Source organism: Miscanthus floridulus, chromosome 13 (assembly GCF_019320115.1).
Source record: "Miscanthus floridulus cultivar M001 chromosome 13, ASM1932011v1, whole genome shotgun sequence".
Taxonomy (NCBI): domain Eukaryota; kingdom Viridiplantae; phylum Streptophyta; class Magnoliopsida; order Poales; family Poaceae; genus Miscanthus; species Miscanthus floridulus.
The window spans coordinates 16,055,483-16,127,571 of NC_089592.1; the positions used below are offsets into that span (position 1 = coordinate 16,055,483).

The window sequence follows — 72,089 nt, forward strand, 5'->3', positions numbered from 1 at the left end:
TGCAGCGGCCTCATCCTTTGTTGGTGTGCTAGGCCTAATAGATTATGTCGCTATGTTGTATGCAATCCGACGATCGACAAATGGCATGTACTGTCACGTAGCATCCATTTTGTTGGTCAGGCTCACTTAGGTTTTGAACCAACGTCCTCGCACTTTCATGTGATTGAATTTGTTGAGATAGAGGGTGCGTGCGTAGGTGTGGAGATCTACTCATCTAAAACTACAATATGGACCTTTAAGGAATCTGAATGGGGTGAGGGTAGTATTGTTCTACGTTCAAAATCAAGAAGTGTTTTTCTTAATGGTTTTATGCACATGGTTGAGTACTCTGTGATAGTTGTTGTGGATATGGAGGGAAAGACATGGAGGATAATTTGTAAACCTGGTGGTGCTAAAATATCCATCCATCAAGCTCAGGGTCACCTGTGTGTGTGCTGTGCTGATTTTCGCAATAGGTCTTGGCTTTTAGTGTGGATACTTGAAGACTATAGTACTAATAATTAGAATTTAAAGCATGTTGTGGACACGGAGGAATTGTTTGGACGCATGAATATTAAAGTTGGTTCTGAGTTTTGTGATGAGGAGTACAGAGTGATTACAGTTCACCCAGAATGGAATTTCATTTTCCTTGTTGGGAAGGATAGAACATGGATTGCATATGACATGGATCGCAGAAAGGTTCATGTCATTCATGCCCATGTCATCCGCTTTTGTAGATCAAGAGGGCGTTTTCATATGAACAAGCCTTACTATCTTTCTTATGTTCCCTTGTTCATGGAGTCATTAGCAGAGCGGTAAAGGTGCATTTCCTATATTTCGTCGTCACAACAATCTTTGTTCTGGTAGGCAGTTGTTTTCATTCTATGTACGTATAGGCCAATTTTGGCTTGTTAATTAAAGGAATGGTATTCAATATTATTAATTCTGCTACTTTATTCAGGTTGTGGATCAAAGATGAATAAGAGGGGTTCCATGGTGCATTGGCTACCAATCCGAAGGATGCACTAATTATATTCATTTTGCCTTACAAGCAGGAGTGCCACATATAAGGAGCACAACTATGTTGTTTTGTTATGTAAGTCTGTATAGATCAGTACCTTTAGTATGCTCTATATACCGCTTGTGTTAGGACATCAATTGAGAAAGATGTTATGGTAGCGTCTATTGTTATTGTAAAAAGTACTCTTGTTTGTGAACATGATTTATGGATGTAATAATTATATATATATGCTTTGTGTTCATTAAGCTATTAAGGGCCTAGCTGAATTAGTAACTATTGTGAAACGGGATGAAATTCTGTCACCGTCGCTATAGGTATGATGCGGCAGGGATCAAAAGTATATCACCGCCGAATCTTCTAGTAACCCAACACCGACTAAATGATCATCAAAGGCAGATAGTGGTGTAAGGCGACAGTGACCATGACCTTTGTACTGGTGGATCATATGCTGAAGTGACAGTGGTGTTAACCTCTACATAGGCGTCTCGGCCATTGAACTGACAGTGAACCCGCATCGCTGATAGTTGAGTCGACATACAAGGTGACGATGCTAGTGACCACTACACAGGAGGTTGATGTGCCCACACGATGGTTTTGATAGCCTCGACATAGTCGGATCATTTGCCAATGCGGCGATGTTAGTGTACATCCATAGCCGGGTCGTGCTCCAATGCGACTGAAGTAAGGACCTAATCATGGACGGATCATAAGCCAATCGGCAGTGTTAGTGTACACCACAGTCGGTCCCATATGGCGACGATGAAGACTATGACCATCACTGTTGACATCTCACTGCCGAGGCCAAAATTGAACTGCGGTGTGGGTTATGACGCGGCTACGAAAGGTGCGAGTATAATAGTGAACTACTAAGTACATGGTACTAGGTGTGTGTAACATGTGTGTAACATAGCCTTATTGTGCTGTCAGTATGCACTGATGAACACTCTGTCATAGCTCATGGATGCTCTGTTAGTTTTGGGACTTAAACATCTTCGGTGTTTAGTCCTCATCGGATGGTCCATGATAGTCAACGGACACTCCGGTAAGAATTAGGGGCTCTCGGGTTATTTAGAGACCAAGCTCTATAATTTGGACACTTCGGTAGTGAGCGCGGACACTCCGCCAAATTATATTATGTGAGACACAAAGGATAAGCTTATGTTCATGAACATAATGAGATGGTGCACAAAACATGTCTCACAAACATCATATGCTCAAAGCAAGCGAACAAAGCAAGTTTTATGACTTTAAGAGACCTAGAGAATAAGTTGTCTATTTATTACACTAAAAATGCATTATTCTACATCAAAATTAAGATATATTTTTTGGTGTCAAGATCATGTCTAGATGATAGAGAATATCCTAAAGAACACAACAAAACTTATTTCATAATTTTTGAAGTTCAAATGCATCTTCTATGACCTTTACAAGTTGGGGCTATGCTGCTGTGGTACAGCGGACGGTCCACGAGCGGCGGACAGTCCGTCAATTGCGACGGACTCTCCGCTAGATTGGTTGAGTGTGCTACGGTTTCGACGGACACTCTACCGCGAGTGACGGACACTCCAGTATGAACTGGTCACTCTCAGGTTGCTGGGTTACTGCCCTCTATAATTCATCGGATACTTCACGGGATACCGCGGACACTCCGTCAGTGCACAGGTTGGCCAAGATTATCCCAAGTCTGTGAGATGTCTTGATGGATGATCCGATGGTGATGTCGGACGATCCGCCAAAACTAGCAGTGCTCGGTTTTGGGTTGGCCTAGGCACAAGTCAGATCCTAATTTGGATTAAAACATGCACACTTGGATGGTCAGAAATGACTGCCTATACAGTAACGGTTTTTGGGTCGTTACAAATCTCCCCCCTTAGAGAAATCTCATCCTCGAGATTTAAAAGAGGCCGAGGTGAGGGAAGACATCAAGGTAATTTAGAGTAGGACACATCGGTCAAGAATTCTAAGGTTAGACAAGGTGACTTTGAGAGTGAAAGTGCATCTAGCCCTTTAGTGGGTTTTGGATGATTGAATGACAACGTGATTAAAGGACTAACCCATTTGCTAAGTGTGAACAGGTAATAGGTTATCTCACAGGCACTTAATCAAAGCCAAAATGATGTGTTGTTGTATAAACAATCTAGTTCAAGCACAAGACAACAATGCAAATGGAATTCATGTGAAGGCTTATTTCTTGTGGGATTTCCATGTACTATGTGAAAGCAAGCTCATGATTATTAGTTAATGAGACATAAGGGATTGCATATGGAATGGTCTCATATTTGAAGCTTGCTAAATTAAAATGAAAAAGACAACAATACATATGAATGGATGATTCAACACAAGATGTGACTTGATGGCTTGAGATGGTGAAGATAGCAAGGAAAGGCTTCGAGGTACTAAGCAAGGGTGAAGGGCAAGCGACGGCTTGGCGGCCGAAGAACCTAGCTAGGGTGAAGAAGAAAGTACTTGCATTTAGTTGAGGTACTAATCAAGCTAAGATGGTCATATTGATGTGAAGGATCAAATCTATAATGAAGTATTTGATGGAAGTGACTTGATACATTTGGGATTATTCAAACTTGATGAATGGAATCAAGTCACATGCTCAAGATGGCTATGCTCAAGTGAAAAGATCAACATCAACATGTTAGCACCCTTACTTGATGAAGATTGGAAGGGACGGCATCAATTCAAAAAGAACAACTCAAGTGGTACAAATTCATATTTCCGTTTATCTTGAGTTTAATAGGTATGCCGTACTATTAAGAGGGATGCATCATGTTGATAGATAATGTTTCATAAGTGCTCAAGCCAACCCATGTGAGTTTTGAGTATTTGAGCGACAAAAGAGCTAACTGATTTGTTGCTGGTCTGGCAATACCGGACGTGTCCGGTATTTGTCTAGCAGCTGTAAAATTATTGTTCTCGGGTTGGTTAGTCGGGAGTTCCGACGTAGGTCGGGAGTTCCGACGGTCGGGAGTCCTGGCATGGGTCGGGAGTTCCGACGTGTCGCACTTCTACTGACTTGGAGGGTTCACTGTCCTGGTCATACTGGACATGTCCAGTATTCATACCGGACGTGTCCGGTATGGATGACCAGAAGCCAACGGCTAGTTTTCAAAAGCCGTGAGGGTCGGGAGTTCCGACATATGTCGGGAGTTCCGACACCTCACTAACTTTAACTCAGTTACATGTTTTTCAAAATTACTGAGGGTCGGGGGTTCTGACTTGAGTCAGGAGTTCCGACGGTCGGAAGTCCCGGCGTTCTTCGGGAGTTCCGACGCCTCACAACTTCACTGTAACTTAGTTACCGTTGGCGCAGTGTGAGTCATACCGGACGTGTCCGGTATGCATACCGGACGTGTCCGGTATTGCAACGGCTATAAAACGGCTAGTTTTTCAAGGGGGCTATAAATACCCCCAAGCCTCCACCTTTGGAGGCTGCTGATTCTGCTGAGATAGACACACGTTTTTTACCCTTGCCAACTCTCCTAAACCCTCTCTTAGTGAGTGTGTGATCCAAATTGCAAAATCAATTTGTGGGTTAAGAGAGAATTTGAAAAAGAGAGCAAGCCACCTCTTGAGCACTTGTGCATATTGTCAATCTCGTGATTCGCATTTGTTACTCTTGGACTCTTCGGTCCTAGACGGCTAGGCGTCGCCGGAGAGCAACCGAGAGATTGTGGTTGCTTCGGAAAGTTTGTAACGGTCGATTCCGCCGCCTCGGAATCAAATTAGTGGAAGGAGGAAAAGGAGTTGGAAAAGACTCCGGCTAGAGTGACCTTCGTGGTACCCTCTAGGGCTCACCTTCGCTGGGTCGCCCGCAGCCCCCTCAACGGAGAGTAGGACTCGAACGAGTCCGAACTTCGGTAAAACAAATATCGTGTCTAAATTCGCATTTCATTTGATATTTGTGTTGCTCTAGCTATTCTGCAGGTTCTCTGTGTATTTTGTCATCTCCATTAGGTGCCTGCAGTTTGGTTTGAAGATAGAAATCGAAAGGAGCAAGTTCGGGGCCGATCTGCAGAAATCGTGTATACCGGACATGTCCGGTATTCATACCGGACACGTCCGGTATTTCCTGCCTGCACTGAAAATATTTATTCTATGTTCTAACTTGGTGTTGCAGGGTTGTAGCTTCTAGATATATTCTTTATACCTTGTTTACTTTGTGGCTAACTTGTGAGGGGTGGTAGTACTCTTAATTTGGAGTTTCCATTTTGGAAACTCCCCTTTCTAATTGTTTCCGCTTTTAAAGGTGTTAATTTTCAGAAACGCCTATTCACCCCCCTCTAGGCGGCATCCTAGGTCCTTTCAATTGGTATCGGAGCAAGGTTCTCACCTAAAGCTTCACCGCCGTGAGAAAAGGATGTCGACGCCTATCGAATTGGAGCCGGTGCTTCTCCAAAATGATGGTTCAAACTTTCTACCTTGGTCAATTAATGTACTCAATGCTTTTAGAGATATTAGTCCTCTTGTTGAGCATATTGTGGATGCAAGCATACCTCTTCCTATAGTTGATTGGAGCAACTACAAAAATTTGTCAAAAGAGGAAGAGATATGCGTGCAACTCAATGCTCAAGCTATTAATGTCATTTTGAGTAAATTAAGTGTAGAGGTTCAAGATGAGGCAATCTTCAATGGACAACCACCTCCGGAGAGTGCTCATCTCATTTGGATTAGACTTTTTGATTTGTATGGAAAATCCAAATGTGATGATGCACTTGAGATCGAGTCAATGGAAAGTATGTCCATTGTGTCATCATACAGCGAAGAAGCCTCACAAGACCTCAAGAGCGCCGAGTCGGAGCAAGAAGTGCAAACAGCGCATAACGTGCTGTCTGCCTACCTACCGGACGTGTCCGGTATGGCTGAGGCAGCAGACCAGCAAGCAGCTGTTTGCAGCGATGCTCAAGCCCGATGGCGACCAAGTGATGAGTCAACCTCAGTATCTCATGATACTCATCACTTGTGTCTCATGGCCAAGAAAAGCAAGAAGAAGAATAACAAGAAAGATCAAGAAAAGGAGAAAGCACAAGTAGATGATTAAGATAAGAGTGATGTTGAAGTTGAAGACAACTACAACCTTGATCATCTCAACCATAAAGACAAGTTCATCATCATGAAGATAGTTGAAAAGAATGATGAGCTTGAAGAAGAGATTGAGAAGCAAGAGCAATCGCTTCAAAATCAAGAAAAGTTTCTCATCTCCAAATTGCAAGAGCTAAAGGCAATAAATGAGAGGTATGAAAAATTGTCAATTAAGCATGCTTTAGTTACTAACTCCTCTTCTAGTGTTTCACAACTAGAGAAGGAAAACTTTGAGCTCAAGGCAAGGCTAGATGAACTATCAAGCAAGTATAATGAGCTACAAGCAAATTATGTTCATCTAAAGTGCTCTCATGAGGAAGTAGTAGAATCAAGCATCATGCTTGAGGTGGCTCATGAGGTTGTGATTACATCGGTAAAATTCTCTCAACCTCTCATACATCCGCTCACTAGTACACCATCTCTATTAAATATTTCTTGTACTAATGAATGTGCTACTCAAGCAAGCCAATCTTCGATTGAGCTAAATCTTATAGAAAACATAGAGCTCAAAGAAGAAGTGCAAAGATTAAAGAAAGATGTGATTCGGTTGAAGGGTAAGGAGAAAGCACAACCTTCTCAAGATAACCGTGATAACATGGTGAAGAAGCTTGAGAAGGGTTCAAACCTTGCTTCCTCCAAAGCCCAACAAAAGAATCACATCTCAAGCAAGGCCAACACAACCAAGAGCAAGAAACATGGAAAAAGGATGTGCTATGGTTGTGGATTGTATGGACATGAGTGGGCTAAGTGTCCACACAAGAGTTGGGCCGACAAGGTTGAAGCCGCCAATCAAAAGGCTTCTACCAAGGAGGCCAAGCAAATGAAGAGTCATGGACAAAGTGCTTGTCTCATGAGCAAGAAAGTGGGGCATCCTACCAAGAAATGCTCAATGTACAAAGAAGCAAGAAAGAAAGCCCAAGTTGCAACTAGAAGATGCTATGGGTGCAATGAGATGGGCCACAAGGTTGATGGATGTCCATACAAGCAAAACAAGCATAGAGCAAACAAAGGTCGCATATGCTATGCTTGTGGAAGAAAGGGGCATCTAAGCTATGATTGCCCAAATGGTAACATCCCTAAGCCGAACACATTTGTTTATGATAATATGCTTAGGAAGACCACAAATGGAGTTAGCACTAGTAAGGTGATGTGTTCACCACAAACCAATGCTAAAGCCATTTGGGTGCCTAAGCACTTATTGACTAACTCAAAAGGACCCAACAAGAGTTGGGTACCAAAGTGTGCTTAGGTTAATGATGTAGGTACTTGGTGATGAGATGAAATCTTCGGGGTGGTTGAGCAAGCAATTTGATAATATTCACTCAATCTATCAACCAATTCTTATCATAATCCCTTATATGGTTGACCCGAAGATAATTCAATGAACATCTCATATATTTCATCCTCACCATTGGTAACAAGTACCTAAACCTTTTAGGATAGTCACTTTGATCGTTTCGTGTTCTATAGTTCACAAATAGGTACTTTTGTGAAATAATGGAAGTGGCTAATTAATTTCACTTGAGATTTATCATGTTTGCCATATGATGCTTTTGATCGCTCTCTAGTAGAGTAATTTATTTGTTGAGATGCTAGTATACAATAAATAATAAAGCTGAACAAAGAATCACAAGCAGCGAATTAATTGTGTCTGTCCTGCACTTACCGGACGTGTCCGGTATGCCTACCAGACATGTCCGGTATTACATGAACCAGAACACTAATTGGATTCCAACTGATTTTTTGATTCATATATGTTCATATATCACTAATTCACAAAGAAGCTTGTGATTTATTAAATCTAAGTGGATTGTGAGCATCTCCCGAACTTAATTTTAAATATGGCAAATTTTATTGAGTTTATGGTCAAAATAGAAAATTGACTCCCAAATTCTTAAAAGAATAAAAGTGCTTGTTGAAAGTCATTCAAAATACTTGAAGCACTTATTTAGGGGGAGTTAAATTTCTATTTTGCACCATTGTGGACTAACAAATTTATCTAGCACTCTTTGTAGTCCTTCGGATGAAAAATTGAATTTATATCAAGCATGATTACTTGGCAATCAAGGTCAACATAAAGATTGTCATGCCATGTATCTTCTTAGTGGTATTCTTGTGGGCTCAAGGCAAAGGTATGTTTTTACATACATGTATTGTAAGTGCATCTAAGGCCCTTTACATGTTAGAATGTGCATTTGTGTGACATAGGAGAGATGTTTTTCAAAACCCATAACTAGCATGTGTAGGTGGTGTGAATTTGAAAAACTATTTGAATCTTGGTCTTTGCGACCTAGCCCTGTCATGTGGTGATTATGGCTCTCCTTGATTGTTTGATCGGCTAATCACACATGACATGGTTTTTCTTAAGTCCACAATCTACTTTGTCTCACTTTATCTCTCTCAAGCAAGCAAATTATTGATTATGCCATATTTTTGGAAAAGAGAAAATAAATTGATGGCATTCGATAAGAAAAGTGATAGTACTCGGTTTGGATCAAGATCATACACCTTTTTGGACTGAGCAACAACAGAGAAAGGGATTGGAAGAGACAAAACACATTTTGGAATAATTTGGGCCAGCCCGTGAATACCGGACGTGTCCGGTATGATACCGGACGTGTCCGGTATGAGCGGGTCTATAAAAACAGAGCGTACCCCTTCGGCCCAAACAGACTTGCCTCCTCCAAACCTACCAGCCGACGCCCTTCTTCCCACCTAGGGCGACCAAGGGTTTCACCAAGGAAAAGAGAGAGAGGGAGATTGCATTGGAGAAGGCTTGGATCAAGGATTGAAGGCCCGTGGATTTGGATTTCACATCGCTCTCTCTTCTCTCCTCTCAAGGTACCCTAATCACGGACCTCGTCCGATCTACATGGTCAATGCATGATTTTAAAATTCCTTCGGTGATTATGCTGCATTGGTGATGGAGAAGCAATGCCCAAAGTTTGGTATTAATCCGTGTTGGTTTGAATCAAGGAACCCTGGTTAGGGTTGCTGGTCGCCCATACCGGACGTGTCCGGTATGCTACCGGACGTGTCCGGTATGACCTAGCAGAGCAGGCTCTCTGCTTCCTTTGATTCAATGCTATCCTAGAATTGTTTATTAGGCACAGTTTCTTCTGTATCTATGTTTTGCAAACCTTGTGACAATGGTGTGTCGAGGTGATTGTAAAACCTTGGATAAAAGAATCTATGTCTAATTACAATTCGAGAATAAGCTATGGGCATGTATCTAAAATTCTTTGGAAATCTTTGGATACAGGACAGCTGCCATGAGTGGACGACAGGAGCCGAGGTCCAAGCACAGGCATGATCCAGCACTTGAGAAGTACAAGAAGGCGAGACAGGATATGCATCCTGGATTTCAGCCGACCAGCAGGAGGTCCACCAGGGCTGCCTCTAGTGCAGCAGCTCAGTATGCAGAGGGGTCCGGGAGCTCTTCTTCTGACACAGACTCTGATGAGTTCAGAGTGGAGTCTAGAGATGAAAGAAAGAGGAAGAGCACTGACAGAGGATCAGATGGTGACAGCTCAGATGAGGAGCAGGAGATTGAGGAGGAGGAGTCAGTTCCTCCAGTTCAGCACCAGCCTGGTCAGGGGATGCATTATGGTCTTCTTGAGACACGTCTGCCCAATGTGCCCTCCTATGTTCCCAGAGTTGACTACAGGGGAAAGGGTATGACCAGGAAGGCTAGAGATGAGCGAAGGGTTGATCCGAGGAGCTTACCTAAGGTTCAGTACGATCACCGCTTCCAGACAGCCTTTCACTTGGACTTCTATTCCAGTGTGATTCTTACCAGGAACCCAGTAATTGCCAGGTCTCAGTGGATTGACTGGACAATATATTAGAGAGTTGCAGAAGGCCTCAGTTGATCATGCTATTGCCATCTGCCAGAGCACAGGAGTTTATGAGATCATGGAGTTCCAGCATGACTGGAACACAGAGGTAGTAGCTCAGTTCTATGCTACTCTGTTCGTTGAGGAGGATGAGAGGCGGATGCACTGGATGCTTGAGGGCCAGTGGTACAGTGTTGACTATGATGTATTTGCCGCCCAGCTTGGCTTCTCTGAGGATGATCTCCAGAGGGACAGGATCCACACCGAGCAGGTGTTACCCCCTGAGCAGCTCGCATATATGTATCCTCCTAGTGGTGAGAGAGGAGCTGTGGGGAAGGTTCTAGGTCTTCACCCTACCTACAGGTACCTAGACAGGATGTTCAGGAAGACTATTGACTGCAAGGGTGGAGACAAGGGCACCATTGCTGATTACTCCAGGAACCTACTCCACAGGATGGCACCTGATGCTCGGCCCTTCAGCGTGTTTGATTTTATTTGGTCCGAGATCAGGAGTGTTGGAGAGAGGCCCCTCAAGGGCTGTGGTTTTGCTCCTTATATCATGCATATGATTGAGCAGGTGACAGGGCACACATTCGAGTATGATAAGATTCACAAGGCCCTGAAGATTATTGCAGATCTGCCTGAGATAGGGTTACCTCTAGCAGGACCTAGGAGGAGCAGCCAGCAGCACCAGAGGCAGATGCACCTGGGAGTGGTGCACCAGCAGGAGCTTCACCTTCACCACGTGCTCCTTCACATTCTACTTCACGCCGTGGCAGTCCTCCTTCGCCTATCCGCAGGCTTTTCAGCTCCATATTTGGGATGTGCCGTGACATCCAGACTAGGCAGCAGAAGGAGAGGGAGGCTAGGAGGAAGGACACTCGGACTTTGAAGCAAATTGCTTCTAATCTTGAGCTTGATCCTCCTAGGTCTCCTCTATCAGATGAGGCAGCTAGTGAGCCTGAGACTGAGGAGCAAGCAGCAGGCTAGATATGATAGAGAGTATGTTGAGTTCATACAGCGACAGCAGCAGGCAGCAGGCACCTGAGCACCCTGACACTCTACCACTTCAGGCTCGTGTGCCTACTCACTCTCAGCCATGTCCCAGCACTGCAGACGACTATGCTACAGATTGGTGGAGTGACCTGACAGGTGGTGGCGGCTACTACAGGCTCTGGTGGCTATGACCCATCTGGTGCCGGTGGTTCTCGTCCAGGCTGGTGTTACCCGCTCATGATGACGAAGATGCTAGGGAGAGATGATGATGATGATGAGTGATGCTCAGAGATTAGTGACAGCTTGTAGCCCCTTTGTCCTTAGTATGTCATTGTTGGACCTTTGTGGTGATAGATGACAAAGGGGGAGAGAGACTGATTAAAGCTTCAGGATAGTTTCATTTGCTTATCTTTGTACCTGAAGATATGTACTGCAGGCTGTAGTTTGTTTTTGAGCTTCATTGATGTATCTTGGATTTGAGATAGATTGTATCATGTGAGAGATGAGACTTACTTATGCTTTATCTATGTATCTCTAGAGACATGATCTTTATCTATATATCAGTGGTTTCTGGACTTGAGAAAATTTGTAATGAGTGCTATGTGTGAATTACATGTGTCATATTTATTTTCATAAGGACTATGCATGCTAGAATGAAAATATTTGATGTGATGCCTTTATATTTATTCTTGTATGATATATCTTGTCATATGCATCACAGGTTTCTCTTTGTCACACACACATGCACCCCACGGATACAATGATTTAGGGGGAGTCTCCTATTTGTTTTAGTATGTGCAATTGACATTTGAGGTCATTTTGTGGATTCTAATCATAAGCACATATTAAGGGGGAGCCTCTCATAAATCATTGAACCCAAAAGTTTAAATGTTTATATCATTTTGTAAGCTTTAATCAAGTTGTCATCAATCACCAAAAAGGGGGAGATTGAAAGTGCATCTAGCCCTTTAGTGGGTTTTGGATGATTGAATGACAACGTGATTAAAGGACTAACCCGTTTGCTAAGTGTGAACAGGTAATAGGTTATCTCACAGGCACTTAATGAAAGCCAAAATGATGTGTTGTTGTATAAACAATCTAGTTCAAGCACAAGACAACAATGCAAATGGAATTCATGTGAAGGCTTATTTCTTGTGGGATTTCCATGTACTATGTGAAAGCAAGCTCATGATTATTAGTTAATGAGACATAAGGGATTGCATATGGAATGGTCTCATATTTGAAGCTTGCTAAATTAAAATGAAAAAGATAACAATACATATGAATGGATGATTCAACACAAGATGTGACTTGATGGCTTGAGATGGTGAAGATAGCAAGGAAAGGCTTCGAGGTACTAAGCAAGGGTGAAGGGCAAGCGACGGCTTGGCGGCCGAAGAACCTAGCTAGGGTGAAGAAGAAAGTACTTGCATTTAGTTGAGGTACTAATCAAGCTAAGATGGTCATATTGATGTGAAGGATCAAATCTATAATGAAGTATTTGATGGAAGTGACTTGATACATTTGGGATTATTCAAACTTGATGAATGGAATCAAGTCACATGCTCAAGATGGCTATGCTCAAGTGAAAAGATCAACATCAACATGTTAGCACCCTTACTTGATGAAGATTGGAAGGGACGGCATCAATTCAAAAAGAACAACTCAAGTGGTACAAATTCATATTTCCGTTTATCTTGAGTTTAATAGGTATGCCGTACTATTAAGAGGGATGCATCATGTTGATAGATAATGTTTCATAAGTGCTCAAGCCAACCCATGTGAGTTTTGAGTATTTGAGCGACAAAAGAGCTAACTGATTTGTTGCTGGTCTAGCAATACCGGACGTGTCCGGTATTTGTCCAGCAGCTGTAAAATTATTGTTCTCGGGTTGGTTAGTCGGGAGTCCTAGCATGGGTCGGGAGTTCCGACGTGTCGCACTTCTACTGACTTGGAGGGTTCACTGTCCTGGTCATACCGGACATGTCCGGTATTCATATCGGACGTGTCCGGTATGGATGACCAGAAGCCAACGGCTAGTTTTCAAAAGCCGTGAGGGTCGGGAGTTCCGACATATGTCGGGAGTTCCGACACCTCACTAACTTTAACTCAGTTACATGTTTTTCAAAATTACTGAGGGTCGGGGGTTCCGACTTGAGTCAGGAGTTCCGACGGTCGGAAGTCCCGGCGTTCTTCGGGAGTTCCGACGCCTCACAACTTCACTGTAACTTAGTTACCGTTGGCGCAGTGTGAGTCATACTGGACGTGTCCGGTATGCATACCGGACGTGTCCGGTATTGCAACGGCTATAAAACGGCTAGTTTTTCAAGGGGGCTATAAATACCCCCAAGCCTCCACCTTTGGAGGCTGCTGATTCTGCTGAGATAGACACACGTTTTTGAGCCTTGCCAACTCTCCTAAACCCTCTCTTAGTGAGTGTGTGATCCAAATTGCAAAATCAATTTGTGGGTTAAGAGAGAATTTGAAAAAGAGAGCAAGCCACCACTTGAGCACTTGTGCATATTGTCAATCTCGTGATTCGCATTTGTTACTCTTGGACTCTTCGGTCCTAGACGGCTAGGCGTCGCCGGAGAGCAACCGAGAGATTGTGGTTGCTTCGGAAAGTTTGTAACGGTCGATTCCGCCGCCTCGGAATCAAATTAGTGGAAGGAGGAAAAGGAGTTGGAAAAGACTCCGGCTAGAGTGACCTTCGTGGTACCCTCTAGGGCTGACCTTCGCTGGGTCGCCCGCAGCCCCCTCAACGGAGAGTAGGACTCGAACGAGTCCGAACTTCGGTAAAACAAATATCGTGTCTAATTCGCATTTCATTTGATATTTGTGTTGCTCTAGCTATTCTGCAGGTTCTCTGTGTATTTTGTCATCTCCATTAGGTGCCTGCAGTTTGGTTTGAAGATAGAAATCGAAAGGAGCAAGTTCGGGGCCGATCTGCAGAAATCGTGTATACCGGACATGTCCGGTATTCATACCGGACACGTCCGGTATTTCCTGCCTGCACTGAAAATATTTATTCTATGTTCTAACTTGGTGTTGCAGGGTTGTAGCTTCTAGATATATTCTTTATACCTTGTTTACTTTGTGGCTAACTTGTGAGGGGTGGTAGTACTCTTAATTTGGAGTTTCCATTTTGGAAACTCCCCTTTCTAATTGTTTCCGCTTTTAAAGGTGTTAATTTTCAGAAACGCCTATTCACCCCCCTCTAGGCGGCATCCTAGGTCCTTTCAATTGGTATCAGGAGCAAGGTTCTCACCTAAAGCTTCACCGCCGTGAGAAAAGGATGTCGACGCCTATCGAATTGGAGCCGGTGCTTCTCCAAAATGATGGTTCAAACTTTCTACCTTGGTCAATTAATGTACTCAATGCTTTTAGAGATATTAGTCCTCTTGTTGAGCATATTGTGGATGCAAGCATACCTCTTCCTATAGTTGATTGGAGCAACTACAAAAATTTGTCAAAAGAGGAAGAGATATGCGTGCAACTCAATGCTCAAGCTATTAATGTCATTTTGAGTAAATTAAGTGTAGAGGTTCAAGATGAGGCAATCTTCAATGGACAACCACCTCCGGAGAGTGCTCATCTCATTTGGATTAGACTTTTTGATTTGTATGGAAAATCCAAATGTGATGATGCACTTGAGATCGAGTCAATGGAAAGTATGTCCATTGTGTCATCATACAGCGAAGAAGCCTCACAAGACCTCAAGAGCGCCGAGTCGGAGCAAGAAGTGCAAACAGCGCATAACGTGCTGTCTGCCTACCTACCGGACGTGTCCGGTATGGCTGAGGCAGCAGACCAGCAAGCAGCTGTTTGCAGCGATGCTCAAGCCCGATGGCGACCAAGTGATGAGTCAACCTCAGTATCTCATGATACTCATCACTTGTGTCTCATGGCCAAGAAAAGCAAGAAGAAGAATAACAAGAAAGATCAAGAAAAGGAGAAAGCACAAGTAGATGATCAAGATAAGAGTGATGTTGAAGTTGAAGACAACTACAACCTTGATCATCTCAACCATAAAGACAAGTTCATCATCATGAAGATAGTTGAAAAGAATGATGAGCTTGAAGAAGAGATTGAGAAGCAAGAGCAATCGCTTCAAAATCAAGAAAAGTTTCTCATCTCCAAATTGCAAGAGCTAAAGGCAATAAATGAGAGGTATGAAAAATTGTCAATTGAGCATGCTTTAGTTACTAACTCCTCTTCTAGTGTTTCACAACTAGAGAAGGAAAACTTTGAGCTCAAGGCAAGGCTAGATGAACTATCAAGCAAGTATAATGAGCTACAAGCAAATTATGTTCATCTAAAGTGCTCTCATGAGGAAGTAGTAGAATCAAGCATCATGCTTGAGGTGGCTCATGAGGTTGTGATTACATCGGATAAAATTCTCTCAACCTCTCATACATCCGCTCACTAGTACACCATCTCAATTAAATATTTCTTGTACTAATGAATGTGCTACTCAAGCAAGCCAATCTTCGATTGAGCTAAATCTTATAGAAAACATAGAGCTCAAAGAAGAAGTGCAAAGATTAAAGAAAGATGTGATTCGGTTGAAGGGTAAGGAGAAAGCACAACCTTCTCAAGATAACCGTGATAACATGGTGAAGAAGCTTGAGAAGGGTTCAAACCTTGCTTCCTCCAAAGCCCAACAAAAGAATCACATCTCAAGCAAGGCCAACACAACCAAGAGCAAGAAACATGGAAAAAGGATGTGTTATGGTTGTGGATTGTATGGACATGAGTGGGCTAAGTGTCCACACAAGAGTTGGGCCGACAAGGTTGAAGCCGCCAATCAAAAGGCTTCTACCAAGGAGGCCAAGCAAATGAAGAGTCATGGACAAAGTGCTTGTCTCATGAGCAAGAAAGTGGGGCATCCTACCAAGAAATGCTCAATGTACAAAGAAGCAAGAAAGAAAGCCCAAGTTGCAACTAGAAGATGCTATGGGTGCAATGAGATGGGCCACAAGGTTGATGGATGTCCATACAAGCAAAACAAGCATAGAGCAAACAAAGGTCCGCATATGCTATGCTTGTAGAAGAAAGGGGCATCTAAGCTATGAATGCCCAAATGGTAACATCCCTAAGCCGAACACATTTGTTTATGATAATATGCTTAGGAAGACCACAAATGGAGTTAGCACTAGTAAGGTGATGTGTTCACCACAAACTAATGCTAAAGCCATTTGGGTGCCTAAGCACTTATTGACTAACTCAAAAGGACCCAACAAGAGTTGGGTACCAAAGTGTGCTTAGGTTAATGATGTAGGTACTTGGTGATGAGATGAAATCTTCGGGGTGGTTGAGCAAGCAATTTGATAATATTCACTCAATCTATCAACCAATTCTTATCATAATCCCTTATATGGTTGACCCGAAGATAATTCAATGAACATCTCATATATTTCATCCTCACCATTGGTAACAAGTACCTAAACCTTTTAGGATAGTCACTTTGATCGTTTCGTGTTCTATAGTTCACAAATAGGTACATTTGTGAAATAATGGAAGTGGCTAATTAATTTCACTTGAGATTTATCATGTTTGCCATATGATGCTTTTGATCGCTCTCTAGTAGAGTAATTTATTTGTTGAGATGCTAGTATACAATAAATAATAAAGCTGAACAAAGAATCACAAGCAGCGAATTAATTGTGTCTGTCTTGCACTTACCGGACGTGTCCGGTATGCCTACCAGACATGTCCGGTATTACATGAACCAGAACACTAATTGGATTCCAACTAATTTTTTGATTCATATATGTTCATATATCACTAATTCACAAAGAAGCTTGTGATTTATTAAATCTAAGTGGATTGTGAGCATCTCCTGAACTTAATTTTAAATATGGCAATTTTTATTGAGTTTATGGTCAAAATAGAAAATTGACTCCCAAATTCTTAAAAGAATAAAAGTGCTTGTTGAAAGTCATTCAAAATACTTGAAGCACTTATTTAGGGGGAGTTAAATTTCTATTTTGCACCATTGTGGACTAAAAAATTTATCTAGCACTCTTTGTAGTCCTTCGGATGAAAAATTGAATTTATATCAAGCATGATTACTTGGCAATCAAGGTCAACATAAAGATTGTCATGCCATGTATCTTCTTAGTGGTATTCTTGTGGGCTCAAGGCAAAGGTATGTTTTTACATACATGTATTGTAAGTGCATCTAAGGCCCTTTACATGTTAGAATGTGCATTTGTGTGACATAGGAGAGATGTTTTTCAAAACCCATAACTAGCATGTGTAGGTGGTGTGAATTTGAAAAACTATTTGAATCTTGGTCTTTGCGACCTAGCCCTGTCATGTGGTGATTATGGCTCTCCTTGATTGTTTGATCGGCTAATCACACATGACATGGTTTTTCTTAAGTCCACAATCTACTTTGTCTCACTTTATCTCTCTCAAGCAAGCAAATTATTGATTATGCCATATTTTGGAAAAGAGAAAATAAATTGATGGCATTCGATAAGAAAAGTGATAGTACTCGGTTTGGATCAAGATCATACACCTTTTTGGACTGAGCAACAACAGAGAAAGGGATTGGAAGAGACAAAACACATTTTGGAATAATTTGGGCCAGCCCGTGAATACCGGACGTGTCCGGTATGATACCGGACGTGTCCGGTATGAGCGGGTCTATAAAAACAGAGCGTACCCCTTCGGCCCAAACAGACTTGCCTCCTCCAAACCTACCAGCCGACGCCCTTCTTCCCACCTAGGGCGACCAAGGGTTTCACCAAGGAAAAGAGAGAGAGGGAGATTGCATTGGAGAAGGCTTGGATCAAGGATTGAAGGCCCGTGGATTTGGATTTCACATCGCTCTCTCTTCTCTCCTCTCAAGGTACCCTAATCATGGACCTCGTCCGATCTACATGGTCAATGCATGATTTTAAAATTCCTTCGGTGATTATGCTGCATTGGTGATGGAGAAGCAATGCCCAAAGTTTGGTATTAATCCGTGTTGGTTTGAATCAAGGAACCCTGGTTAGGGTTGCTGGTCGCCCATACCGGACGTGTCCGGTATGCTACCGGACGTGTCCAGTATGACCCAGCAGAGCAGGCTCTCTGCTTCCTTTGATTCAATGCTATCCTAGAATTGTTTAGTTAGGCACAGTTTCTTCTGTATCTATGTTTTGCAAACCTTGTGACAATGGTGTGTCGAGGTGATTGTAAAACCTTGGATAAAAGAATCTATGTCTAATTACAATTCGAGAATAAGCTATGGGCATGTATCTAAAATTCTTTGGAAATCTTTGGATACAGGACAGCTGCCATGAGTGGACGACAGGAGCCGAGGTCCAAGCACAGGCATGATCCAGCACTTGAGAAGTACAAGAAGGCGAGACAGGATATGCATCCTGGATTTCAGCCGACCAGCAGGAGGTCCACCAGGGCTGCCTCTAGTGCAGCAGCTCAGTATGCAGAGGGGTCCGGGAGCTCTTCTTCTGACACAGACACTGATGAGTTCAGAGTGGAGTCTAGAGATGAAAGAAAGAGGAAGAGCACTGACAGAGGATCAGATGGTGACAGCTCAGATGAGGAGCAGGAGATTGAGGAGGAGGAGTCAGTTCCTCCAGTTCAGCACCAGTCCTAGTCAGGGGATGCATTATGGTCTTCTTGAGACACGTCTGCCCAATGTGCCCTCCTATGTTCCCAGAGTTGACTACAGGGGAAAGGGTATGACCAGGAAGGCTAGAGATGAGCGAAGGGTTGATCCGAGGAGCTTACCTAAGGTTCAGTACGATCACCGCTTCTAGACAGCCTTTCACTTGGACTTCTATTCCAGTGTGATTCTTACCAGGAACCCAGTAATTGCCAGGTCTCAGTGGATTGACTGACAATATATTAGAGAGTTGCAGAAGGCCTCAGTTGATCATGCTATTGCCATCTGCCAGAGCACAGGAGTTTATGAGATCATGGAGTTCCAGCATGACTGGAACACAGAGGTAGTAGCTCAGTTCTATGCTACTCTGTTCGTTGAGGAGGATGAGAGGCGGATGCACTGGATGCTTGAGGGCCAGTGGTACAGTGTTGACTATGATGTATTTGCCGCCCAGCTTGGCTTCTCTGAGGATGATCTCCAGAGGGACAGGATCCACACCGAGCAGGTGTTACCCCCTGAGCAGCTCGCATATATGTATCCTCCTAGTGGTGAGAGAGGAGCTGTGGGGAAGGTTCTAGGTCTTCACCCTACCTACAGGTACCTAGACAGGATGTTCAGGAAGACTATTGACTACAAGGGTGGAGACAAGGGCACCATTGCTGATTACTCCAGGAACCTACTCCACAGGATGGCACCTGATGCTCGGCCCTTCAGCGTGTTTGATTTTATTTGGTCCGAGATCAGGAGTGTTGGAGAGAGGCCCCTCAAGGGCTGTGGTTTTGCTCCTTATATCATGCATATGATTGAGCAGGTGACAGGGCACACATTCGAGTATGATAAGATTCACAAGGCCTTGAAGATTATTGCAGATCTGCCTGAGATAGGGTTACCTCTAGCAGGACTAGGAGGAGCAGCCAGCAGCACCAAAGGCAGATGCACCTGGGAGTGGTGCACCAGCAGGAGCTTCACCTTCACCAGCGTGCTCCTTCACATTCTACTTCACGCCGTGGCAGTCCTCCTTCGCCTATCCGCAGGCTTTTCAGCTCCATATTTGGGATGTGCCGTGACATCCAGACTAGGCAGTAGAAGGAGAGGGAGGCTAGGAGGAAGGACACTCGGACTTTGAAGCAAATTGCTTCTAATCTTGAGCTTGATCCTCCTAGGTCTCCTCTATCAGATGAGGTAGCTAGTGAGCCTGAGACTGAGGAGCAAGCAGCAGGCTAGATATGATAGAGAGTATGTTGAGTTCATACAGCGACAGCAGCAGGCAGCAGGCACCTGAGCACCCTGACACTCTACCACTTCAGGCTCATGTGCCTACTCACTCTCAGCCACGTCCCAGCACTGCCGACGACTATGCTACAGATTGGTGGAGTGACTTGACAGGTGGTGGCGGCTACTACGGCTCTGGTGGCTATGACCCATCTGGTGCCGGTGGTTCTCGTCCGGCTGGTGTTACCCGCTCTGATGACGAAGATGTAGGGAGAGATGATGATGATGATGAGTGATGCCAGAGATTAGTGACAGCTTGTAGCCCCTTTGTCCTTAGTATGTCATTGTTGGACCTTTGTGGTGATAGATGACAAAGGGGGAGAGAGACTGATTAAAGCTTCAGGATAGTTTCATTTGCTTATCTTTGTACCTGAAGATATGTACTGCAGGCTGTATTTTGTTTTTGAGCTTCATTGATGTATCTTGGATTTGAGATAGATTGTATCATGTGAGAGATGAGACTTACTTATGCTTTATCTATGTATCTGTTGAGACATGATCTTTATCTATATATCAGTGGTTTCTGGACTTGAGAAAATTTGTAATGAGTGCTATGTGTGAATTACATGTGTCATATTTATTTTCATAAGGACTATGCATGCTAGAATGAAAATATTTGATGTGATGCCTTTATATTTATTCTTGTATGATATATCTTGTCATATGCATCACAGTTTCTCTTTGTCACACACACATGCACCCCACGGATACAATGATTTAGGGGGAGTCTCCTATTTGTTTTAGTATGTGCAATTGACATTTGAGGTCATTTTGTGGATTCTAATCATAAGCACATATTAAGGGGGAGCCTCTCATAAATCATTGAACCCAAAAGTTTAAATGTTTATATCATTTTGTAAGCTTTAATCAAGTTGTCATCAATCACCAAAAAGGGGGAGATTGAAAGTGCATCTAGCCCTTTAGTGGGTTTTGGATGATTGAATGACAACGTGATTAAAGGACTAACCCGTTTGCTAAGTGTGAACAGGTAATAGGTTATCTCACAGGCACTTAATCAAAGCCAAAATGATGTGTTGTTGTATAAACAATCTAGTTCAAGCACAAGACAACAATGCAAATGGAATTCATGTGAAGGCTTATTTCTTGTGGGATTTCCATGTACTATGTGAAAGCAAGCTCATGATTATTAGTTAATGAGACATAAGGGATTGCATATGGAATGGTCTCATATTTGAAGCTTGCTAAATTAAAATGAAAAAGACAACAATACATATGAATGGATGATTCAACACAAGATGTGACTTGATGGCTTGAGATGGTGAAGATAGCAAGGAAAGGCTTCGAGGTACTAAGCAAGGGTGAAGGGCAAGCGACGGCTTGGCGGCCGAAGAACCTAGCTAGGGTGAAGAAGAAAGTACTTGCATTTAGTTGAGGTACTAATCAAGCTAAGATGGTCATATTGATGTGAAGGATCAAATCTATAATGAAGTATTTGATGGAAGTGACTTGATACATTTGGGATTATTCAAACTTGATGAATGGAATCAAGTCACATGCTCAAGATGGCTATGCTCAAGTGAAAAGATCAACATCAACATGTTAGCACCCTTACTTGATGAAGATTGGAAGGGACGGCATCAATTCAAAAAGAACAACTCAAGTGGTACAAATTCATATTTCCGTTTATCTTGAGTTTAATAGGTATGCCGTACTATTAAGAGGGATGCATCATGTTGATAGATAATGTTTTCATAAGTGCTCAAGCCACCCATGTGAGTTTTGAGTATTTGAGCGACAAAAGATGCTAACTAATTTCTTGCTGGTCTGGTAATACCGACGTGTCCGGTATTCATACCGGACGTGTCCGGTATTTGTCCAGCAGCTGGTAAAACTGTTGTTCTCGGGTTGGTTCGTCGGGAGTTTCCGACGAGGTCAGGAGTTCCGACGGTCGGGAGTCCCGGCATGGGTCGGGAGTTCTCGACGTCTCGCACTTCAACTAACTTGGAGGGCTTCACTGTGCTGGTCATACCGGACGTGTCGATATTCATACGGACGTGTCCGGTATGGATGACCAGAGGCCAACGGCTAGTTTTCAAAAGTCGTGAGGGTCGGGAGTTCCGTACATGCGTCGGGAGTTCCGACACTCTCACTAACCTTAACTTAGTTACATGTTTTTCAAATATGCTGAGGGTCGGGAGTTTCGACGTGAGTCGTGAGTTCCGACGGTCGGGAGTCCCTGGCATTCATCGGGAGTTCCGAACCTCACAACTTCACTGTAACTTAGTTACCGTTGGCGCAGTGTGAGTCATACCGGACGTGTCCGGTATTGCAACGGCTATAAAACGGCTAGTTTTTCAAGGGGGCTATAAATACCCCCAAGCCTCCACCTTTGGAGGCTGCTGATTCTGCTGAGATAGACACACGTTTTTGAGCCTTGCCAACTCTCCTAAACCCTCTCTTAGTGAGTGTGTGATCCAAATTGCAAAATCAATTTGTGGGTTAAGAGAGAATTTGAAAAAGAGAGCAAGCCACCTCTTGAGCACTTGTGCATATTGTCAATCTCGTGATTCGCATTTGTTACTCTTGGACTCTTCGGTCCTAGACGGCTAGGCGTCGCCAGAGAGCAACCGAGAGATTGTGGTTGCTTCGGAAAGTTTGTAACGGTCGATTCCGCCTGCCTCGGAATCAAATTAGTGGAAGGAGGAAAAGGAGTTGGAAAAGACTCCGGCTAGAGTGACCTTCGTGGTACCCTCTAGGGCTGACCTTCGCTGGGTCGCCCGCAGCCCCCTCAACGGAGAGTAGGACTCGAACGAGTCCGAACTTTGGTAAAACAAATATCGTGTCTAAATTCGCATTTCATTTGATATTTGTGTTGCTCTAGCTATTCTGCAGGTTCTCTGTGTATTTTGTCATCTCCATTAGGTGCCTGCAGTTTGGTTTGAAGATAGAAATCGAAAGGAGCAAGTTCGGGGCCGATCTGCAGAAATCGTGTATACCGGACACGTCCGGTATTTCCTGCCTGCACTGAAAATATTTATTCTGTGTTCTAACTTGGTGTTGCAGGGTTGTAGCTTCTAGATATATTCTTTATACCTTATTTACTTTGTGGCTAACTTGTGAGGGGTGGTAGTACTCTTAATTTGGAGTTTCCATTTTGGAAACTCCCCTTTCTAATTGTTTCCGCTTTTAAAGGTGTTAATTTTCATAAACGCCTATTCACCCCCCTCTAGGCGGCATCCTAGGTCCTTTCAGAGAGTAGAGTTTAGTTGGACAAGGGTGTCTCTCAAAGGAGAGTGCATTAAGCACGGATTGGTATGGGAATTGACAAGCAAATTCGTATCATCCATGAAAGAAGGATAGCATGGACCTTAGACATCAATGAAGGATTTGTCGGAGTCACTTATCGCAGCAAGGAGAGTATTTGGGAGGGGCATCACTTTCAATAAGAATGTCCATTGATGAGATGTTACAATGGTAGTGACAATTTCTTTGATACTTGGGGGCATCCATAAGCTACTCATGTGGTTACAATCCACATGGAGCCTCAGTTCCCTTGCATCCTCAAAGGAGAGATGTTCGTACCATTGCAAGGCACACTATTTATAAAACATCTTATTGAAAAGAGCAATGCAACAAGTCTTAAAAAAGAATGCAAGGATGTAACCAAGACATACAATGATGTATGTTGGTCATCAAGGAAATTTGGAATAGCTATGCAAGTTAGGACAGCTCACTAGCGTTGGGTCCATGATGGATCATGACAACATATTCCTCGATGCATGTGCGCACCTAGTAGCACCACACATGGCTGCAGCACACACCACAGGGGACTCTTGGTTCCGTCACGACCCAGGTTAGCGATCATAATACCGTAATAGAGCACACCAACAAAAGTAATCCCAACTAGCATCAGATGAAAGGATGTATCAAACTATTATGGACACGGTGGAATGTCATTTGACCCTAGCTATATTTAGGGCCATTTTGGAATGCGAGATTTTTGTTGAAAAATGAAAACTATTTTCTATTAAATTCCTATGATAATTTACTACCCATAGTTGAAGAATACAAATGCCACGACAGTATAAAAGTGTAATAAACCACCTAAAGATTTGTTAATTAATTTCATATTAATTTGATACACGTGTGATCAGAAAAACACAAATAACACGTCATCCTAAAGCGCAAAGTATTGAAACTTACATGATGGCGTGCACTATACCGTACACAAAACACGACAATCTTCTTATAAAAGTTAAACCATGATGAATTGACGACACATCCCACAAACGGACCAAAAAAAAATGGCCACACATAGGCCTGGTTCGCTGGTCTGAAACTTGGCTGAAACTGACTGAAAATATTATTCCGACTGAATTGTTGTGAGAGAAAAACAATGTTCCAGCTGAAAAAAAAGCCGAACAAACCGAATATGGGATAAGCCGAATAGAGCCATACTCTCCTCGTTCCCCACAAGTAAACCAAAGCCTAAAAAAGCCCTAAAAGCCAAACAAACCCCCCAAAAAAAAAGTAAGTGCAAGAAGCCAAAATCACACGAATCCCATCCAAATCTACTACATCTACATCCCCTGATTTAAATGCTGCCAAAAATCTAATCGCATTCACACACTCCATTAAACTAAAAGCTCAGCACAAACCAAATCACCACGACACCAACCCACCTCGCCGTGGGCCCCGGCCGTCAGCCTCCAGCCGCATGCGTCTGCCTCGCACTCCCGCGGCCCCTATAGACAGAGCAGCCGCTCGCTCTACAGAGGGGGGCAACGCGAGCAGAGGAGGAGAGAGATGGGGGAGGAGAGGAAGGGAGGGGGAGGAGGGGAGGACGGCGCGGCGGCGGCGGCGGCGCGCGCGGCGGAGCAGGCGCGGGATCTGCAGGACGCGGCGGCGGCGCTGCTGACGCGGACGCGGGCGGAGGAGGCGCTGCGCCGCCTCGCCGCCGCGCTCCAGGGGGAGCTCCGGCGGCTGCACGAGGCCGCCGCGGCGCACGCCGACAGCGACAAGGTGCGCTCCTCCCGACGCACTCCCGCTCTCTGTGTGTCTGTGCGCGCGCGCGTGCCTCCCGAACCCCCTGTGTGTTTGTGAGTGCGCGCCCGGCGGCGGATGCGTGTCGGTGCGCGGAGACGCTTGAGGAGATCGCTCACCGCGCGGGTCCCCGGCTGCGCCTAGGGTTCCGCGCGCTACTGGCTTGGCTCTGCATGCTGCGTCGCTGGGCGGTGGGTGGCTCCGGGATCGCCGGGGAGATCTGCTTCTGTGGAACTGCGATTCGGCCTGCTGTAAAAAAGTGCTAGCTTTGGTAGCGTCAATGCGCTGTGTAGTTTGGGTGTCTGAGGGGGAACTCTTGGTGTTCCTTGAGTTCCTGAATCGCTGCGCCATTTTCCGTGATTGATCCTCACAATGTGCGTGATTGCTCGTGTTGATGTGGGTGTGGTTTTGGCCAGGTTGAGGAGGACTTGGATCGAGCAACGTGCCTCATTGCTGATGGCGATGTTGCGGCGCTGCTCCCGAGCAAGATGCAAGGTTATTTGAGTTGTTTTAAGCTTCGTTCATCTTGTTCTTGGGTTTTGTCATCTTTCTTTTTCCGAGAGTGAAGCCTGTGTTTTATTTGTAATAATGTCCTGTACTTCTGTTGGGTTTGCAGGCGCTTTTCTGAAGATGTTCTTGGGACCAGTAAATCTGCGGGCAACAAGGAAGGAGGTGCAGCTCAAGGTGAAGGAGGAGTACAATAGCTACAGGGTATGTGTCAAACTGTACTACTATTCATGGTATTCTTGGTGTCAAGTTGTGTTTTCCAAATGAGGAGTTTGGGTGAATCATATAATCGCGCTGGAGGCACTAGTTGATTTAGAGTTTTGAAATTTGGCTTGTTCTTTGATCCAAGTATCTTGGGAACAATGTTATTTTAAGTTCGCTCAAAGCTTCCACTAAGTGAAAACTTGCACTGTCACAATGTGTAATTTATCTTTAGCACAAAAGGTTGTTAGACTTCAGGTTACAGGTCTGTGCTGCTCAACCGATCAAATGTTTATAATAATTCTGTTTGTATCTAATGCTATTCAGTGAACATAGTGGTCTAACTTGTGGGAGTTTTTATCCACATATAAAATTTTTAAGTAAATAAATTTAAATTAATGTAACTCTGATTTTCCTCTGAAACTATAACCTTGTAGGTTCGAGTTATGTAAGTTTACAGAAATAGCTAACACAACATCCCTCTTGATTCCCTCACTTTTTCCTACTGAAATATAGTACAACCCTCCCCCCTCCCCCCTCCCCCCCCCCCCCCCCCCACACACACCCCAGCCCCCACCCCCTCTATAGTAGCCCATCAACATTAATTGGATCGTTCTATGTTATGTTTGATCATCGTTAAGTATACAAACAAGAAACTAGATGCATCCTTTCTCTCTGCTTTTGCAAAAGGAATCTTAGTTTAGCTATCAATGTTAGATCCTTGAATAATAGATCCAGACTAGCTAGAAAGTTTATTTTGTTTATAATCCACCTTTTCCCCCTGTTTCCAGGACAGAACTGCCTTGCTGTTTCTTGGTTTTCCAGTGATTCTGTTGTTTCTTCGACAATGGTTATGGAATGGATGCTTTCCAGCATTGCCAGTTCAGCTATACCAGGTACACTCTAATGCTTGCTTGTGTCAATGCAGTAATAGTTGAATTAATCCTATGTTTCATGCCACGCCAAATGACACTGATATCTCAATTTGCCTTGTACAGGCTTGGTTGTTATTCCTGTATACTAGTTTAGCTTTGCGTGAGAACATACTGCGAGTTAATGGAAGTGATATTCGTCCTTGGTAAGGATCACTGATGCTCTGGCATATAATCATATCTGCAGAAACTAAGAGTGTTGTGGCCTGTAAAAGCTTTTTTAAACTAACGCATGTGGGATAACTTCTGTTTTCCAAGACCTATTTATCCACTATTCCATTTGCCTTCTTTTTTTCCGGTTCCATATTGTGACTGTCTCTTCTTGTTGTTTTCTCCCTTAAGGTGGATACTTCATCACTACTGTGCCATGCTGATGTCTCTTATAAGTCTCACATGGGAGATAAAGGGGCAACCTAATTGTGCACGCAAGCAGGTATGCATTTTAGATCTTTCCATTATGCAATGTATACAAATGCCTGTGCTTAACCTGTTTCTTCTTTTGACAGAGAGGCGTTGAACTTTTTCTGTGCTGGGCCATAATGCAAGGATTTGTTATGATGTTGCAGAATAGATATCAGCGTCAAAGATTATATACTAGGATTGCTTTGGGGAAGGTAATATTCTGACAAAATGGAGGATCTCAGTATCTCACCCTTGTCTTGAGAGAATTTACTTCATTCCATCACAAATATAAAATCATCTAGGTTTGTCCGGACTCAAATTTTGTTTAGCTTTGATCATCACTATCTTAAATTTTTATATAGATTTAAAACACAAGGTTCAAAATTTATGAAAGTATTTCTTATATCGAGTCTAACAATGTCAATCTTGCTTTACCAATCTTTATATAATTTAGATGTTGATGGTCAAAGTTGAAGAAGTTTGACTTAGGAGTTAGGACAAACCTAAATGGACTTATACTTGTGATCGGAGGAAGCACACAATTGGCATGGCCTACCCATCTTTCTATACATTGCAGGGCATTTAGTCGTGCAGTTACTTCAGTAAAAGTAATATTTTGTAACTGGAATTTTGCTTTGCCATCAGGCTAAAAGAATGGATGTTGTTTGGGGAGAGACTGCTGGCGTTGAAGGTCAATTGTTGCTGTTGTGCCCTCTCCTTTTTCTCTTGCAGGTATTCTTTCTTCTGATAGCTGCATGCTGCCGAACATGACAACCTGCAGTTACTGCATAACCTCATCTAGGGTTATACATTGCAAACTTAGTTTTCCTATTCAATGTCATGAAGTTATCTTTGCATATTCTTTAATAAATAAACGATGCTTTTGTGAGAATTTCTTGATGATAGTGCCAAGTCTTCTATATCGAATATCATTACTATTGATTGGTTCATGATTGCATCATGCAACATGATGTTACAATCTTCTCATAAACATATGCCCCCTGGAGGAAATATCTGATTGTTCTTTTTCCTTTTTGTTTAGGGATTTGAGGGTTATGTCGGGTTTTTACTTCTTCGCACAGCTCATACTGGCGTCGTCCCTGAGTGGCAGGTCAGAGACTTTAGCTGTTAATGAACTAGGATCCCATTGTATTTTTAGTTGTTAATGCAACCAGGATTCTGTAGTATTTTATCCGTGTTATAAGCTTTGTGTTGTGTCACAGGTTGTGGTCTGCGGGATCCTGCTGATTGCAATGGCAATTGGTAACTTTGCAAACACAGTAGACACCTTGATGGCTAAGTCCCGGTTCAAAGCGAAGATGAAGAAATCAAAGGGCAAACGGGATCTCGATACATGCCCCTCACCAACAGGTTCATCGCCGGCAGATTCAACAACCAAAGCATGAAAAGTTCAGGAGGAAAAGTTGCTTATCCTATGAACATTGCCCGTGTTTAACCAGGGTTCATACCATTGTAAAGCATTAGTGTTTTTTTGGCCATCAGCTCCTAATCCTGGGCGTCTCTGTCAAAGCTCATACTCATGTAGGCAACTAGGTTGCTGATGGTCCTAGGCTGAAGGTGAGCGAGAATAAACTTCTGGTGTTTGTTTATACTTCTATCCTGAACATGGAGTGGGTTAGATGAACTTAGGACTGTAAGGCTTAGTAAAATTTTCCCAGTATAGTTGTGAGACAGACATTTGTCACAATGAAACATGTGAATTGTATACAAGTTGTGGCATTATATTGCTTATTCTCCACTTGTATGTTGGTGCGCGCTTCCATTGCACTCTTGACAGTTGTGTGAAAAAACTCCACGCGTTTGTGGTCTATCAGAACAAGAAGTACATGATGAAATGTAGAGTGCATGAACAGCCCTGACGCCTTCAGTTTCCCATGAGTGGCATCAGTTATGCCAGTGCTATTGCTTAGGCCCTCTTTGGCGCAGCTCCCGGGGGCTCCGGCTCCTCGTCTCGTGGTACTGTAGCTGCAATGTAGCAGGAACCGTTTCGGAAACCAACCGAGGCCAAAAATGAACTGGGGAGAGCTGGAGCCGGTGAAGCCACGATTTGGAGCTCCTCCGGCTCCGTGCTACAGTACCCCCCCTCCCGGAGCCGGAGCCGGTGAAGCCCTGCCAAAGAGGGCCTTAATCTCCCCTGAATGCACCCATACACTAGCTATTATAGCTAGCGAAACATGTACTACGCATGAATACTGGAAGCAAGTAATCAAGTAACACTCCATGTAGATTGTCAAACCAAGCCATCAATATATAATTTGCTGGCAGCATTAGCATGCTGCTGCATGGATCACAGACAAGCATACTTTGTGTCCAATACATTCAATGAAACTGAAAAGCAACACTTGAACACCATGGGGTCGGGTTCTGTGGAGGCATCAAACCCAGCCTCTTATTTCAATTTTCAAGCTCACACGCACACAGATAACCAGGCAAACCAAACCAAAGCAAAATGATACATCAATCAGTTAGTCTCTCAAGACTCAATAGAGACATGTACACACAAATTCACACCTCCTGTAGTATCAAGCACACACATCAACACCGATGTAACAAACTTCGTTGATGCAAGTAGGCAGGTAGCATCAGAAACCAAGTTATTTATTCATTCTTGAGAAAACACACCGAAGACTTGCCAAGCAACACAAACCAACATGGTTGACCACAGCAGCAGCAGCAGCAGCAGCAGTACTGCTATATATGAAGAAGCACCCAATGACAGAAGAAAGCACTGTCTGTCATCATCCCTGTCGATCCAACACCAGATTAATCTACAGAGAGTGATCCAACATCAGTACGCGGAACAAGAAATGAAATTAACTTGAAATAAATTACTACAAATAATTAAGGGGAGGAAGATGCTTGATCATGCGTGGACGTACCAGGAGAAGAAGGAAGCTAGCAGCAAGTAGGTGATCACGTCGGCTAGCTCAGCGGAGAACCGTGCTCCTCAGGTGACGCCTCTTGTAGTACTTGGAATGGCTCGGCTGGAAGAGGGAGGGGTGGTGGCCAGACTCCATCCCATCCCACTCCAGCTTATCCCACCAATCCTTCTCGCAGTCCACGGCCACAGGGCGGCCATCTTCACGGCGGCGACTGTCAGTGGCCGGGAGACGCCTCAGGCCCCAGCAGCCTCTGATATAGATGGTCTCGAGCTTGGGAGCAAACATCTTTGCCTCACAGATCTGTTGCAAACTGATGAGATCATACAGGTATAGGCTCTTGAGGTTTGGGAATCCCAGCATGCCTTTTTCATGTCTGGCCGCTATTTCCTCTAGGAACTCTTGCTCCACGAGGAAGACCTGCTTGAGATCACCGCAGCAGTGTATGTGGAGAGTCTCCAGCACCTTGGATAAGGTATTGTTCGAAGCCATCGGGAGGACATATCTGAGCCTCGGGCAGAAGTGCAGATGAATAGCCCGCAGTTGTGTAAACGATAATTCATATGGATCCACCAACCTTGGATTTCTTGGTCTGCTCCAAATAGAACGGGCCATCAAGAGATTAGCCGACCAAAAGATTTCCATATGAGAGAAACATCTCCAATAATAGTTAGTCGCGAAGACAACGTCCAACTTGGGGCATCTCTCCACGCAGCACCACTTGAGCCCATTCATTATATATGCCCCAAAAGTGTGTTCAGGGGCAACACTGGTGATGGAAGAACTGTCGTGCACGTGCAAGGACTGGACTCTATTCATCACACTACTTATTGCATCCCTTGCCCGCGTGCTGGACTTGTCGGTGACGTCACTAATTCCCTCGCCAATGTCCATGTGCAAGTCTAGTGGCAGAGATTAAGAACAGCTACCTATGCACGTTACCCCAAAACTTGTGCTCCCAAGTCCCAAATCAACTTCTGAAGCTATGCAATTGCAAAACAAAAAAAGAAAAGAAAGAAGCACTGTACCAGCTAGACCAGGTATGAAGCAGCTAACAAACTTGCATTTGCCTGAATGCGCCCATACACTAGCTATTATAGCTAGCGAAACATGTAGTATGCATGAATACTGGAAACAAATAATCAGTTAACACTCCATGTAGATCAAACCAAGCCATTTAATAATTTGCTGGCAGCATTAGCATGCTGCTGCATGGATCACAGACAAGCATACACTACTGGAAACAGAGACTTTGCCGAGTGTAAATTTCTTTGCCGAGTGTCAAAAATCGGACACTCGGCAAAGATCTTCTTTGCCGAGTGCTGCACTCGGCAAAGAATTGCACTCGGCAAAGAAATCTTTGCCGAGTGCCGGGCACTCGGCAAAGGACTTCTTTGCCGAGTGCCAGACTCTCGGCAAAATCTCTACACTCGGCATAGGCTGCCCATGAAACGGCGCCCTGCCACGGCCTTCTTTGCCGAGCGCCTGCGGTTAGGCACTCGGCAAAGATTTGTTTTTTTTGTTTTTAAATTCTTTGCCGAGTGCCTCAGATCTGGCACTCGGCAAAGATTTTTTTTTAAATTCTTTGCCGAGCGTCTCAGATCTGGCGCTCGGCAAAGAAATTTTTTTTATTTTTAAAATACTTTGCCGAGTGCTCTCTGGACGACACTCGGCAAAGATTTAATTTTTTTTTTATTATTTCTTTGCCGAGTGCTCCTGTGTATGCACTCGGCAAAGAGGAAATTTTAAAAAAAAATTAAAACATTCTTTGCCGAGTGCCTGATGGCTGGCACTCGGCAAAGACAACCTTTGCCGAGTGCCATGCCCCGGCACTCGGCAAAGTTTTTTTGTTTTTTTTGTTTTTGGCCTCCAATTTTTTTGTGCAGCCTTTTTAAAGCACCAGGAACTCCTAGTTACAATTTGGGGATTTTTTTGTGGCTTTTTGTTATATTTAGTTACTTTATTTCGTTTACTTGAATTTTTCCGGAAATTAGAAATTTGAACTGCACGTGGTATGAATAATGGAGTTTAATGATTCGAAAATTGATAGTCATGTTAGTGAGTGTTATGAGAGGCCGTATCCAGGAACGGACCCGAAATTTCGGACATCTCGTTCACGAAACATGTCCGCGAAATTGCGTGTGAAGTGTTTATAAATTCTATAAAAAGCAAACGAAGTCCTAAAATCATGAAACGTGTTGAGATGTCGTGATATCACATGTGGAGGCTATGATAAAAATTTCAGAAGATTTCGTGCACGTTGTCACGTACGATGCTTACAAACCAGGACATCTCCCTGCGCCCGCGCCGTCCGCAGCCCTGCGCCCCGCGCGCCGCCCGGCCGCCGCGCCGCCCGCGCCGCGCCGCCCGCGCGTCCCGCCCGGCCGCCGCGCCGACCGCGCGCCTGCGCCCGGCCCGCTCGCCTGCCCGCGCGCCGCGTTCCCCCGCGCGCTCTCCCTACGCGCCGCACGGCCCTTGTCCCCTGCGGACGCCCTTCCCCCGGCTAGCGCCGCCCGCGGCTTCGCGCCCTTCGCTCCCCGCGCATGCCCCCCTCCGGCCCTTCCCCCAGCCGCCGCCCCCCCGCTCGCCCCGCCCCCCCGCTTGCCCCCGGCCCCCCCTTCCCCCGGCCTCCTCCGCCCGACCCCCGGCCGCCCTCGCGCCCCGGCCGCGCCTTTTTTCCGGCCTTGCCCTGCCCCCGGCGCGCCCGTGGACCACCCCCCACTCATCCGTGCTCGACCCCGTCCCCGACTCCGCCGATCCCGACACAGCCCGCCCCTACCCCGTCGCCCGTCAAGTATGCCTTCTCACTTATTATTGTTGAGGTAGTGGTAGTTGTAGTATTATTAGTTGTACTAGTGGTAGTATTAGTACAACTAGTGGTAGTATTAGTAGTAGAATTAGTGGTAGTAGTAGTAGTAGAAGTAGTGGTAGTAGTAGTAGTACAACTAATGATATTAGTTGTAGCAATAGTGGTAGTAGTAGAAGAACCAATGGTAGTAGTAGTAGCAATAGTGAAAGTAGTAGTACAAGTAGTGGTACTACTTGGATATATTCTTCTGCATGGATGGATATCCAAACTACATGGCTTCTGTTGAGCCATATGTGCTTGTCGGCCATCGTGCCGTTGTTTTTTGCAGGTTTTGGAAACCTCACCGTGCAGGGGAGGTTCTGCCGAATTTTTTGTAAATAACAGTATTTTGTTCCATTTTTGTAGAGAAGAGCCCGTCAGAGTTGAGTCGGAGTTCTCGCCACCATGTCGGTCTGCCTGCACCGCATCGTCTCGCCACTACACCGACCCGCCACGGCCCCGCTAGCCTGACTCCGTCGCCACCCTAGGTATAACCCCTCTTTTCATATCATTGTCGTAGATCGCGTAACCCAGTTAGGCGTCTCCCGTTCGAAAGAGATACGGTTGGAGGTATGCAGATCTTTGCATATCTATGACCGTATCTATTTCGGATTGTCCACGCTTTTTGGACAACCCGCGGATGCGTAGATGGGTTAGTTTCCATGTTCTGCTCTAGTCCGAGACAGAGTTTCGGCATCACCTCCCTGTTGTTCTCCGGATACACACTCTTCTTTGGCAGGACGTGTATCTGGAGAACAGCGGGGAGGTGCTGCCGAAATTCTGTCTCGGATAGGAGTAGATCATGGAAACTAACCTCATCTACACATCTGCGGGTGGGATTAGGACCTATCCTCACCTATTATACAGTAGGAACACCATGTACATGCAATTAATGGTTACATTACTCGCCGATACATATGTTAGAGGATGGATGACCGTCAGTGGATGTACACGGGCTGGAGAAGTCAGAGTGATTACACCACGGAATGGATGAACAAGACCGATGCTTTCTTGAACAGTGCATTTGGCAACGCTGCTAAAGGACATTGCCTAGTTTTGTGTCCCTGCAGCAAATGTGGAAACAGGAGAAGGGTAAACGGTACAATCCTGACAAGATGGTACATCCATCCGATGGTGAAGCTTGGATCCGCTTTAATGACAAACATCGTGACAAAGCAGATGAGGCTCGTAATGTACGTGTCGCGTTGGCAACAGATGGGTTCAATCCTTATGGAATGATGGCTGCCCCATACACATGTTGGCCCGTCTTTGTTATCCCCCTTAATCTCCCCCCCCCGGTGTCTCCTTTCAACGACATAACGTATTCTTGTCGTTGATAATTCCTGGACACCTAGGGAGTAATATGGGTGTGTTCATGGAGCCCGTATTTGATGAATTGGTCCATGCTTGGGACGAAGGGGTATGGACATACGATCGAGCTACAAAGACAACCTTCAAAATGCACGTTTGGTACCACTACTCCCTGCATGACTTCCTGGCGTATGGGATATTCTGCGCCTGGTGTGTTCACGGGAAGTTCCCATGCCCAATATGCAAGGAAGGTGTGAGGTTTATTTGGTTGCAGAAGGGTGGCAAGTATTCGTCGTTTGATAGACATCATCAATTCCTACCTCTTGACCATCCATTCAGACAAGATATCAAGAACTTTACAAAAGGCGTCAAAGTGACAAACCCTGCACCGCGGATGATGAATGGTGCCGAGGTTCATGCTCAGATAGGTGCTCTCGTGCCCAATGAAGAAGGTGGTTTTGTGGGATATGGTGAGCAGCATATGTGGACTCATATCTCGGGCATGACGAGGCTCCCCTATTTCGATGACCTTCTTCTACCACATAACATTGATGTAATGCACACTGAAAAGAATGTCGCCGAGGCACTTTGGGCAACACTCATGGACACTGAAAAGTCTAAGGACAACCCAAAGGCTAGAGTAGACCTGGCAACGTTGTGCGATAGACCAAATCAAGAGATGCAACCTCCTAGTCGTGGCAAGACCTGGAGAAGGCCTAAGGCTGATTTCGTCTTGAAAAAGGACCAAAGGAGGGAAGTACTTGAATGGATCAAGAAGCTAATGTTCCCTGATGGGTATGCAGCGAATCTAAAGAGGGGAGTTAACTTAGGCACTCTGCGAGTCAACGGGATGAAGAGTCATGACTACCACATATGGATTGAGCGGCTTCTTCCGGCGATGGTTCGAGGCTATGTCCCGGAGCATGTCTGGCAAGTGCTGGCAGAGTTGAGCTACTTATTCCGCCAGCTTTGTGCCAAGGAGCTCTCTCGGACCGTCATTGATGACTTGGAAAAAGCGGCACCCGTGTTGCTCTATAAGTTAGAGAAGATCTTTCCACCCGCCTGCTTCTTGTCGATGCAGCATTTGATTGTGCACCTCCCGTATGAGGCACGGATGGGGGGGCCCGTGCAGAACCGTTGGTGCTATCCAATCGAGAGATGTCTGAAGACTCTTCGCAAAAAATGTAGAAATAAAGCCAGAATTGAGGCTTCCATTGCAGAGGCATACATTCTAGAGGAGGTGTCGAACTTCATAGAGAAATACTACACTGAGAAACTTCCTAACGTTCATAATCCACCCCCTCGTTACAATGCTGGCGAAAATGAATCGAACCTCAGCCTTTTCCAAGGGCAACTTGGAAGCGCAAGTGCATCGACCATTAAGCAATTGAAAAATGAAGAGTGGCGCAGTATCATGCTATATGTGTTGACCAACCTTGTCGAGGTGCAACCGTTCATTCGGTAAGTTCTAAACGAACTTGTTTCATTTCGCCGTATGTCCTTGTTTCGTCGTCCAACCCCCTTGTTTCTCGTTGGTACAGGGAATTTCTTCGTCAATCCTGGCATGGATCAAGGCAACCTACACCGCAAGAAAATGATACCCTTCTTTCACGGGGTGCGGGACTAGGGAGCCCCGATTTCATTTGTTGGTTCAAACAGAAAGCCCAAACTGATGCGCCTATAAGTGATGAGTTAAGACAGGTTGCAAATGGCTGTGCCGTTAGGGTCAAGTCATTTACCGGTTATGACGTGAATGGATATCGTTTTCACACAACAAGCTACGAGCAGAGTCGGCCCAATCGACAAACCACAAACAACGGAGTTGTTACGCCCGGCACTGATGGACTCGACTATTATGGAAGAATTGAAGAAATCTACGAACTATCATTTTATGGTTCCAAACCTCTTACTCCTGTCATATTCAAATGCCACTGGTTTCATCCTGGTGTAACGAGACGGACCCCTAAGCTTGGGCTAGTCGAGATTCGACAGGATTCCGTCTATCCAGGAAAAGATGTCTACATTGTGGCTCAACAGGCCGTCCAGGTTTATTATACGTCATACGTGTGCAAAGACGCCGAGCATCTTAAGGGTTGGTCTATTGTGCACAATGTATCGCCACACGGTAAACTACCTGTCCCAAACGATGAAGATTATAACTTCAACCCAAACACATATGATGGAGAGTTCTATCAAGAAGAGGGGCTACAAGGGAGGTTTGACATAGACTTAACCGAAGAGATAGGAATGGAAGTAGATAATGAAAGGGATGATGACGAGGACGCTGGAGACGAGGTGTGAAATCTGAAGGACATACAAATGCTTGAGCGATTACATTTTGACAATGACAATGAAGACAACATTCCTCCTTCGGATAGTGTTGATGAGTTGGACAATGTTGATAGTGATGACGAGACCTATGCTCCAGCTAATTTCAATCATGAAGATTATTTCTAATACATGTAATACTATGTTTTTTGTAATTATGTTTTGTTCATTTTTGCATATATTTCTAATACATGTAATACTATATTTTTTGTAATTATGTTTTGTTTATTTTTGCACCTATTTCTAATTACGTCTTGTTTTTCTTTTTTATTGCAGGTGATTGAACAAAGATGGCGGGCGACCGTCATAGGTCTGTGAACTCGATTTACCAAAGACAAAGCCGGTCGCAGGAGGGGGCGGAGGGGGCGGCAGAGGGATCGAACAGGAGGAGGAGGACCGCTAGCCGCAGGAGGAGGCCGTCTCCTCCCACGCCACGTGAGGAGGACCGCCAGCCGCAGGAGGAGGTGGCGCCCGTGGACGAGTCAGACGAGGAGTTGGTTCGGCAGACGGAGGAGGAGGAGGAGGAGGAGGAGGAGGAGGGGGGGGGGGGAGGCGGCAGGCACGGGTTCCGCTTCCTCCAACTCCTCTTCGAGTGTCTACTTGCGAGGTCCCGCGAGCCTCCCACAGGTTCCGCTTCGTCACCAATGCCCACTGATTCGCCCCGAAGGACAAAAGTAAGTAACTGTATATGTTATCAGCACTACTTCATATGATATGATGAAAAAAACTAATAATATTTCTTAATTACTTGTGCAGGAACTGGGTGGTTGTGTCGGGTGGTAGCGCACGGCTAGTCAACGGCATCCTGGGTCTTCTGTGTAGGCAGCACTTCCCCGGCATTGTCACGTACGCATCGAAGATGGAGCCGGCCTACTCGTTTGACCACTACGTCATCGCCTCCAATGCGGAGTACCCCAACAAGGCGGCGCGGGTGAAGGCAGAGTTTTGGGTAAGTCTCCCTTGCACAACATTGCTCAATACGTCGCATTCATTAGACTTTTCTTGAAATAATGAATCGATACATCGCTTTTGTATGCAGACTTATTACAGATGCGAGGAGGGATTTGAGGCCAGGGCAGAGCAGGCGACTACCAAAGCCTGTAAAAAACTCGTCACCGACATGCATCACAAGGCGCGCATCCAGGCCATCGTAACCTACTACGGGTCGAAGCTTGGAGAGAGGAAAACCAAGAAAGACGCAAGAGAGATGCAGCTGACCCGGGAGCAGTACCTTGAGGTAAATGAAGAACATCAACATTGATTCGATTTGAGATTAAGTTGGTTTAATTTGATCTTCTTATATGTCCAATACTTGATGACGTGTAGGTGATTCCCTGGTGGTGCCAAGCGTATCCCGAGTGCTGGGCGATGATGGTGGACAGGTGGTTCACGGAGGAGTACCTCAAGATGCACAGGGATGCCCGGGACCGTCGTTTACTGATGCAAGGTCCAGCACACCATCAAGGCAGCCGCAACCTCGCCGGATACAAACAAGCATGGGTACGCGAATTGATTTATCTATTGTCACGCTCAGTTCTGTCTGATTTCTAATCATCGTGCTGTCTTTCTCGCAGTCGGCGTCACATAGTGGCCAGGCTTGCTCGGACTTCCAGGCATGGTGTATGGCCCACAAGGGTAAGGCGATGTCTGATGTCTCCTTCAACCTGGAGGACCCGCCCGAGGCATACACGAACCCGAGCGTCCACTCCCGCATCAGTGAGTACACTGAGGTGGCGAGGTCGCTCCATGGGGCAGACCACGATCCGAGCACCCAGGACTTCGATGGAGAGGCCGTCATGAGGGCGGGGCAAGGCAAGAAGCATGGACGGTTCTGGCTTGGCGACGGCGTCATTGACACGGCCTCTACTCCCTCTCTCCCAGATCCGAGCACGGAGCACGAGCGAGAGCCCGGCCATTCGCACACGGCCGACCGCTGCACAGCACCGGGTCGACGCACTCGAGGTTATTCCTGTTTTACTCGTCATACATTGATCTTTACACACCTTAATTAGCTTTGCATTACTGAAACATTGGAGTGAAATATTGCAGGCCCGACTGGAACAAGAAATGAAGGAACGTTAGGAGCTAGGGGCCCAGTTGGAGGCCGAGCGGGCCGAGCGGCAGGCCCAGGCGCAGAGGCTGATGGACATTATGGATTTCCTACAAGGGCTTGGGCAACGTATGGGCTTGTCTCTGCCACCTGGGCTGTTGGTTCCACCTCCGCCTCCGTGTCCTGCAGCTGCAGCTACTCCTGTGAGTATCAAAGTTTTTTACTTTCACTTGTGCTTTGCTTGTATGGCCTCTATCGTCCTAGATTAGCTATCAAAATAATTTTGTCTCACATGCAATCTTTTCTCCTTTGTGCAGTCTCCATCTGACGGTGGTTCGAATAATCCACCTCATGCACCTACGAATGATGCACCTGGGCCTTCACCACAGTCGCAGTGGCCGAGATGAGTGCATGTTGTATTTTTTACATTTGTTGTTCACTTGGTGATGGACTTGTGATGCACTTGTGGACTTTGATGGACTTGTAAACTTATTTGGATGGACTTGAGCACTTATTATTACATATTGTGATGGATGTGTTATGGGCGGATGGATGTGTGGATGGATGAGATATATATGTGATGGATGAGATATATATGCGATGGATGAGATATATATGTGATGGATGAGATATATATGTGATGGATGAGATATATATGTGATATATGTTTGTATGAATGTATTTGTCATGATGGATCGCAAAAAAAAAAATTTTGCCGTTTTGGGTCACTTTGCCGAGTGTTGCACTCGGCAAAGGACCCCTTTGCCGAGCGCAATGGTCACAACACTCGGCAAAGCTGGCAAAATGGGCGACCAGAAAACATATTTTCCAGCTTTGCCGAGTGCTGTGACTATAACACTCGGCAAAGAAATTTAAAAAAAAAAATTTAAACTTTGCCGAGTGACTGCTGTGTTGGCACTCGGCAAAGAGTTTAAAAAAAAAATTCTTTGCCGAGTGCCTGGAGTGGTGGCACTCGGCAAAGAAAATTTCCAAAAAAAATAAAAGCTCTTTGCCGAGTGCCTTCCGGGTTGACGCTCGGCAAATAATTTTTTTTAAAAAAATAAAAAATCTTTGCCGAGTGCCTGGAGGTTTGGCACTCGGCAAAGAAAATTTTCAAAAAAAAAATAAAAGCTCTTTGCCGAGTGCCTCCGGGGTTGGCGCTCGGCAAAGAATTTAAAAAAAAAAAGTTTTGCCGAGTGCATGGAGGGTTGGCACTCGGCAAAGAAAATTCTCAAAAAAAAAATAAAAGCTCTTTGCCGAGTGCCTCACGTGTTGGCACTCGGCAAAGAAAGTTTTAAAAAAAATTTAAAAAAATCTTTGCCGAGTGCCGGCAGGGTTGACACTCGGCAAAGTGACCGTCAACGGAACCGGCGCCGTTACGGTCGCTTTTCTTTGCCGAGTGTTTCCGGGGCACTCGGCAAAGCCTTTGCCGAGTGTTTCCGGGGCACTCGGCAAAGCCTTTGCCGAGTGCCCGATAAAATACACTCGGCAAAGAGTGCTTTGCCGATCAATTTTTTGCCGTGTGTGCTTTGCCGAGTGCCGCACTCGGCAAAGGCTTTGCCGAGTGCAATATAGCCTTTGCCGAGTGCCTCAGGCACTCGGCAAAGAACCTGAATCCAGTAGTGATACATTGTGTCCAATACAGTCAATGAAACTGAAAACCAACACTTGCACACCATGGGGTTTGGTTCTGTGGAGGCATCAAACCCAGCCTCTTATTTCAGTTTTCGAGTGCACACGTGCGCACACATAACCAGTCAACCCAAACCAAAGCAAAGGAGGATACATCAGTCGGCCTCTCTCTCAAGAGGGATACACACGAATTCACACATACCGGTATCAAGCACACTGCACACTGCACACACACACACCAACTTGGTTGATGCAAATCCAAGTAGGTAGCTAGCATCAGAGACCAAATTATTTTCATTCTTGTCTTGAGAGAAAACACACCGAAGACTTGGCAAGCAACTTGATTGACCACAGCAGCATCAGTACTGCTATTGCTATATATGGAAGCATACCCAGTGGCAGAGAAAGCACTGTCGTCGTCATCCCGTCGATCCAACACCAGATGAATCTACAGAGAAGGATCCAATCCAACATCAGCACACACAGAACATGAAACAAAATTAACTTGAAATAAATTACTACAAATAATTAAGGGGAGGAAGATGCTTGATCATGCGTGTACGTACCAGGAGAAGAAGGAAGCTAGCAGCAAGTAGGTGATCACGTCGGCTAGCTCAGCGGAGAACCGTGCTCCTCAGGTGACGCCTCTTGTAGTACTTGGAATGGCTCGGCTGGAAGAGGGAGGGGTGGTGGCCAGACTCCATCCCATCCCACTCCAGCTTATCCCACCAATCCTTCTCGCAGTCCACGGCCACAGGGCGGCCATCTTCACGGCGGCGACTGTCAGTGGCCGGGAGACGCCTCAGGCCCCAGCAGCCTCTGATATAGATGGTCTCGAGCTTGGGAGCAAACATCTTTGCCTCACAGATCTGTTGCAAACTGATGAGATCATACAGGTATAGGCTCTTGAGGTTTGGGAATCCCAGCATGCCTTTTTCATGTCTGGCCGCTATTTTCTCTAGGAACTCTTGCTCCACGAGGAAGACCTGCTTGAGATCACCGCAGCAGTGTATGTGGAGAGTCTCCAGCACCTTGGATAAGGTATTGTTCGAAGCCATCGGGAGGACATATCTGAGCCTCGGGCAGAAGTGCAGATGAATAGCCCGCAGTTGTGTAAACGATAAATCACTTGCATCCAACCTTGGATTTCTTGGTCTGCTCCAAATAGAACGGGCCATCAAGAGATGAGCCGCCCAAAAGATTTCCAAATTAGAAAAGCATCTCCAGTAATAGCTAGTGGCGAAGACAGTATCCAACTTGGGGCATCTCTCCACGCAGCACCACTTGAGCCCATTCATTATTGGGCCCTCAGGCCCATTCATTATTGTCTCAAAAGTGTGTTCAGGGGCAACACTGGTGATGGAAGAACTGTCGTGCACGTGCAACGACTGCGCACTGTCCATCACTTCGCGTATTGCATCCCTTGCCCGCGTGCTGGACTTGTCGGTGACGTCACTAATTCCCTCGCCAATCGATCTTTGCACATATCTGTTCAATGCTGATGTCATGGTAGGTTAATGACTTGGGCAGAGACAGAGCAGCAGCTAGCTGTCCAGTGCTATAATGACCGCCCATCTTTTCCTTGTGGCAGCCTCTTCCATCATCTTCGCTGGTAGATGACAAGCAGAGATTCCACTTATCACATCGAATGGGTGCCCATGTCCGAAGAAACAGCAAGGACTGAAGGAACCTCATGTCTGCAACGGCAACAGATGCATGACAATACTCCTTTACTTCGTCCTGCTGGTAGACCATCAAAGAACAATCACGTGACCATGCTGGTTTTCTGTTGTCCACCTCTCCTCCTCTTGCTCGAGTGTCAATGCACAACAGCCTTAGTTTGTACATTTTGGTTTTGGGCCAAGAAATTGAGCGGAGCTGTCCGCATCCCATCAAGAAGAGCCGCTGAAGATTTTTTACTTCAACCACCTCTCCAAGGTCAAGGATTTTGATTGCTGTGTGCGAGAGGTCCAGCTCCTCAAGGTTTGGCAGTGACCCATGCAGTATAAAGTTTGCTAATCTTACACACCCAGCCAAGCTGATGTAAGATATTTCAACAGTCTTCTTCTTCTTGTGATCCTTATTGCCTGCTCCTGCGGTATTCAATGAGAATGGTTCAAGTGATGGAGGGAGTTGTTGAGGGCCAACATGCTCCAACCCAACACAACCATCTAGAATCAGTGTCTTGAGGCTTGTTGCACCCGAAAGGCTCGGCAAGACTTGTATGGTGCTGTTCCCAGATAGGTCAAGGAGCTCCAGATTCACCATAGTCATGAATTCATCTCTTCTTTCTGTCTCCCAAGGGTTTGTGGGCTCAACTACTTGGAGCTTGTGAAGGTTCGGCAGGCGTCTCCATGCAAGGTTGCTGGTCCAAATCCTTCCGTTGGTTATATGAACCTCTCTAATGTCTGTAGCCACCACTTGCTCTTCTGTTTCTGGGGGGAAAGCCAATGGCCAATCCGTGTGGCATACATCTAGCACCCATAGCCGCTGAAAAATTTCCACCGCTGGTTCACCTGTTTTCTCCTCCTCCTCCTCCCCATGTTGTAGTCCATCCATGCATCTATCCAGTCCAAGGAATCTTAAGTTGTGGCAGCAATGGAATGGAGGTGATGAAAAGCTGAAGGTACATCCAGATAACTTCAGCACCCGGAGTTGATTTGCTTTATGGAACTTGTCACTAGGTAGTGATACTGCTTGTGGACTTGACTTTTTGGATCCATAGAACAGGGTTGTTGCCTCTGGAGGAACCTCTTTGAAATATGATTCAGTAATAGAAATCCATTGTTTCGAGGAACCGCTTTCCACAGACCCCATAAGCTCTGCATTGGATGAGTAGTCTTCTAGTCTTATATGCTGCTGCAGAGCGTGAGCAACCTCCCATGTCTGGTTGTCCTGTCCTCCTCCTATGATCCCATCGCAAACCCAGTAGCAGGAAGCATGGGTTGCCCAGTTGTAGTCAATCATCTTCTTACCTTGTTTATTCAATGACAATAGGTACAAGCAACACTCTGTGGCTATTTTAGGTGTAACACCAAGGCCAAGCTTATGCATGTGCAAAGCGATTTCTCTAGCATCTTCTGCAAGGTATGCATTCCAATTGCTGTTACGGCCAGGGTCAGCAAAAAGAAAAAGGTGTGAAGCATCTACGTTTTCATAAATTTTGTCATTGAGGCGAAGCCGTCCTCTGAAGGTCCACAATACCTTAGTACCTAAAAATTCGAACATTGGTATGCCACAGCTAGTCAAGTCAACCATGCCATCACTTCCATTGTGAAAGATAACTAAACATCTGTACTGTACTAGGTATCGACCTATCACTCCTGTTATGTCTCTAATCTCATCTCTGGAGCCTTGGTCTACCCCACTGAAATCGTCCTCCTCGTCTTGCGCGTCAATGGCCACTACCTGTTGAGTGAGCTTGAGCTCGTCTGCGATCACCCTTTGCAATGCTCTTCGGCTCTTACACATCGAACAGTCAATGTGGATGATCCTGTCGAATTTCTCTCGTAAAGATGGTGGAGGCTGCTCTGCAATAGCTCTAAGCACCGCAGAAGCGCCCAGTCCAACCCATCCGTCGAAGTAGATGACCTGAGGTGCATCGTTGCTTGTGTCCTCTAAGTAAGGAGATATTTCTTGTACTGCCGTCTTGACATCGACCGCCGAAATATCCTGTATTTTTTGTTTGAAGCCAACAATTAACTAGTTAACGTCACTCTCACGCGACAAACACAATGACTAGCATGAGCAGCAGAGTATCTTCCTTTTTCTTCTTCTTTTTTCTTTGGTTGGAACTTAACATGTGCTCAAAAGCAAATGAACTAAAATATCTTTAGTTATTTATTGCATCGGTGATGAAAAATATTTGTGCACAAGGTATTAAGAATTAATCAAGGTGTTTTATTTTCTAGGACGGCTAATCTTATCAGTTCCGACTCCAAATCAAATAGAATTCAAGTAAGTTACTTAGAATACGGGTACTGCTCGCCACCCTTGTCTCACATGGCTGCCGCCGGCACTCGCCGAGCTCCTGCCCGCCGCATGGGGCCACCAACGCTGTACCGCCACGTAGGGCGATGGTGGTGACCACCATCACGGCCCTAAGCGCTGCCATTGGCACCGTCTTCTATCGACGCTACAGCGCACGATCCGCTCAGCCAAACCGGCCGGCTGCAGCATATCACAGCTTTGGCCCATGATGGCGGGGATCCGGTCCCCCTCCGTGCTGATCCAGCTGCATTCCACCGCGTTGCTGCCCGTACTTATCTAGAGCTTGGAGTGAGAAGAGAGAGAGAGAGAGAGAGGGGGGGGGGGGGAATAATGGATGGGGAAAGGGCGTGGGAAGTTGAGGACATGTAGCCCACGACTGAATTTGGACGAGAGATGCCACGTGAGGTGCTATTTATTTACATTATTACATATAGCAAAAATAAATGCTACAGTACTTAGAGTAGAATACAAATTTACAGATATATACTAGGTATGTTTCTTATATCTCCACTCATTTTTTGACAGTGATTATTGCAAAAACAAAATCATTAATAATATAACTAGTTGTGATTATACAGGTTTATGTTCCCAAAGTACACACTCTATATTTCCAATGGAGTGGGTGGGTGTTTGTGGTGTTGGGGGTGGGGGATATACCATTGATAAACTGATCTAGAGCTGCCCTGGTCGTGGCTGCTAGCTGTCGTACTTGATCTAGAGCTTGGAGTGAGACGAGATCACGAGAGAGCGAGAGAGAGAGAGAGAGAGAGAGAGAGAGAGAGGAAAGAATGGATGGAGAAAGGGCGTGGGGAGTTGAGGACTTGAGGACCGCCAGCCCCGACTGAATTTGAACCACAAGACTGAAGGGCTATTATATAATACAACAGAAATAAATGTTGTAGTACGTAGAATACAAAATTATGAATAGGTCTGTTTCATCTAGGGACTAACAGTTAGAAGGAAATAGAAGGACTAAATATGGGCTAAATTTAGGCTAATAAGAGCTCATGAGGACTAATTGATGGTTGGAACTTATCAGTCCTTATTAGCCTATAGTTAGCCAATATTTAGCTTATTATTATCACAAGATAGGCTAATTTTTAGCCTTGTGATCCAAACAGAGGTATGTCTCATTTGTCCACGTACTCCTATTTTGAGAGTAATTGCAAAAGCCACTGATAACAAAATTAGTCATTATACTGGTGTATGTTCCCAAAAGTACACGGTCTATATCTTCAATGGGGGAGGGGGGCATACCTCGTATTTTTCCGGCGGCATGACGAGTCTGTATATATAGGAAAGATTAGCAAACTGAAGAAGCTCCAGAGGTATTTTTGTAGCCCATATCTACTCCATCGCTTCCAGATGGATCTCCAATCCCTAATCCACAAGAACAAAATAAAGCTAATTATACATGCGTCCGGTGTGAACACATGCATGCAGGCACCTAGCTGCATATATATAGAATGAGACAAAGAGGAAAAAAACATGTGCCGAGTAGTAACAACAATATGGAATCAAGAAGCATAGAAGTTGTTAGTACCTTGGCAACTAGCTACACTGTATGTATATAAAAATATCCTGAGCTGCGATCGGAGAACACAATGCAAGAAACGGTGGTGCTGCCTGAGTCTTAGGTGTGTGCTGATCAGCAAGAGGTAGCGGACAGAGGAGAGGTAGTACTATGCGAGGGGGGATCGAGCTGCCTGCGATTAGCTCCCCGTTCCGTTGCTTCTCTAGATAAGCTTGTAACTTTTGGCATTGGCATCAAGAAAAAAGATACATGCGGCCGGGTGCTCTTTGCTTGGGGCTGGAGCCAAAGAATAAAGATGGAACCGACAGTCGTACGTCCTGCAAAGAGCAAACTCAAATAGCTTGCACAGATGACCCCTTTAATTTGTGCCATAGCTCAAACGTGGCTTCATCACGGTACAATTGGTTTGCCCGAGTTACGGGCTCATTCATGTCTGTACTTTTTAAATCCTATTATACAGTTCACTTCACCTTTGTCTCAGAGTCAAAATTTTCTAACATTGACCATATTTTTATTTTAGGGAAAATATACATTAGATCTACAAACTCAAAAAAATGCACAATATAAACATACTCATGGAGAATTTAAGGAAAAACTAATTTGTTATTATAGATGATATTGGTATATTTTTTTTATAAATTTAGTCAAATTAAAAGTTTCACCGAAGATAAAGCAAAAATAACCTATAATTTAGAACGTGAGAGGGTACCGTGCAAGACTAATAAAGTAACAAGTACCACTCACTATGCTCAGCAAATCAGCATGGCAGAGATGCACATAATGGTCAGTCACGTTCCATTGCCTTAATCTTGCTTTACCAAGCTTGACCATCAGTAGGCTTGATAAAGAGGGTACCGTGCTAGATTTTTGCTGGTGCATTCTACATAAATAAAGTGGGTACCAAAGCAACCATGACAAGGCCTTTACAATGTGCTATTCAAGTCCCAACTCTGCACCTGCTAGGTTTCACAACAAAGTAGAGCATAGCATCCAGCTGAAGCTTCCCCTTTTGTGCACTGGGCTTTGACCCTTATTTACAAACTCACAATAAATATATGAAAACACTGGCCAAAGATAAATTCGCCCGCTTCCCATTAACCAACAATCTCGGTACTACTGCTCAACCAAATAGAATGACTGCCATAGGGGGAGTAGATAGTGGCTACTTGAAAGCACCAGGATCCTGACCAAGCAACCGGCTGGAATCAGGGAGCACTGCCATTCAGCTTTGCCGCCCCTCTGCATGATGAAGCTCCTCGACGACGCCACAACCATTGTGAGTATTGCCAACCGGCCTAATCTTTACTTCTTTTATCTGCGAGCAATTATAGTTGGAAAACAAAATGCCACGTCAGTGGAAGGTCATTTACTGGCATTCTATTGAATGTATGCCTGCTAATGGGTTAAAATCCAACCCATAATAAATTAACTCTCTTCTTCAACCCACCTCACCCCATATTTTTATAGTTCAACGAAACCCATTCCAACCCACAAACTAATTAAACCCGCGGGTTTGTCACTACTATAGATTTGGACATCATTGTCGGCCTCATCACTGCCGGATTTGTGAGAACCGGCAGTGATGTACCTTCACTGCCGGTTCTGAGCTTGAAAATGAGAAAATGATTGGGGCCGGGCTAAAACCGACAGTGAAGGACCACATCACTATCACTGCCGGTCTGTGGCTTGCACCGGCAGTGAGTTGGCGGCCACTTATCACTGCCGGTTCTTGCCAAGAACCAACAGTGATTTGGTGTTATCACTGTCGGATCTAGCCAAGAACAGACGGTGATTAAATGGCAGTATAAAAAAGCTGGCGCCGTCCTCTTCTTCCATCCCGAGTACAGAGGCGTGTGTTTGGGCCCTTCCCTCTATTGTTGTGGCTACTCTTCACCATGAAGCGAGCTCTTGGATTTTGAAGAATGGCTTGATCGTTTTGCTTTAAGGTTAGTAACAAGCATCCACTCCTTTAATTTTGTTGCTTAATTAGCGTTGTTTTGATGGCTACATTGCTTGATTCTCATTCTAGTTCTTTCTCCATTCTAGAGAGCACTATTCCAATTGGACTTTGTGCAAGGCTTCCAAGCAAATTGTGGTGAATCCATCATCCAAAAGGTTAGTGTCTTTGAACACATTTAAAATCCTAGCCAATTACATGGTGGTCAAGATCATTGTTAGTATGTGATGCTATAATTAGTTCTTGATAATAGTAGAGTAGATTTTTTTACAATTTTGGTGAGCAAATTAATCCATGTGTCACCTACCAACACATTGTTTGGAGCTACATTGTTTTTTCATGGTCATGTCTCCAATTTTAGTCTTTTTTTTAAATTAGTGTCTCCATTTTTATGTGGCATCGAGTAGAATAATTGTTCTTCATTATTATGCAATAATTGTTTTTTATGGGGTTACAATTTTTAATTTATATGGCCAGGGCTACTAATTTCAATTTTTCAATAATTAGTGTACAATAATGTTTTCAAAAAATGGGGTGACTAAATTAAATAAGTGTAGAATAAATGGTACTTTCGAGCTACAATTGTTGTTCATGAAGCTCGACTTCTTATTAATTTCTCTGTAATTACTGTCTCAATATTTTTTTTGTGCAGAGATGGATCGAGAGTGGATGTATCTGTCCCGAACAGACAAGCGGTATATGCATGTTGTCAGCCAGTTTATCGCTAATGCCAAAGCCTGTGCTGGGAATGGGAACCCTGTCTTCTGCCCATGCAAAGATTGCATGAATCAAAGAAAATGGACTCAAATTGAGTATGTACGAATGCACTTGATTACCCGTGGGTTCATGCCAAACTATACGATATCACAACGGGGAACGGGAGCTTTGCCGTGTGGGCAAACCCTTTGCCGAGTGGCCACACGGCAAAAATTCTACCGGCAAACTAACTTTGCCGAGTGTTTTTTGTTGGGCACTCGGCAAAGACTTTGCTGAGTATCCAAAAAAACAATCGGCAAACAAGTTTTCAGAAAAAATAAAAAAAACCAAGTCGCCGTCTTCTTCTCCCGCTCGCCGCGCCGCCACCACGCCGTGCCACCACCACGCCCAGGCCGTCGCCTCACCCAGGCCACTGCAACAGCCACGCCCGCCACCACCACCACGCCCGTTGCTGCTGGATCTGGAGAGGGAGGGCCGGGAGGGGGGCGGCACTGCTGGATCTGGGAGAGGGAGGGCCGGGAGGGGGGCGGCGCCGCCGGATCCGGGAAAGGAAGGGCCGGGAGGGGGGCAGCACCACTGGATCCAGGAGAGGGAGGGCCGGGAGGGGGTAGGCGCCGCCGGATCTGGGAGAGGAAGGAGGGCCGGGAGAGGGAGGCGCCAGATCTAGTGAGGGGAGGGCGGGGCCGAGCCAGATAGGGAGGGGAGGGGGGCGCGGCGGAGAAGGAGGGGAGTGGCGCGCCTGCGCCGGAGAGGAAGGAGGGGAGGGAGGCTGGGGGCGTGCCGGAGAGGGAGGGGAGGGGCGCGCCGGCGCCGGAAAGGGAGGAGGGGAGGGAGGGAGGGGGCGGACGCGGGAGAAGAAGAAGGGGGAGGGGAGGGGCACGCGTCGGGGAATTAAATAGGATTTTCCCTTTGCCAAGTGTCCTAGATCTGGGCGCTCGGCAAAGTTTTTTTTCATATTTTTCTTCTCCTTCTTTCCTAGAAAAAAAGATTTTATTTCTTTGCCGAGTGCAAAAAAAAACTCGGCAAACCCCCTCTTGCCGAGTGTTTTTTTGACACTCGGCAAACATCCTCTTTGCCGAGTGTTTTTTTTGCCGAGTGTTTTTAGCACAGCACTCAGCAAAGAACTTGTTCGCCGAGTGCCCGAGGGAATACACTCAGCAAACATAAAAACACTCAACAAAATTGATGTTTTCGGTAGTGTATGGACTATGCATGGCGAGGTTGGTGTAAATGTTTCGCAGGAAAATGATGACGATGTAGCCATGCCTGATGTGGCCATGCCTGACATAGCCATCCACGATGCTGACGAGGAACCCGGTGTCAACATGGAACCTGTGGCCACAGTTAATGATGTGTTTAGAAACACGCTAGCTAACGACATCGAGGATAACGATGGCATTTCTCAGCTGCTATGTAATGTAGAGACGGGATGTCTTAGTGAAAGACAACCGAGAAAACTAGAGAAAATGAGACAAGATGGCAAAACACCATTGTATAAGAATTGTCCAATGAGCAAATTAGAAGCCGATATCATGTTGTTAGAGTTCAAATTGGCAAACGGATCGAGCGATAAAGGCTTCGATCAGTTGTTAGGTATAATAAGGAAAATGCTCCTAGAAAAAAAATGAGTTGCCAGAAAAGATATACCTGGCCAAGCAAAGGCTTCGATCAGTTGTTAGGTATAATAAGGAAAATGCTCCTAGAAAAAAATGAGTTGCCAGAAAAGACATACCTGGCCAAGCAAATGATATGCCCCATCGTCCTCGAGATTGAAAAAATCCACACGTGTTCCAATGATTGCATATTATACCGTGGAGACGAATACAAAGATTTGGATGCGTGTCCCAAGTGTGAAGCTCCATGGTACAAGGAAGGGCCATCAGATGAGGGTACCAAGACTAGAGGAGGTCCCATAAAGATCGTTTGGTATTTCCCTATAGCTCCCCTAGTGCATTGGCTGTTTGCATGTGCAAAGTTAGCCAAGCTGTTGCGATGGCATGGCGAAGAGCGTAAGAAAGATACAATGATGAGGCACCTCGCCGATGGGAAGGACTGGAGGACAATCAATACTATGTTCTATAAGAACATCGGTGGAGAGGTAAGGCACCTTTGGTTTGGTTTTAGCACAGATGGGATGAATCCTTTCAACCAGGTTAGAAGCAATCATAGCACTTGGTTAGTGACGCTCTATATATACAACCTTCCACCTTGATTCTGTATAAAGCGGTCATACATCCAGATACCACTACTAATCCAAGGGCCAAGACAACCTGAGAATGACATTGATGTGTTTCTAGAACCAGTGATCGATGAACTAGTGGAGATGTTTGAAAAGGGTGTGGAGGATGTTTGGGACGAGTACAAAAAATAAGATGTCACGATCAAGGCAATACTTATCGCTACAATCACCGGCCTGCCAGGTCAAGGTTGCTTGTCCGGAGAGAAGACAAAAGGCTATACTAGATGTGTCAAGTGCTTGAACGACACCGATGCGGTACATCTACCAAAGAACTCAAAGATAGTTTCTATGGGACAACGTAGGTTCCTACCTAAGGATCACCCTTACCGCAGGAATAGAAAAGATTTTAACGGGACTATTAAGAAATGCTTACCTCCAAAATATCGAGATGGGCCTACGATACTTCGAGAAGTCAACAAACTGGAGGTTGTCCTTGGTAAGGGGGACAATGCAGTAGCAGCGCCGGATGGGAGCGTCTGAAAGAAAAAATTGGTTTTCTGGAAACTACCTTACTGGCCAGTGCTGAGTGTATGCAACTGACTTGATCCCATGCACATTACAAAAAATGTGTGCTGTAACACGCTTAACACCTTGATGGACACCGAGGGGACATCGAAGGATTCTCTAGCCACACTCCTGGACATGCAACACTTGGGAATCAGGAAGGAGCTGCATTTTGTGGCGCTAGAGGATGGCCGGTTTGAACTTCCAGTTGCGTCGTGGACCTTAAAGAAGGAAGAAAAACGTGCGCTTATTTCTTTCTTCAATGAACTCAAAGTCCCGATGGGCTACTGTGCGAACCCAAAGAGGCTAGTGAACATCAGATAACTCAAGTTCAACTATGGCTGTATGAAGGCCCATGACTGTCATGTCACTATGACTTAGCTGCTCCCTATTGTCCTGTGTGGTATCCTCTTCCCAAAGCTCGGCGCCCCAATCATAAAGCTGTGCTCGTTCTTCAACACGATCTCAAAAAAGGACATTGATGTGTCCATGCTGGACCAGCTGCAGTGGGACATAGCCAAAACTCTCGTTAGTCTTGAGATGCATTTCCCGCCGACTTACTTTGATATCTCAGTGCATCTGCTCGTTCATCTTGCTGACCAAATTAGAGCCCTTGGCCCAATGTTCTTGCATCAGATGTTTCCTTTTGAAAGGTTGATGAAAGTTTTCAGGAGGTATGTTAGGAACAGATTTAGGCCTAAAGGGGCATGGTTGAAGGATGGTCAACATAGGAGGCCATTGAGTTCTGCACATATTATCTAGACTTCAATAGGGTCGTAGTTCTAGAATCTCGTCACGAGGGAAGACTAGGTGGCAAAAGAACGATCAGGGAGAAATCTTCTATGTAGGGGACAACAAGACAAAAGGAAAGCTAAAAGTAGTCCTGGAAGAAAAAAGAAAGATTGTCGGTGTCGATGGAGTGATGGACGAAGAAGACTACAGGGGCTATCAGAAAATGCTTGCATTCGGGGCAAACGTACCCTACCTATCTTTGAAGAGGGTGACGAACCTGCTTACGTCCGGTGCGATCACGATGAGGCCCTCATTGTTGGACCCAATGAAGATAGTTAGATTATTATTAACTATGTAATCATTATTTAGACGTTGTATCAGTAATTCGCACTGAATATATAATTTATATTTTCTGCGCATCTCTATAATTAAATTATTAACTATGTAATCAAATATTGAGATGATGTTCACAAACACCATTATTTAATAATTATAGACCATTAATTAATTATCATAGAATTAAATAATCAAGACATAAATTTTTGTCTTATTTTAGAATATAAAAATAACTACATTATATCTATTAATAAATAAAAAAAGAAAAGCAAACTAACCGAACTCCCTATCCTAGCTCAACAGTTAAGGTCGCGCACTTTGTACTCCGAGACCCGCGTTCGAATCCCAGGCGGGCCAAACTTTTTTGCTTTTTCATTTATTATTTAGTAGTGCATTATGACGGGATAAAAGAAAAAATAAAACCAATCTAACTGAACTCCCTATCCTAGCTGAGTCGTTAAGGCCGCGCAGTCCCGACCCCGCGACCCACGCTCGAATCCCAGGCGGACCAAACTTTTTTTATTTTTCATTTATTATTTAGTAGTGCGTTACGACGGGATAAAAGAAAACCTACAACTAATTCTAACGTAATCCCTATTCTAGTGCAGTGGTTAAGGCTCCAAACTAAGAACCCTAAGACCTGGGTTCAAATCCTATATGTGGGAAAAATTTTTTATATTTTTTATAAAAAGGCTGCGACGGCAGGCAGGCCAGCTGCTGAGTGTCAGCATGGGTGGGCCTAAAAATCGATAGTGATACAAGCTATCACTGTCGGTTCCTAGAACTGGCACAGAAGGCCACCTTCACTGTCGGTTTTTAAACCAAAACTGACAGTGATGTCTAGATTGTCCTCACGGGCCAGCAGTGCTCACACTGACCACCACAGCAGGAGTACTGCTCCCACCTACCCCGATAGCTTTAGTTAAAAAAAACTATCATGACTGCTAGCCCCTATAAAATGGCCCTCGGCCGGAGCCTCTCAACCACCAAGTCTTGCCACCCTCTTGCTGCTTATTTCTCACTTCGTTCTCTCTAGCTAGTATACACATCTATGGCCTCTCTGTGGGAGAAAGCCCTCCACATACAAATTTCAATAAGTGTGGTCATCCGCAAGAATGGTGCACATAAAAGGTACTAGAAGAATGTTTCTGAAGATAGAGCAACGTCAAGCTTGGGGACGCCGCAAGGTTGACAGAGTCATCCTATGCGGTGTGCTCTGGACTGTCTGACCAGAGCGCATGGATTCATCGGTGCTCGGCAACCGTCTCGTGTGCTCTGGACTGTCTATCCGGAGAGGCATGGGTTCAACAGTACCCGGCAACATCTCCGTTAGTCTCCCAAAGGCGTAGCTCGTCAGCCATCTTTGACATTCTCTGGCGGCTATTTGACCCTAGTTAGGTGGTAGAAGAATGCTTCTAAGATGATCATCTTATAATATGTTTGTACACTTCGATTGTAACATTAACCTAGATGGAAATAGGTTTTTGTTATCGTATATTTAATTTTAGTGTCATGTCTTTGTTATCGTATATGTAATTTTATTTTAAGGTTTCTGTTATTTTATGTTGTATTTCTGTAACTGAAATATATATATCGATGTTTGTCTCTTCAAATGGCAATGCTTGTATGCATATTTTACATATATATGGTGCCCTGATAATTAATTATCTAGCATTTTTTGGTGGACGACGGTGTTTTTGCACCCATACAAAATTATGCAATTGATACAAAAAATTTCGACATTATTTTGAGCATTAAATAAAGATCATAGGATTAATATTTTTTTGTAAGTAATGATCTTTATTGCAGCATGCATGCAATGCATTTATTGTTGTATGCATGCATGCATGAAAGTACGTGGTGTCAGCCACATCACTGTCGGTTTTCATACAAAACCGACGGTGATAGTGTCACATCACTGTCGGTTTCATTACAAAACCGGCAGTGATGTACACCATCAGTGTTGGTTTTGTTTTAAAACCGACAGTGATGTGTCTGCCCCCTATAACAAGGAACCACCAGAAACATACACACGCACGCACCCTCACTTCACTCTCATTTCTCAGTTTCACGTACTCTCAGTTCTCACTCTTTTCACTCTACGTGATTTGGTCAAGGCTCCTGGATATTTCATTGCATGTATATATATGTTCTCCTCTCTCATATTGTAGCTATGTATATATGCATCATCGATCTATATTTATTTAGTTTGCGACATTTTACTTGGCATATTTTATATAATGCAATATATATTTATATTCATATTTCTTGAATTTTATTAGGTACAATGCAATATATATATTCTCCTCTTCCATATTCTAGCTATGTATATATATGCATCGATCTATATTTATTTAGTTTGCTACATTTTACTTGGCATATTTTATATAATGAAATATATATTTATAGTCATATTTCTTGAATTTTATTAGGTGGGATGAGCGGACTTCCCCTACCACAAGAACTAGGTTTCCACCCTGGTGATGATCCATTCGATCCTGATGTGGCCATTCCAAACCACCCTATTCCAGCTATCGTATGAAATCTTTTCTTAAATTTGGATGCTAAATAATTAATAATTGTAATTTAAATTCCCTAATAAGTGTTGTTTCATAATACATATGAACTCATTCAAATAATATCATTGTTGCATATGTCGTAGACGATAGCCCCGATAGAGTGGCTGCAAGCAGCACTTAGTTTGCTCATGGTGTCGGACATCGTTGAGAACACGTATCTGCTGATGATGATTAAACTTGGATGTGTGAACTAAGCTTCTACATCCCTTCGAGGCTACCATCAGGGCATCAGGAATTTATCCAGTGAACGGGATCACGGATGCCTAGCAGGAGAAGCGCCCAGTTCTCTATCATGCGCAACTGTTTGGTGGCACTTCAGCACATTTGCTATCAGGTGCCCGATTTCTTGCACTTCAAGATAGAAGCTTTGCATGCTGGTGATGTCCTCGTTCCGCAAGTAAGCGAATACTGGGCGAGCTACAACTAAATGGATGTGGTAAAGTCGACGTCACTGATACCTGAGTCATAGTTATTTATTCTTGTTATTGTAATAACAATCTCTCATTTTTTATTTTGCCAGCTTGCAGGTGGTGCTCTATGATAGTACCTATGCTGCATTGGGCTTGTCGGCCATTCTAGACCAAACTATGGAGAGACTCGGGTACGACTGGGAATACTGTACTGGGAACCTCGACCAGCACACTACTGTAGGATGCTAGCTCTGCATAAGATTTACTAACGGGGTCAATGGTCGTTCAGTAGGTTACATCTATGGATGACCATGTCACCGGTTTTTTGAGGCACGAGTGAGTGCAATCATACGGGCATTGGCCTTCATCGATGACTGTGATTACAGAATCCGTGACATCAATTACCATGCTTGGATGCAAATGTATGGTGATGCGCACCCACCCCCCTCATTAGTGTTTGTTTAGGTTTAATTTGCAAGGTTTAAGTTTAATTCGGCTTATGTTTGTCATGTAATTCATGTGCTGTGGAACAAGAACTCTAAATTCCAATGCCATATTGGTCTCAAACTTTTTCTCAAGCTTACACGTGCCATGGGTGAATGAAACACCAAGTTTGGGATTTTTTCTGAGATGGTTCGGTACTTTCTCCGATTTAATTGAATTTCTACGCGATGTCACCGATTAATTAGGGGTTGAACTGAGCCTACCCCAGAAATGATCTGGAATGGTGCCAAACTTTTCCACAGGATCTTATGTGCCCTAGGAACCAATTTTTAGTCGAGGTGGATGCAAAATTCTAGTGTGTCCAACATGTAATTGGGTCTCTTTTGTCCCGTTTAGCACAAAGAAAAATATAATAATAAAGAAAATGATCGGAAAAACCTAAGATCTTGTGTGGGGCCATAATTTGGATGTACATGCTTGAAAAAAAATTTAAGCCATTTGGACATAGGTGCAATAGAAATATAAATACGTGAATTTATTTAGTTTAAAAAAGAAAAAATATATAATCATCACTGTCTGTTTGGGCAGAAACCGGCAGTGATGACAACAAAATTACAAAAAATTGTGCCCCGCACGAAATACGAACTGGAGTCTCAGGCTCCAGAGTGTAGTGCCTTAACCGCTACGCTAGGATAGTAATTGTGTTAGGCTTAGTTTTTTATTTTTTTATTTAGTTATAGTGTAGTTAGTTTATATTCAAAAATAAAATAAAATTAAAAAAATTGGCCCCGCTCGGGGTTTGAACCCGGGTCTCGGGCTCCAGAGAATACAACCTTGAACGATGCGTTAGTTATGTAATTGCATTAGGAGTAGTTTTTTTATTTTTATTTATTTATACATAGTGCAGATAGGTGATTCAAAATTAAAATAAAAAACAAAAAGTTTGGCCTGTCTGTGATTCAAACGCGGGCCGCGGGGTCGTGAGTGCGCGGCCTTAACCACTGCGCTAGGATAGGAAATTCATTAGCTTAGGTTATTTTTATCTTTTTAACATTTCGCTCCAACCGGCTATGGTAGTGCACATCATTGCCGTGTTGGATTTGGCACCGACAGTGATGCTATATCATCACTGTCGGTTTGCCTCTAGAACTGGCAGTGATGTGCCAAGAGTATTTAAGCCGGTGGCGCGGGCTGAAATTTTTCTAAGTCATTTGAAGCCACGCCATCCATTTCCTCCTAGCCGATGGAGCACTGCCGCCCGCGCGCCACCGTCCGTAGCCCAAGCACCCTCCTCTTCTTTAACGCCGATCTTCGCGCGTCCCCATGCGGCCCGCGCCAACGAGGAAGACCCGTGATGCCGTCCTCCACCCCAGCGTCCCCCACCCCGCGGTCGTCCATGCCAACGTCCTCCATGCCAATGTCTCCCACCCCGGTCCTCCACGCCCCCTCCCACCCCTCCCACAGCTTGGATTTGAAGGAGTGCGCGGACAGCGGCGTCACCATGCTACATGGTGAGCGCCTCCCACACTGCACCCCTTAGGTGTTCGACGGTTTGCCGCTAACCATCACTGTTGTCCTAGCCATGACCGCGCCGTCGTCTTCCTCCACGCCGACGGAGCTCCACCGCCACCCGCGCCGCCGTCTGTAGCCGCCGCGCCATCCTCTTCTTCAACGCCCGACGCCGTTGTCTTCCTCCACGCCGACAGAGCTCCACCACCACCCGCGTGACCATCTGTAGCCGTTGCACGATCCTCTTCTTCAACGCCCGATGTCGTCCCTAGCACGCCAGCGGCCTCGCCTTTCTTGACGCCGCCAGAGCACCGCCGCCGTCTGTGCCCTCGTCTTCCTCGACGCGAGAAGACCAAGGTCACCATCACTTCAGACGGGCTCTTCTCCATGAGGTAAACAACGCTAACCTGCTTCATCGTGCTCTGTGTATTGTTACTATCTGCCATTTGGATGGGCTCTGCTGTGTGTATTCATGAATTGCTAATTTGCTAGGTTGTAGAATCTTCCAAAAATTGCTAGCAAATGAACAAATTAATTAAAGTTCCTGATAAATAGCAAATTAACATAGCATGGCAGCACCTATACACGGATCTTTTCAATGCAAAGGTATTAGAAAATGAATGAACAAAGTAGTCTAGAGAAAAATATTTAACATAGGTCACTTACAAGCTGATTCACTGGAAGACTATCGAACTTGGCCTCTTCATATTTGTTTTCTTTTGTCTTTTATGTACTGCCAATTACCATAATACTTTCATGTCCAATATGCATGGGATGAAGCCTAGCTAAATGTGTTGTAAATTAAAGTTTGAATATTTGAATATAGTCTACAACTTTGCTCGATACACTAAACTTAGTCTACAACATGTTTGAATGACATAGCACTGTCAACCTAATTTGGTTAAATGTAATGGCAACCATGGCATGGTATGTAGTGCATGTTGGTCGGGTGCCTGGGATCTACCTTACCTGGGAAGATTGCTATGCTCAAGTCAATCAATACCTAGGTAATTGTTACAAAAAATACAACACAGAAGCTGAAGCTTTGAGGGCCTACTATGGTCCAATGGGTGCAAACCATGGCCATCCGCCGGCACTGGAGATTGAAGAGGAGCCACCCGCTAGAGATATGAAGATTAGAAGAATTGTTCCTTGGTCTTGGAAATATGCCATGCTTTTATTTATGGCTATAGTCATTGCTTTTCTTATTTGGAAGCTGATGTAGGCTTTGTTTCGTAGAATAGTAGGTGGACTTTATTGTATGGAACCAATCAAACAATGCATTTGTTCTACGTGAACTGTATGTGGACTTATTATTAGACTTTGCATTAAATCTTATTAGTTGGGTAATATATATATATGCACAAATGCTACTAGTAGTTGTACGCAGCCAAAACTGACCACGATCATGTCACAGCCATGACTCGTCATCGCTCGTTAACCCGTCACCCAAGAACTGATAGGCAACAAGAAGCGGCTGATATCGGTGGGACGGGAGAGCCGCATGATCCGGCAAACGATGGCGGTAACAATCAGGATGGTGAAAACGAGGTACCATGGACCCCTACCACTCTTCTCTAGTTGGACCAAGATGACTAAGATGACTAGGTAACTTAGGTAACATGTGACTAGGTAGCCACACACGCTAATTAATTGAGAGTCTATTAACTTACTTGGTGTCTCCAGCAGGAGGTTCAGCCCACCGAGTAGCTAGATGGTTCGGGTAGCAACAAGGCCAGAACCAAGCGAGGCGTGTCACAGCTTCCTACTAGTAGGTCACCCTGGGCATTCGGTCAGACCGAACCGATCGGTTCGGTTCCTCGGTCATTCGGTCAGTTCGGTCATCAGAAACCTGGGACCGATCGGTCTTTGCAAAAAACGAAGACCGAGGAAGTTTGGTCTCGGTTAGTTTGGTTCGGTCTCGGTCACGACCAAACTAACCGGACCTGAGTAGCAGCCACAAACAATAGCAGAATCTATAGCAATTTTCAACAGCATGCTTGCTATTTGAAGGCAAAAAAATAACAACACAATATATAAAACAAACCACACATTATTATGACAAGTTCTAGCACACAACTTTCTCAGTTCTCACAAATCACAATCACACATAATGACATAACAGAAGTACAGAACAAGAACTACGGTCAGTTCGGTCACTTTGGTTAACCGACACATATGACCAAACTTCTATCGGTTACTTCGGTTAGTTGGGAGCCAGGACCGAACTCATGACCGAACTTTTCGGTCTCGGTCTTTTCGGTCTCGGTCTCGGTCTTTTCGGTTCGGTCTTCGGTCTTCGGTTAATTATGCCCAGAGTGACTGGTAGGAATGCACACTGGCACATCACTGAGTTTGACCAAGTCGGGGAGCCGCTCGCGCCTAAAAAAGCTGTGGCCAAATACAAGATTGTCATTAGGCCACTTGTAAGGGACTACATCCCGATTAAATACAGGAAGTGGATTGGGAAAGAGAATGACCCGTGGAGGGTTCCCAAAAGTGAGAAGGATGACATATGGGAGAAATGGATCCCACAGTATTTCACTTTCCCATAGGACTATATCAAGGAACAAGTCAAGAAAAAAGCAAAAGAAATCATGGGGACATGCTTCAAGACTTTTAAGGGGACATTGCACAAGAAATTTATCCTCAAGGATAAAGAGCCAAATTGGGATGGTGGAGAGTATGCCAAGCAGAAGGACTTCTGGCAGGAATTCAAGCAATACAGGCAATCTGAGAAGTACTTGGAAATGAGCAGGAAGAATAAGGAGAACTCGCTTAAATCGACGAATCCTTATAAACTCGGCTCTCGTGGCTACGCCAGTAAGATGGATGAATTTGAAAGTAAACTTAGGAGGTGGAATGCCTTGGCGTTGAGCATGAGACTGCCAATTAGGAGCCTAGATCGATATATTTATGTATGGCGATGGGGGTACACCACGACCTAGATGGGAGCTTTAGCTCCACAAATCCAGCCAAGAGCAGCCTCATCCAGAGGATCTCCGAGGTAAATGATGAGGTGAGGAAAGGGACCCACACTACTAATAGGGAGAATGGCATGCTCACCCAAGCACTCGGAAACAAGGAGCACCCTGGTCACACTAGAGGAGCCGATCTTGTTCCATGGAAAATAGCATTCGAGGAAGAATCTTCCACTTATTGGAGCCGCTCAAGGGGTAGAGCGGCACAAGAGGCAGAGTATATGAGGGTTCTAAAAGAGATGGAAGACAAATTCAAAAAATGGATTGATGAGAGGGTTCAAGAAAAGTCAATGTACTTATGGCGTCCATGGGATCAGGAGTAGTACCACAAGAACCTGTTCCAACTAGCTTTAGTCCACAGTTCAGGGGTCGTAGCAACTATGGATCGACCCCGCTCGACGATGAAGAGGCAAATGCGCCTCATCCGTGGACAGCATCACCGAACTCATCAATGTCAGGCTGTACATCCATCAACAATGGACAACTGGCAAGGTGGCGGTCAGCCAAGCCTGGCCTATGGGAGACATGACCATTAATGGCCGCCCAATTCCAACGGGGTATGCCCACGTCAGCATTGATACTATACTTGATAAGAAGTATAACAAGATGCACATTGATTACCCCGCACAGGAAGACAGGCAACGCCTTGTTTAGAACAAGGGCGTTTATGTGACCTGGCGCAAGCGCTTCATTAAGCTTGATCACCAGTTGTCTCCGGATGATGATGAGGACGACGGCAAATCTTTGCCACCCAGAGATAATCACTCACCATCTCCCAACAGAGGAGATCACTCTACCTTCCCTGCTTCCTTGCCATCACCCCGAGAAGACAGAAGTCTCCTTCTCTACCTCCTCGTCCTCCATCTTCATTAGCCCCAACAAAAGAGAAGACTCCTCCTCCTCCTCCCTCTTCATCAGCCCCGAGAAAACATAATTCTCGTCCTCCTCCTCCACAACAGCCCAAAACAAGATCTAAGGCATCCTCGCAGTCGCAGAAAAGGTCCTCGGATTCAGTCGCTAATGCTCCCAAAGTAGACCAATAAAAAAACGAAAAGGGCGATGAGTGGCAGCGTTACAAACTTGATGAACCAACAAAAGCCAGAAGTAGCCTCCAAGGAAGACAAAGTTAGATTCTAGAATCTATCTGCCTCACTGCCTAAGTGGACGGTGCAGTTTGAATTCAATAGGCAAACAGAGAGTAAGCACAATCAATTAAGAGTCGAAGAAATATACCATGAAGATCAAAGGAAGATAAACAAGATTATCAAAGACAACCCTAGATTAACCAGGGATGATGCCACGAACATCTAGTATGATTCACTATATGAGACGACAAAACCGGCAATGCAGTTTCAAAGAGGCAATTTCTTGGTGGACGAGGAGGAGTATAAAAATTTGACAACATATATGCGTGACTTGCATGATTATTACATGGCCCAAGCACTTGATATGGGACAGACGGGTTTCAAATATATTATCCGCCCGCCACATGTTTTCCATTAAACTAATGAAGAGAAACACTTTGTCCTTTGGGATCACTTGTTTCAGCTATTCTAGAGATGCGATCTTGATACACAAATGTTGATGTTGTGGACTATGTAAGTACCCTACTCGCACGATATTATAATTAACTACTCTCTCGATACACAAATAGATAACGACTACATATTCCCATGAATTATGCAGGTGTGTAGCAAAACATTGCTTCAAAATAAAGTACGCTCATATGTCTTTCATGGACCCCGAGCTAGTCAACGAGAGAACATGCGGAGGCATGTATGGAAATAAAGTAGAAGATCTAACGGAGACACTGACCGCCATTTTTGAAAATTTCAAGATGAGTAATAAAACCGAAATACTTCTAGCCTACAACTGCGAGTATGTGTTCTCTGCTCTTATTTTTATGCTTGTTTTTTGTAGTTATGATTATTCGTTAACTAGGGTTTTGTGATTGCATCAACCATTTCTTCTTCATTGTTGTCGATATTAAAAGAAATCGTATCAAGGTGTGGGACTCGAAGAAAAAAGCCACTTTCTTTGCTCGATCCCCTAGTCGAAGTGCTTAATGCGTAAGCGCATTTTATAATCGCACATAGCACATTCTAACGTTGACGCTTTTTTCACACTTTCTAATGTGGCACAGTGTCCAGGCAAGAATGGTCGGTGGGACGAAGGTCCCATTCTAGGTTGCACCAATGCAATTGGAGACCCTAGACCAGCCGGCGGGAAACAATGAATGTGGATTCTACGTAATGTGGGCAATGCTTCTCTACCTCGGCGTAAAATCGGAGGCGGCAGATCATTTGGTGTGTATAATCCCCATTTCATTTATATCTGTTAATTCAACAAAACAATCTACTTATTTCTCTAACATTTCTGCCTTTCGAAACCGGTTTTTTTAATGACAACGCAAGAAATTTAAACACAATAGGCTGTTAGAAATAGAGGTCATAGCACTGTCATCGGAGCTAGTAGCCTTCATCGTATTAAAGTGCTTGGAAAAAAGGAACATTCTCCATTGCACAGTCTGTGAGGTACAAGGCGCAGTACGGGCCAGAGCGGCTCGCTAAACTATTGTAATTTCTTTTTTATTTCAAGGGATCGAGAGCTTCATAAGTACATTTGAAGTGTAACCATAATATTTGTAATGTTTAATGTTGATGGACCTGTCGTTTACGTAGCGAATATAAAGCGAAATCCGATTCAAAAAAAAATATAAAACAATAAAATGCAAAAAAGAGATCACTGTCGGCTAGTATCAAGCCGGCAGTGATGGCTTCAACAACACTGCTGGTTTGAGCTACGAGCCGGCGGTGTTGCTAAACCTATCACTGCCGGTTTGCATGTCAAGCTGGCAGTGATGTCTTGAGCAACACTGCCGGTTCAAAGCTTAAGCCAACAGTGTTGGCTTGAGCATCACTGTCGGCTCGAGCCACAAGCCAGCCGTATTGGCTTGAGCATCACTGTCGGCTCGTGCCACAAGCCGATAGTGTTTGCTTGAGCATCACTCTCAGCTCGTGCCACAAGCCGATAGTGTTGGCTCAACTGACACTGCCGGGTGGTGCCAGGAATCAACAGTCTTGCCTGTACATCACTGCGGTTCAAAATCCAGCAGTGTGTTATAAAAATCCATTGGTCTTGGGGTCCTGCTAATTGCAATAGCGATTGGTAACTTTGCAAACACAATGGACACCTTGATATGGTTAAATCGAGGTTCAAAGCGAAATGAAGAAATCAAATGGAAAATGGGGTCTCGATACATGCCCCTCGCCAACAGGTTCATCGCCAACAGATTCAACAACCAGAGCATGAAAAGGTCAAGAGGAAAAGTTACTTATCCCAATAAACATTGCCCGTGTTTAACCAGGGTTCGTTACAATTGTAAAGCATTAGTGTTTTTTGGCCATCAGCTCCTAATCCTGACCGTCTCTATCAAAGCTTGTACACTCATGTAATCATAAGGCAACTAGCTAGGTTGCTGGTGGTCCTAGGCTAAAGGTGACCGAGAATAAACTTCTGGTGTTTGTTTATACTTCTACCCTGAACATCAAGTGGGCTAGATGAGCTTAGGACTGTAAGGCTTAGCAAAATTTTCCCAGTACAGTTGTGAGACAGACATTTGTCACAATGAAACATGTGAAGTTGTATACTGGTTGTGGCATTGTATTGCGTATTCTCCACTCGTATGGTGGTGTGTGTGCTTCTTCCGTTGCTCTGAAATATTCTCATCTTACACCAAAGACAGTTTTCATCTTACACCAAAGGCTTCTAGCCCACTTGATGTTCAGGGTAGAAGTATAAACAAACAACAGAACTTTATTCTCGGTCACCTTCATCCTAGGACCACCAGCAACCTAGCTAGTTGCCTTATGATTACATGAGTATACAAGCTTTGACAGAGACGTGATAGAACTCTTAGACTATCTAGGCGTAGATCCAGTGGATAAAACATAATTTAGATAGGAGACCTAGTGATGTACATCGCCATGTCACAGCACGACACGCCTCTAGTGTTAGAGTAGAGGTAGCATCATAGTGGTGGCGCGGTCCAGTGATGGCGGTGAGGACTGGTGGAGCTTCCCGTCGCTCACAACGCTCCCTCTAGATCGGACTAGGGTTAAACTCGGTAGGGAACTAGCGACTGCAGTGAACCTCGTGTCTCGAGCCCCAGTTCCCACCTCCTTTACATAGCGCTGCGTGACGAGGGCCCACCAGCCAGGAGAGCGGCTGAGCGCCCCCAATCAAGGAGCCAATTGGCCATTGGGCTAAATGGGTGATCAACCTAACATTCTCCGCCTTGATCTCACCTTATGTCTTATACTTAACTTACTTTATCTTTTTCCTATTTCATCAAAGATCAGTGCATAGACAAATAAAATCAACAACAAAAATGAGTATCTTGCCTATGGCATCAAGAATAGAAAGCATCCCAACCATTGTAAAAGGGCTCCTAATTTATAGGATCGTTGGCACCCTTTGGCAAATAAATCTCCCGCCAACCCTAACAGTTTTAAGTTATGCTGGCCATAGTCTTGATAGCCATACAGCACCCATCAATCGGGGATGGATTGTGGTATACATAGCCAACGGGCCCTTTTTTAATCAGCAACGGAGCCATCCCGCAGCTATTTCAAAGCACCCGCACGCGCATCTCATCGCTGCCTCCCCGATACGGGATTAATCCAAGCTGCTTTCCAGTTCCCAGAGACGGGACCTGGTTCCGGACTGCCAGCTGCGCGAGCTCTTGGCATTCTGGGCCTCATACTCTGTGCAGGAAAAGGGGAGATCTGGACCACGACTGCTATATGGCCTCTATAGCCCGCTTCACTGCTACGGAGAAGACGAACGGCCCACAATTGAAACTCCGATATTTTTTTTTTGTCCTTTGTTATTACACTAGCAAAATTGTCCTGTTTGGTAGGACTCCGGCTTATCTTTGGCTCTGATTCATGTGGAGCAACAACTTCTCTAGCTAGTGGAGCTGAAGTCGTTTTGTAAACTATTTGGCAAAAACGACTTCAGTAGCAATTTTGTAATAATTTTGTCAAGCTTGTGAGAAAGAGCCGGAAGAAGCCACATTTTTGTGATTCTAGCTCTTCCGGACTCCGTTTCGTAGATGGACGTTTGGCAGGACACCTTGTAAGAAGCTATACGAAATCGAAGCAGGAGCTCTGCCAAGCTGGACCATATATATAGATCCGTCACGTCTAGATGAGCATAGATGCATATCATGGAATAAACGAAAGAAGAAAATGCCCTGCAATGCCATGATGTCACACATGAACACAAGATTGTATAGGATCGTTGATAACACGAAAATAATTGCCACAGGTCGAACGCTTTATTGTTCTGACTCTCAGACCGTTTGTCTGCTTTATGATCCTCTCTCTACAATCTGTTCTTATCCTTCCGTCTCCCATCCAACAGCCATAGCCCACTAATCTAATCCATCCATGTGCTGCAGCCAGCAGCGCGCTCATGACTGGGCGATGCAACACGGGCACACGGCGGCCAACATGAGAAGTGGCAGCAACCGAGCGCACAAGCAGCTGCAAGGTAACTGCGTTGTGAGGCTGCACTGGATAGAGTGTGTTGGTCGCGGCCGCAGGCTGCAGCCCGTGGCGCAGGGAGCGTTGACGCACTACAGCACGGCGCCCAAGGCAGCGGCCCTGAGCGAGATTCAGTAACGTTCCTCTCACGTTACAGTGCAACGTTCCAGGAGGCATGCAGGCCGCCTCCTGGATGCCGCTGAGGAGCACGGACAGTGCGACGCTGAGACGCCGTCCAGCCGTGCTTCCGCCGAGACACCGTCGATGAGCTCTGTACGTGCGAACCACGGTCACTGCTGCGTGTGGTTCCGAAGCAGGAGGACCTCCTATAAGGTGCGGCCCGTGCGTCCTCAGCGTTTCATATCCAGTGAACTTCCACCAAGACATCATGCAAATCCTTCGTGCATCCGAGCACTTTAGCATTTGGCAAGCTTTGTCGATGGAGCGGTCCACGAAGTTATTGAATGTATTGAATCGAAATCAAGCAGAAACTTGATACACATGTCCTACTTGGTGGGAACACACATGCCACAGCTCCCAACTCCAGCTTCTTGGCATCACGACGCATGTGCCTCCTTCGTGGCGACGCCGGGTCTCTGCAGTGGCCCCTTCATCGACCACAACCCAGCACAGCGGCTACGCCCTCTACGATCTGGAGGCGTCGGGTGGCCTCCTCCAGGGCGGCGCGGCGGCGTGCGAGGCCTGTGATTTGAGGCCCGCGTACAGTTGGGGCTGGTGGGCGGCGCCTACGGGCGTCGAGGTGCGGCGCAAAAGGGATGTGGTGGCACGGACGGTGTGGGAGAGCGGAGCAGCCCGCCATAGGAAAACGAGTCCGTGCTCGCATGCTCTACCTGGAACGCTCCCTCTGTCCCGCATGGTGAAAACTCAGTGCCTGGCTCCACCGTCTTCTGCACCGACCGCGCCCACTCGGAGCGGTGGTCGCGCTTTTGCCGCTTCGCCCTCGGCACCAGCCGCCCCGCCCTCCGCGGTGGCCGCGCACGATCGCCGCGTCACCTTCCGGATGGGGCACGCTCGCCGTACTCCAGGCCTGCGCCGACTCTCGCAGCTTTGGTCTCTGTGCTGGCCGCGAGCTCACCTCGCTGACCGTATGCTCGTCAAGTCGCTCTCAGCGCCGTCCACATGCCCTCGTCCCACCCCAGGCCTGTGCCGGACGTGCGGTTACCACGTTGGCCGCATGCCCATCGCGCCGGCCACGCAGCCTGGCTACTAGCTCCCGCTTATAGTTGGCCAAACGGGCCGCCCGACACGGCACTGGCACGGGCACGACCAGGTACGACAATGTTAGCCGTGCCGTGTCTGATAGTGCCGCAATGCCGACTTAGCGGCCCAGACACGGCACTATTACGACTTAGGCGTGCCGTGCCATGCCGTGTCACTGGGCACGGCAGCCCATAGTACCCATGCTGGCACTGGCACTATAAGTCCTCAAAATGACTAGAATGTTAAGATCACATGATGTTATCAAAGATTCAAACCTTACAAGTTCACATAAACTTATCACATGATGTTAAGATCACAGAAACTCACAAGATCACACAAACACAGGAAGAGATAACAAAATAACAATTTATCTGGAGATTTAGTGCAATGGCTGCCTCATTAAAAACATATCTAGCTAAAACTCACCCCTATGAGAAATCCTAGACAGGGAAAAAGAGTACAGCCCAGCTCCATAGAAGTTCATTGTCCTTACATCAAAGTTCACAAGTCCAGAATATTACAGTCCCATTACATAAATGATCACTAAGACACTAATCAAGATAAAGTTCTTCAAATGCTTCTTCAAGTTCCTTGTCCTCCACCATGTGTTTTAGCCTTGCTTCAACAGCCTCCCAATCTTTGATGCAGGTCAGCATCTCCACCATCTCAGGCTTCAGCCTCCCCCACCGCTCCTCGATGATCCTGTCAGTCATACTAAAAGTAGATTCTGAAGATATGATAGACACAGGAACAGTTAAAATATCTTTAGCCATGATTGACAGCACTGGATATGTGAGTTTGTGCTAATGCCACCAGTTCAAGATGTTAAAATCATCATTTAACTGGTTCACAGTGTCACAGTCCAAGTAAGAAATAAATTCAGAAGCATTAGAAGCTAAAGTGGTTGCAGCATGTAGCAGGGCAGTTGCAGAGGTAACCTTAGCCATGCTTAGAGTAGCAGTTAGATGATGCATACCACCAGCAGAACCACCAACATCATCATCATCGTCATAAATTTTATCCCAAACAGACTTTTTCTTACTAGACAGGTTAGGAGGGACAGTCGTCCTCAACCTAACAGCTCCATGTTTCTCCTCATACCTATTGTCAACATCAGTAAATCGAGCTCTAGTGCCAAGCTGGTAAGTAGTATAATCTGTACCAGTAACGTTACTCAACCTCCTATGCACTCTATTGAAATCTTTCATTTTAGCTCTAGGGTCCAGAATGAATGCAAAAGAATAAAACAAGGGTATGTCCCTCCAGTATTTATTATATTTGTCTATCATAGGTTGAATCACAGGTCTGATGTGACTGTCATTAGCATAATTCTTTAGGTGTATAGCAATTTTAACAAGATAATGAATCATAAGTGGAGATGTAGGATAGTACACACCAGATAATGCAACTGTAGAATCATAAAACAATTCAAGAAATTTAATCATTTTTTCTGCCATAGCCCAATGTTCATCAGTTAAAAGCAATGGACCACCTTCAATCCTAGGATAATGAGCATGCATGAAGGTAGTGAATGGGACCTTACGAGGAAATAAATATTTAAGCGTCATATATGTAGAATTCTACCTTACCTCCATGTCTAGCTGAAATTTTCTAGGCCTAACACCAGTGGCAATGCAGTAACTTTTATATGCAGCAATTCTATAGTTAGATGAGTTTAAAAATGATATTGTAGTTCTAAATGTTTTAATCAAAGGCTTAAGAGCCTCAAGGGCCTCCTTAACAATTAGATTGATAATATAACATGCACAACGCTGATGCAAGAACATTGAATTAACTATAGTAAGGGATGATACATTGTCTGATTATGACTCAACAGGATCATCTACAACCTCAATACCAAGATATTTAGACAGCACAGGTCTAAGTTTACGCATGGTAGAAACATTAGATGATGCATTGTCTAAAGTAACAGCAAACACCTTTTTAGTCAAACCATAATCAGTAAGCACAGATACAACATGGCCAGCAATGTTTTATCCATTGTGGGACACATCAATAAGCACAAGACCAAGCACCCTCTTCTCTAGCTGCCAATCAGAGTTTATTTAATGAGCAACAACACTAATGTAGTCCTCTTTGGTATTACCAGACCAAATATCAGAGGTCAAACACACAATTAACAGCAGAAGAACTAAGATTCTCAACAAGATTAGCCTTGCGATCAGTGAAAAATTTAATCATGTCTCTAGTGGTGGTTTGCTTAGAGACAGGAACATATTTAGGATTATGAGCGATTCTAATGTACTCTTCAAATACATCAGTTTCACCCATACTAATAGGAACATCTAGTCTAGCAAGCAATCGAACAAGTTCAGTACGTGCAACCATAGGACAGTACTCCAATTACGCAAACTGCCATCAGGATTAAAAGAGATCTGAGACTGAGACATGCGATTTTTTCACGCCTCTTGGGGCATTTCTCCCTATGCTAGATGAGGTGACCAGTGCCACCACTAGAGAGAGCAGAATATTGCTTAGAGCAATGGATGCATTTAGCGACATACCTGACCTTCTTACCATTGACTTTTTTGAAGATCTTCTTAAAATCCAGCCACACTACCGAGGTAGAGGGACGAGAGCGCTTGGCACTGTTCTCGTCCTCTTCACCTTCCTCGTCGTTTGCTGTCCCGCCTTCTTGACCATCGCCGACATCAATGGGAGCCTGAGCGCTACGACCGAACAGCTCCTCGGCGTCCTCGCGTAGGTCGTCCTCATCGTCATCTCCGGCCAACCCGCACAACCGCCTCTCTTCATTGGCGCTGACCTCAACCGTTTTGTCGTCGGAGCCGGCCATCGTCACGTCGGTGCTCAGTTCTTCAACAGCTATAGAAAAGAAGCGTCAGTACAGATCTAGGGTTAGGCTTAGCAAGGATTAGCAAGTTAGGGTTACCTTCGTAGCCGGAGCACCCGAATCGCCGGCGACGTCGACAAAACACAGATCCGACCCCCTGGTTTCTCAACGGGTTCGAATCCGAAGCACCAAAGCAGCCGGCATTCGGTGAGGTCGACGGAGACAAAGAGGAGGACGACAAGGAGAGGATGAGGCTACATCGATGATGCAAGATCAAGAAGAGGGGGGTACTATGCCATGCCGTGTGCCAGTGCTGGCCACCGGTGCCTCAAGAGGCCACCCCAGAGGGGGAGAAGAAGAGAGGAGTTGTCACAGCGAAGGAACGAGCGAGCGAGATAGGAGAGAGAGAGCGGGGATGAAAATGAATTAGGGTTAGGGTCCAGGGGCGAGGAGGTATATATATACCTCTCTCTCCAACGGGCAAATCCGATGGTCGGATGGAGCGGGGGAGGGGGATCCGACGTCTCTAAGAGAAGGAGCCGTGCCGCAGTCGTGCCGGCCTATTTAGGCGTGTTTTGCCTGGGCCGGCACTGCGGGCCGATTTAGTGGCCTAAGCATGGCACTACAGCCGGGCCATGCTAGGCACGGACACGATGCTAGCTGTGCCGGGCCATGCCTGGTGTAGGGTCGAGATGGCAGACTAGAGGGGGGGGTGAATAGTCCTTTCTAAATTTAATCGCGCCGGCTAACCGAAACAAATGCGGAATTAAAACAATCGGTCAAGCCAAGACTACACCCCTCTATCGAAGTTCACAAGCCCCTTATAAATATCCTAATTAGGCAACAAAAGTGCCGGGCTAGTTTGAGCTCACCTAACCAATTCTAGAAGCAAGGTCACACAAACCTATACCAATAGTACTTCAAGCAATGAGGGAGCTCCTACACATGCTAGTAAGCAAAAGTACAAAGCTACCTAAGCTCACTAGCAATGCTCAATAACAAGGCTACACAAGCCAAATTATAGAGCGCAAATTACTTAGCTACACAAACTAAGTAAAGTGACTAACAAAGTTACACAAACCAAAATAGCCACGCAAGGGAGCTACTTTTGTGCTACGCAAGCAAGAAGATAACTAGTGAGCCACACAAGCTAACTAATTACAAGAGCAACTACACAAGCACAATGTATATGAAAGTAATTACAAGCTTGTGTAAGGGGATTGCAAACCAACGGGAAGAACAATGTTGACACGTTGATTTTCTCCTAAGGTTCACGTGCTTTCCAACATGCTATGTCCCCGTTGAGACAAGCTCCAAGGTTGCCGTCGGTCCTCTTGCTAGTGGTGACCCGCAAGTCACACTCTCCCATGTGGAGTGCTTACCATAAGCTCTATCACTTGACCCGGGCGAACCACTTGTCGCCCTTCGCGTCTCACTTTACTAAAGTTGCTCTTCATGGCTCCCGCGGGGCAAGCACAATGTCCCTCATAAAGCTCTTCTCCGGAGCACCGCACAAGCTTCTTGCGAGCTTCGACGGAGAGCACCACCAAGCCATCTAGGAGGTGGCAACCTCCAAGAGTAACAAGCACCACCGGCTTGCAAGACGACCACCTAGTGCCACTCGATGGAACCTCACGATGCAATCGCACTAGAATCGATCACACACTCAATCGGATGAACACTATCAAGCTAGAGTGAGTTAGAGGGCTCCCAAGCACTCTCAAGCATGGACACAAAGTCCCCTAAGGTGCTCCACTCGAGCCCTGGCCGAGACACCCTTCTATTTATAGCCCCACGGGCTAAACTAGCCGTTACCTCTTCACTTGGCAAAACTCGGGACGACCGGACGCTCCGGTCATATCGACCGGACGCACCCTGCCAGCGTTCGATCAACGGATGGCTGCTACATCATCCCAGGCTTCAAATGCTGAGTGCCCGATCTCAACGGTTAAGTCGGGACTGGACGCACCATGAGGATGATCGGACGCTGCAACGCCTGACTCCGGTCGTTTCCCCAGAGCTCCCCGAGCCTCTGTATAGCGATCGAACGCGTCCGCTCCTGCATGACCGGACGCAGACCAGCCAGAGTCCGATCGTTTCCAGAGATCTCCCCAAGCCTCTATTTTGCGACCGGACGCGTCCGCTCCTGCACGACCGGACGCAGCACCGGAGTCCGGTCATTCTCCGACTGCCACGCGTCACTGTTGTTCCTCATACCACCACGTCAGCGTACGTCAGCACTGACCGGACGTAGGACCTGAGCGTCCGGTCACACTTCGCACCAGTGTCCGGTCACGAGACCGAGACCACGTGCTCACTGCTGCCACTGACCGGACGCGCCGGTCCTACCGAGGCCAGCGTCCAGTCACTCACAGTGACCCCTTCCCGTTTTCGTTTCTTCGCCGAGTTGATCCACATCAACTCCAACTTCATCTCCTTTGTAAATGTGCCAACACCACCAAGTGTACATAACCATGTGTATGTGTGTTTGCATTTTCACAATCATTTTCCAAAGGATTAGCCACTCAACTTGCCACGCCACTCGATCCTAGCGACGATGCAAAGTTAGATCACTCGAGTGGCACTAGATGACCAATATGCAAACAAGTTTGCTCCTCTTGATAGTACGGTCATCTATCCTAAA

General features: G+C 45.3%; 3 protein-coding genes and 1 pseudogene across 3 annotated transcripts; 2 read left to right on the plus strand and 2 right to left on the minus strand.

Annotated features, from left to right (window-relative positions):
- The first annotated feature begins 24,568 nt into the window (after positions 1-24,568).
- On the plus strand, positions 24,569-28,615 carry LOC136500923 (uncharacterized). Its single transcript, XM_066496403.1, has 10 exons — positions 24,569-24,799; positions 25,237-25,315; positions 25,437-25,531; positions 26,320-26,424; positions 26,527-26,606; positions 26,803-26,893; positions 26,967-27,074; positions 27,508-27,594; positions 27,905-27,973; positions 28,086-28,615. Exons 1-10 carry the CDS (start codon positions 24,584-24,586, stop codon positions 28,266-28,268), a joined length of 1,113 nt encoding a protein of 370 aa, XP_066352500.1. The 5' UTR covers positions 24,569-24,583; the 3' UTR covers positions 28,269-28,615.
- An 850-nt stretch (positions 28,616-29,465) lies between these two features.
- LOC136501795 (putative disease resistance protein At1g63350) lies at positions 29,466-30,294 on the minus strand. Its single transcript, XM_066497327.1, has 2 exons — positions 29,763-30,294; positions 29,466-29,651 (listed from the first exon to the last, which is right to left on the minus strand). The coding sequence occupies exon 1, from the start codon at positions 30,252-30,254 to the stop codon at positions 29,811-29,813; it is 444 nt and encodes a 147-aa protein (XP_066353424.1). The 5' UTR covers positions 30,255-30,294; the 3' UTR covers positions 29,466-29,651; positions 29,763-29,810.
- A 1,740-nt stretch (positions 30,295-32,034) lies between these two features.
- LOC136499515 (vegetative cell wall protein gp1-like) lies at positions 32,035-32,583 on the plus strand. Its single transcript, XM_066495140.1, has one exon. It carries the CDS (start codon positions 32,035-32,037, stop codon positions 32,581-32,583), a length of 549 nt encoding a protein of 182 aa, XP_066351237.1.
- A 7,710-nt stretch (positions 32,584-40,293) lies between these two features.
- LOC136501794 (uncharacterized) lies at positions 40,294-45,660 on the minus strand (annotated as a pseudogene).
- Between the last annotated feature and the right edge of the window lie 26,429 nt (positions 45,661-72,089).

Coding starts and splice junctions, on each gene's coding strand:
- LOC136500923 (XM_066496403.1), top strand. CDS start 24,584: ATGGGGGAGGAGAGGAAGGGAGGGGGAGGAGGGGAGGACGGCGCGGCG. Junction 26,425..26,526: donor TGCCAGTTCAGCTATACCAG/GTACACTCTAAT, acceptor TGCCTTGTACAG/GCTTGGTTGTTATTCCTGTA. Junction 27,075..27,507: donor CTAGGATTGCTTTGGGGAAG/GTAATATTCTGA, acceptor CTTTGCCATCAG/GCTAAAAGAATGGATGTTGT.
- LOC136499515 (XM_066495140.1), top strand. CDS start 32,035: ATGCTTACAAACCAGGACATCTCCCTGCGCCCGCGCCGTCCGCAGCCC.
- LOC136501795 (XM_066497327.1), bottom strand. CDS start 30,254: ATGGCTTCGAACAATACCTTATCCAAGGTGCTGGAGACTCTCCACATA.